At 38.4% G+C, this 72,089-nt stretch overlaps 2 protein-coding genes and 2 long non-coding RNA genes across 6 annotated transcripts; 1 reads left to right on the top strand and 3 right to left on the bottom strand.

The window, feature by feature from the left end:
* The first annotated feature begins 25,471 nt into the window (after nucleotides 1-25,471).
* On the top strand, nucleotides 25,472-59,027 carry LOC125272905. The gene is made up of 3 exons (XR_007185962.1): nucleotides 25,472-25,591; nucleotides 37,087-37,169; nucleotides 58,908-59,027. It is a non-coding gene; the product is annotated as an uncharacterized LOC125272905 (long non-coding RNA).
* LOC125272901 lies at nucleotides 25,957-27,147 on the bottom strand. Its single transcript, XR_007185960.1, has 2 exons — nucleotides 26,381-27,147; nucleotides 25,957-26,128 (listed from the first exon to the last, which is right to left on the bottom strand). It is a non-coding gene; the product is annotated as an uncharacterized LOC125272901 (long non-coding RNA).
* Nucleotides 33,559-36,303, bottom strand: gngt2a (guanine nucleotide binding protein (G protein), gamma transducing activity polypeptide 2a). The gene is made up of 3 exons (XM_048198064.1): nucleotides 36,138-36,303; nucleotides 34,127-34,216; nucleotides 33,559-33,968 (listed from the first exon to the last, which is right to left on the bottom strand). Exons 2-3 carry the CDS (start codon nucleotides 34,208-34,210, stop codon nucleotides 33,843-33,845), a joined length of 210 nt encoding a protein of 69 aa, XP_048054021.1. The 5' UTR covers nucleotides 34,211-34,216; nucleotides 36,138-36,303; the 3' UTR covers nucleotides 33,559-33,842.
* Nucleotides 43,603-61,600, bottom strand: LOC125272852 (beta-1,4 N-acetylgalactosaminyltransferase 1-like). 3 transcript variants are annotated; one of them, XM_048198017.1, is made up of 12 exons: nucleotides 56,457-61,600; nucleotides 55,625-56,019; nucleotides 54,968-55,080; nucleotides 53,825-53,971; nucleotides 48,751-48,851; nucleotides 48,528-48,586; nucleotides 46,573-46,753; nucleotides 46,158-46,244; nucleotides 45,827-46,008; nucleotides 45,576-45,719; nucleotides 45,261-45,489; nucleotides 43,603-45,137 (listed from the first exon to the last, which is right to left on the bottom strand). In XM_048198017.1, exons 2-12 carry the CDS (start codon nucleotides 55,718-55,720, stop codon nucleotides 44,956-44,958), a joined length of 1,521 nt encoding a protein of 506 aa, XP_048053974.1. In that variant the 5' UTR covers nucleotides 55,721-56,019; nucleotides 56,457-61,600; the 3' UTR covers nucleotides 43,603-44,955. The 3 variants fall into 3 exon arrangements, with proteins under 3 accessions (XP_048053974.1, XP_048053981.1, XP_048053988.1); XM_048198024.1 differs by lacking the exons at nucleotides 55,625-56,019; nucleotides 56,457-61,600 and having other exon boundaries at nucleotides 54,968-55,319; XM_048198031.1 differs by lacking the exons at nucleotides 53,825-53,971; nucleotides 54,968-55,080 and having other exon boundaries at nucleotides 55,625-61,600.
* Between the last annotated feature and the right edge of the window lie 10,489 nt (nucleotides 61,601-72,089).

Here is a 72,089-nt window from a genome sequence, read left to right as displayed (position 1 = left end):
GAACCCACTCAAAACATAAACAAACCCAGATTATTTCTCACAGATGCATATAAATAATAATGTTTTAATATATATCTAACTCTAAGAAAATAGCTGAGTTCACATTACAGATATTTTATGAGTGCCGTACACATTTTGGGAGGCAGCTTGTCATTTGTCAAGAACTGTAAAGCTTTTTTTTTTTTTTTTAGCAACTTGTAAAAAGTGACTTCTGTTTTTTTAGACAAAATGTGACATTTAGGGTGTTCAAAAATGTGCATTGTTATTAGCAAACACCTATAGAGACCCTGTCATTTCGCAGACGAGCAGACTGACTCAGATAATTAAAGCTTTAGGAGAGGGAAAGGGATGCTAGTACAGACTGTTCAGTGCAAATTCAGATGTTATGTGACTATATATCACTCTTACAGGTCACAGAAGTGCAGTGAAAGTTTTACTCAATCAGGCCAAAAAAGAGTGTTAATGAAAAGAACGATATGGAAGTGTTTTCTAGATGACATTACATAAAGTCTATAATACCTGGAGAAAGCTATCTGTTAGAATACCTGACTACATTTAAATAGCTGTCAATGTCAAAGATGCTTTTATGAAACAGACTTGACCCCTTGCTTCCAAACAGTATAAATAATAACTTATACACTGGCATGAAACAAACGTTTTCATTGGGTCCAACTGACAGACACTTTGCTGACAAGATTTTTTGCACTGCATCAGAAACTCCCAGTTTGGTGTCGCCAAGTTTTGCCAAACGTAAACTAAATTATACCAGCTGCACCTGATTATGTAAACATAAGGTGTGAAAACCTTTGATCTCTGATTTATCAAAGTCTTTAATTACCATTATAAACCTGTTTAAAATTTAAAATCGTGTAATTTTGTTGTTTTTGTAACTGGTTATTGCTGATGTTATTATTTACAGTGAATGTCTTTGATCCAATATAAAAGTTGAAAAGAAAAAAAACCCATACACATTTTATTTATATATTTATTTCTGATTGTGTGTGTGTGTATATATATATTATTAAAAAGTCATGTAGATTTCAAGCTAGACACAACTGATGTTCATTAGTGACAATTCTTGTGCAACGTGGCTAGAAAGACACGCCATTATTTTCTGACTTCTAGTGTGCTCTCACTGTGCAGGGTGAGGCCTATGTAGGGAATAGGACACAGGTGTGACCTCTTCTGATTGACAGCAGACACGACAAGAAATGAAGATTGAATGATGATTATGGCCCCAATGCATTCCTGAACTGCACAAGTACTTTCATTCTACTAGTGTTTATTTACAGGACAGAGTTTATTTATGCCTGATCTTCCAAAAGAGGTAGATGTGCAATAAATCATCCCGCTAGAGGCATTAAGAAACTATGAGAAACAATGAGATGCAGTACAGAAGTATATATATATATATATATAAAATATACCTGGAAACTTTATACTGAAGCTTTTCATTTCAATACCCTAGAAAGACATCAATATGGACAAATAATTATATAATAAATAGGTAAATTAAATATCAAATGTAGCCTACTATGTAATAACTGAACTGAGAGAAAATATATACACTTAGTATTAGTGTATAAGACTAGTCATCCACTTTAATGGAAAACAATGAATCCAAACAAAAACAAAAAAATTCTAAATAAATAAAAATATATAAAAAAGAATTAAAGAGTTGATTTGAAATTAAAACCAGCTAGGACTAAGAAAATGTAAATTGATCAGATTCTCCTTATTTACATTCAAAAAAACTGCCAAAAACTATAAAGAAAAGCCATCCTAAAAATGCTCTACCTCGAAGGACTGGAAGATTGGAATTCAGTGGAAATTCCAGTACCCTTTCTTTCTTTCCGACAAAAAGAAGTGGAAAGCTGGCAGATCTTCTCAGTAGCACTTGGAAGCTCATCGATTTGGACTCTGATCACAACTGCTCTCTGGATATGCCATTTAAAGCAGAGCCTCTTTCTTTTTTGATGAAAAATATCTGAAAAAACTGACAATGTGAACTAGGGAGAGCTTCATTTCTGTGCTTAAACCCTAAGCAATGCTGATAAAGGAACTTGATTTTTAACTAATTTAAATCTGTACAGCCAAACCAAGCAAATGCGATATGTGATCTCTCATTGCAAAACAAGAGAGGTTTTGCATGACTTTTGTACTAGTGTCTGTTATGTTCTGGTGTTCTATGTTCTACAGTGACATACAGAATAAAGACGAGAAACCTAAAATGTCGAAACTCTGTAAGGTCATCTGGTGTTGAAACTGAAATGCATTCGGAACATTCCTGTCTTAAATGAGGGATGAGATGTGGATCCCTCCAATTCTTTACAGCCGCACACCTGGACCAAAAAGGTGTTGATTATAGCCCTCCACAAACTTATACCTGGGTATCAGGTGTACAGTAGGTCTTATTTCATTGGCTCCATAAGCATCTTTTACTGTCATTCTGTACAAAATACCTATCTATATGCTTGTAAATTACACATTAGCTCTTTTCACCAATGCTGTTGAGTTGCAGTGCTGCTGCATAATTAATCACCTCATACTGTATGAAAAAATAGCCTTTGAAGTCAACTTGACTTAAGTAGCCAATGGTCCTGGTATAGAAAAGAGCACATAGTAATTGTTGAGGGCTTGCCTTTGCCTTGGCAGAGGGAAACTCTGTCCAATAAAGGGATGAAAATAAACTGTAAATGAAAGGCTTCACAGACGTGGCTGGACCTCATAGCCTAAAACAGATTAGAGCCTACAGACATCCTGACCACCAGAGCCCTCTGTGCTCTTTCTTCAGCTCGCTTTGTCCCTCACTTTAGCTGCTTTTCTCAAGGAGGTCTATTATACCTGGAGTAAGCTAACACTTAGTATTACCATAAATCTCAATGGCGGTTGCTCAACAGAGATTTGTTCATCGCATCACAAAGCAATTTTTTTGAGCCATAAATCCCAAATGTAAGAAAATGACAACATGACAGCCAAAACACATGCACAGTTCATATATATCACAAAAGTGAGTACACCCTTACATTTCAGCAACCATTTCATTATATGTTCTCAAGGGACAAAACTATAGAAATGAAAATTGGATATACTTTAGAGTAGTCAATGTGCAGCTTGTATAGCAGTACAGATTTATTGTCCTCTAAAAATAAGTCAACATACAGCCATTATTGTTTAAATAACTGGCTACAAAAGTGAGTACACCCTAAGTGAACATGTCAAAACTGTGTCCAAAGTGTCAATATTTTCTTTGAGCACCATTGTTATTTAGCACTGCCTTAATCCTTCTGGGCATAGAATTCACCAGAGCTCCACAGGTTGTTGATGGGATCCTCTTCCACTCCTCCATGATGACATCATGGAGCTGCTAGACACATGGCGCTTCTCCACCTTCTGTTTGAGGATGCCCCACAGGTGCTCAATAGGGTTCAGGTCTGGAGACATGCTTGGCCACTCCATCACCTTCACCTTCAGCTTCCTCAGCAAGGCAGTTGTCATCTTGGCAGTGTGTTTGGGGTCATTATCATACCGTTCGGCCCAGTTTCTAAAGGGAGGGCATCATGTTCTGCTTCAGAATGTCACAGTACATGTTGGAATCCATGTTTTCCTCAATGAAGCGCAGCTCCCCAGTACCAGCAGCACTCATGCAGCCCAGACCATGATGCTACCACCACCAAGCTTGACTGTAGGCAAGACACAATTTTCTTGGTACTCCTCACCAGGGCATCACCACACATGCTGGACACCATCTGAGCCAAACAAATTTATCTTAGTCTCATCAGACCACAGGACATGGTTCTAGTAATTCATGCTCTTGGACAGGTTGTCTTCAGCAAACTGTTTGCGGGCTTTCTTGTGAGCCAGCTTCAGAAGAGGCTTCCTTCTGGGACGACGGCCATGCAAATCGACTTGTTGCAGTGTGTGGCGTATGGTCTGAGCACTGACAAGCTGACCTTCTGCTTCTGCAACCTCTAAAGCAATGCTGGCAGCACTTATGCATCTGTTTTTTGAAGCCAGCTTCTGCACCTGATGCACAGCACGAGGACTCAACTTCTTTGATCGACCCTTGCGAGGCTTGTTCCAAGTGGAACCAGTCTTGAAAAACCTCTGTATGACTGTGGCCACTGTGCTGTAACTTAGTTTCAGGGTGTTACCGATCTTCTTATAGCCTAGGCCATTTTTGTGGAGAGCAACACATAGGACATGTGACTTTGCATGGTTAAACGACGTACATCAGTTATCACTTAGGGTGTACTTACATTTGTTGCCAGCTATTTTGACAATAATGGCTGTATGTTGAGTTATTTTTAGAGGACAGTAAACTACATTGACTACTCCAAAATATATCCAAGTTTCATTTCTATAGTACTGTCCCTTGAGAAGATTTACTAAAATGGTTGCTGAAATGTGAGGGGTGTACTCACTTTTATGAGATACTGTATGTATATATATATATATTTTTATTGAATTTTTGCACAGCGTCATATCCTTTATCTATGAACGTTTGCAAAGACTCTCTCTGTTTACTTCCCTTCTGTTTTAGTTAGGCCTCCTTATAGCTTAAATCTGAACTGTTGAAAATCACAACAACGTGTGTGACACTCAACTCAGATGACAATATCAGTCTAATGATTGGTAATTCCGCTTAGTGAAAAGCCAGATCTCATCTATGTGGTTTGCCAGGTGGATCTGCAGCTTGTCACCTTAAATTTGTCCTTCGTCACCAGTCCTGGCCTAGCAGTCTGGATGAGCAGCTAATGAAAATAACAGGGTAAAACAGAAATCTCTCACAGTCCAAAGAGCATAAGCATTCAGCTTCACTTTAGGAAGATTCCAGAAAAGTTGGAATCTGGAGACAGAGAAATATGCCTCAATCTTCCAAATATTCTTTTGCACCTGGACGGAAAAGTCTTCAAAGAATAATTGCTGTTGGATCATGAAACTAACTTTTTTTTTTACTGTCTAATGCATCTATATATATTCATAATGTGTTTCTAAATGTACAGAGACCTCATAAACAAGACCAAGAACAGACCACCTTAATGTCAAGCCTGGAACTCTTATATTCCCATAAGGAAAAATACAATTCTGTAGTAGCCTAATACTCCGAAATCTAGATTTTGTATCTCAAATGGTAGTCTAGTTAAATCCATTAACTGAGTAAGATGTAGTCTCTTAGTTCTGGTTGGTGTGCTTCGTTTGGCTTACCCCAGCCCCTCCATAGCATTCCAATGTGACTCCAACAGGGAAGAACCTGAAGGGAGACCAATATGTCAATATAAACGATGCATCCTCCTATTTGACAAGATCTGTTAAAGAGCTTTAAACCTAAGCTGATAGCAAGCACTACTACTGCCAATCCAAATTTGCACTACATTATGTGGAAAAACATTGACAAAGCAGGTCCATCATGAATTGGCCCACTAAAAAGTGATTGTTTTTAACAGGGTGCATGTGCGGTTGATCAAAATAAGCCAATTACATGAAAACATCAACAGCACATTTTACCATTATTGCTTATGGGATAATTGGACATGGTGCATAAGAAAGATCAAAGGCAATAGCAAAAGTGCACAAGTTTCTTGTCTTATGCTGTATTGCACATGATTAGGTATATGCATTACAGCCACAGATAGGGTCTTGATGGATGCTTATTCAGGAAGCTGTAAGATATTTGGTCCAAACCTGCATTTTATGACAAACAGCCCCTTTTTACAAACCTGAGGATCAAGGCCAAGTGGGACGAGGCGTGCTGGGTCCCCTGGTGTGTTAATGGTGGATCAGGGTCTTGGCTCTGGTTTGATGAGGTTCCAGGAAGCAGCAGGGGGCTTCACTGTAAAAATGGGTAAGGGGACTTTGAGAACCCTAGGGGAGAGGTGATATGGGCCAATCATGGGGAATAAAATCCCTTGACAATGCAAAAAAGATAAATTGGTAAAGGGACTCATGTCAGCAGTGCTGTTTATGGCAACATTCACAGCTACTAAAAAAAGGAAGGTTTGTATTCCATGCATAAATAGGTAGAATTAGGGTAACTTTGTAAAGAGTTCAAAATTGAACTCTCTTTTCACCTGAAAATTAAATTTGTCATCATTTATTCACTCAAACAACATTGGACCCTATAGAGTGCTGCAGGGATGGTATAATTTTGTTCAAAATAATCTTTACAAGTGAACACAACATTTATGAATTTTGAAGCCACAGTACAATCTGTGGTAAAGGCTAACTTTGGGATTTAAAATAACTATACCACAATCACACAACTTCAACGTCACCCCCCTCTAAGCTTTCAACAACTCTTTTAAACTTAACTCATTTAAAAATACTCATTGACTTCAGGACAATGGAACCTGTGGACCAAAAATGCTAAGTTGTTTCTGAGTTTTAGAACTCATTCCTTCAGCATTTAGATGTAGAACAACATGAGGGTGAGTAGGCTAAATGATGACAGAATATTCATTTTTAGGTGAACTATCCCATTCCAAAAGTGTTGCCTACTGTGCTAGGTATTCAGGATGCACTACTCTTGCTAACAACACTCAAACTCATTCAACATGCTTCATCATTCATAACATCACCTGTAAATGAGTTCCGGCTACATAATTTCTTCCACTGATCCAGTATGACCACATTAACCAGTAACTACCATCTTCTTCACATGCTAAGTGGCAGTGGGCACATCAGAGGCTTCCAGTGGCCTCTGGGCTGGCAGGAAGCAGTTTGACCTCCAGCAGCGGTGCCCTCTTTCCATTCTCAAACAGAAGCTTTCATTAGCTCGCCTAAGAGAAGGCCCTCATTAGGACCAATGATCATGGTGATATTCTCTGCTCAAGGCCCTTTTGCAAACGACCAGAGACTTCAAAGATGCCTACGGACCCCTCTGTGTCTCCAGAGCCTGGCTCCCTGTAAACCCCTTTCACTGAAGCCTGGTGCGATAATAGGCAGCAGAAGGTAGGTAAAATGAGAAAGATGGTGCAGCAGGCTTTATGTTTTATGACTTTCCAAGCTGGTGGAAACAAGTTGTTTTAAAGGCTCAGGACTTGCACCACCAACAAGCTGGAAACACAAAGGGGGATCCCTGTTAAAAGCGCCTGTAAAGAACCGGCGACTCAACTCCTATCTGATGGACCAGCCGACGTGGCACAACGGAGATGAAGGTAATCACACACAATGGAGGATTAGACTCCCACATAAACTACTGGTGTCAGTAACATATGAACATTTAAGCATTATTAAAGGGTTAGTTCACCCAAAAAATGAAATTTCTGTCATTAATTACTCACCCTCATGTTGTTACACACCTGTAAGACTTTCGTTCATCTTCATCTTTCATAAAATCTGATGGCTCAGTGAGGCGTCCATTGACAGCAAGATAATTTACACTTTCAGATCCCCAGAAAGCTACTAAGACATATTTAAAACAGTTCATGTGACTGCAGTGGTTCAACCTTAATGTTAAGAAGCGACGAGAATACTTTTTGTGCGCCAAAAAAACAAAATAACGACTTTAATTCAACAATATCTAGTAATGGGCGATTTCAAAACACTGCTTCATGAAGCTTTACGAATCTTTTGTTTTGAATCAGTTGTTCAGAGCGCCAAAGTCACGTGATTTCAGTAAACGAGGATTTGTTACGTCATAATTATCTCGAAATTTCAATGGTTCACATGACTTTATGAAGCAGTGTTTTGAAATCGCCCATCACTAGACATTGTTGAATAAAGTCGTTACTTAGTTTTTTGGCGCACAAAAAGTATTCTCGTCACTTCATAACATTAAAGGGATAGTTCACCCAAAAATGAAAATTTGATGTTTATCTGCTTATCCACATCCAAGATGTAGGTGTCTTTGTTTCTTCAGTAGAACACAAATGATGATTTTTAACTCCAACTGTTGCCGTCTGTCAGCCGTATAATGTGTGTCAATGGGAACTTCTTTTATAAGAGTAAATAAAACTTGCTTAGACAAGTCCAAATTAAATCCTGAGGCTCGTGACAACAGATTGATGTCCTAAGACACGAAATGATCAGTTTGTGCGAGAAACCGAACAGTATTTGTATAATTTTTTACCTCTAAAACACCACTATGTCCAACTGCGTTCAGCACTCGGTTAGTGAGGTCTGATCACGCTCTGACAACAGAAGTGATGTTTCGCGCTTATACTTCAATGAGTGTGAGACATCAGGAAGATAAGATGTATCTTACCATTAACTCTTTCCCTGCATTTTCCGTCATTTATGACAGTGCTTCCCCACCATTGGCAGAATTTTCCGGCGATCAATGTTTTCACTGTTATATGGTAAGGGGCACTATTAAGCATCTTATTACGCAAAGAGTACAGAATCTCCAGATCAAAACATAGGTAAAGAAGAAGCAGAAACAAGCAATAGAAGCATTGCTTATAGACATGTGAAATAATGCGATAATCAAACATTAAACAGCATATAAATCAAAACTGCCAAACGTTACTGAATGAAATGTCAACCACTGAAGAGGTATATAGGACTGTGCAGCTTTGGGGGTGTTGATGGACTCGATCTACTTATCAATGTTTTGATCATCTCCTTCTGAATCCAATCCGGATGTAGTCTTTGACAAAAAAACTTTTTTCTCAGTTTTTTGTTCAAAATGTTGCGTTTTTTATGAAACTTACCTTGCAGGGAAGCTACTGAGACCAATACCTATTCTATATGGGTAAAATAAGAAATTGGGTGTAAATCATATATTGCTCATATGTGACCCTACATTTATTTAGCAGTCACTTTTATTCAGTGACTTACAAAAGAAGAATATTACAAGCATTTTCAATATCACAGGCCATTTTTTTTCACAGTAAAATGTATAAAATTAGGCTATTTTTACACTACAGTACACAAAAGTCATTTTTAAAAAAAAAAACAGAAAAGAAATGAATGCTTTTATTAATTAAAGATGCATTTAATCTGACATCTAAATATAACAATGATTTTGAATGTACATGTTAAATACGTTCAAGGACATATTTTATCAGCATAGCATGGTAAGTTACGTTTTCTCAACCAAGCTGCATGCACTTGGGTCTTACAGGAAATAGGTCTTTACATAGAATGTTCCTGGCACGTCGCCCCCTAAGGTCAGTAAGAAATAATACATCTGTATCAGCGAGCGCAAGTGTAACTTTGTGCGTGGACACATGTGCATGCCTGTGTTTCTCTGGAGAGAAGTTACAGAGAGGAAAACCCTGCATTGTTGTGCAGCTCAAGGTGTTGTAAGTTAAACATGTTTTGTTTGGGGAAAGAGACCCCAAGAACAATTTGCTAGTTCAAAACAACATAATCAGACTAAAACTGAAACTTGTGAAAGCTGAATATAAAATAGGCTACATAAATGTTACATCTGTTTGAGGTCTCAATAAACTTATATATTAAACATGTAAAATGCAATGGTTTTTACACTGCAATGATTTTTACACTGTAGAAACTCTTGCCAATTGTTTACTTTGATTTCTTTCATTGCTTTATTCTACAATGCATTTTTCAGAGGTTAAATAGATGCTAAATAGAAGCAATATCACAATATTAAAGGGATAGTTCACCCAAAAATTAAAACTTGAACAACTAGAGGGTGAGTAAATGATGACAGAATTTTCATTTTTGGGTGAACTATCCCTTTTAAAAGTGTAGGATTATTTGTGATAAAACAGAAGGATAACCTTTACAAAAGTAAGTATACTTAAAGTTCATTTTTATTAAGTATACTTAAGTAAAGTTTAAGTATTTAAGTATACTAATATCAATGTACTAGTAGTATACTTGTAAGTGTACAATTTCAATACTAACTGGGACTAAATTGGCCCACTTTTTGGTGTATATAAGTATACATTTAAATATACTTAACTTGTAACAGTACTAAAGTTTGAGTGCACAACTATAGTGCGTCTCTACAGCTAATATACTATAAGTGAACTTAGTTGTACTAAATACTTGTATCACATTTATTACTTTTAAGTATACTCTCACTAGTTTAGTAGTTTTATACTGCAAGTATACTTGTAAGTTCATTAAGTGAGCATAACATCATACTTACGGTTTACTACATATATATTATTTCTGCACTTTAAGTATATTATTATGTTCCTATTTAGGTATTAATTTTTATACTTAAAACATACCTTTAACTGTACTTTAACTCTTTCCCTCCAGAGTTTATTTTTAAGTTGGAAGCCAGTACCAGCATTTTGATCATTTTCACAAAACTTTCATGGAATATTCTGTTGTATGAATATCTAAACATACAAAAGAACAAAGCCTCTGCTTTAAAAAAAAAAAAAAAAAAAAAAAATTCTAGCTTCCTGCATTCTTTTTCAAAATCGGGTTTTTGTCAAAGATTGCTTTCGGACTGGATTCAGAAAGATGTTCAAAACATAGATGGAGTAGATTGCATGCATCAACACCCCCATAGCTGCACAATCCTACCTCGTCCTGGGTCGACATTTCATTCGGTTATGTTTGGCAATTTTGATTTATAGGCTATCCTACTGTTTAATGTCTGATGATAGTGTTAGATTACTTGCATGTGAGAAATGCTTCCTTCTATCATTTTTTTCTGCTTCTTCTTCGGCTGTGTTTTGAACAGGAGATTGTGCACTCTTTCAAAAGATGCATAGTAGTGCCCCTACCATAGAACAACGAAAACATAGATTTCCACTGTTATTTCCGTCAATGGCGGGGAAAGATTTTTTTGAAGGAGATTACCAGTGAACTACACAAAAATTCACATACGCAGAATTAGGAACATAGGAACATTCTTTGTAAATCAATATTTTCAGACAAATCTATTGTACTCGATGTCAAAACTATGTATGACAGGCTATGTAAAACTAGGCTATGTGAAATAAATAGGCTACACTGTCAAAAAAAGTAACACAACTACAAGCCAAGTATACTTGGGTTACTTAATTGTACTTTTAAGTATATCTCGATCAAAAGATTGAGTAAAAGTATAAGCCAAAAATATTTAGACCTGGTTTCACAGAGAGATTAAGCCAGGATTAGGCCTTAGTTCAATTAGGGCATTTAATTAGCTTTTATAAACGTGCTTCAGAAAAAAAAAAAAAAAAACATTACTGCTGTGCATCTTGAAACAAAACAATGGCACTGACAGATATGTCAGTTCAAGTTGCTTTCAGTTAAAACAGCTCAAAGATGGAGCTAGGCTTTAAGCCTTGTCTGTGAAACTTCGTCAGTGTACAAGTCAAGTAAGTGTATAGCTATATTTCTGAGAAGTACATAAAAAGTAGACAGACAGTATACTTTCTTATTTTTAGTTTAAAAGAAGTATACTAATAGCACACTTGAATAAACCTTTTTTGTAAGGGAAAGCTAGCATTTGTCAGCTGCAGGAACATATTAATGAATGAACATTATAACATTAGTATTTTTGCACATACAGCATTGCCCAAACATAAAGATAAAGTGAATCATAAAAACTCTCAGAGTTTGTCTACCCAACTAACACCCGTTAAATAAGGTGTTGTCTGACTCCCCCTCCTATTTATGCTGTTTATTTGCATTTATAAATCTATATCCTGACTGATTTCTGCACAGAAGGGATTTTTCTACTGAAAGTTGGCCTTTTTGTTTTTTGCTCTGCCCCCAATCCTCTCTCTCTGTCTGTTTTTCCATGACTCATGAAAGTTCTCTGACGAATTACAGAGGTCTCAACAGATGGAAAAACTCTGCTGTTACGACTGACCACAAGCACTGACCTGAAATCAGCTGCAAGCTCATCTCACGTGTGATTTAGTCACTCCGAGCTGATCTAACTTCAGAGATAGTGCTCAGTTTCTACCCCCCTTACAGTTTTGTCTGGAGTGAGTAAGACAGTGGATATGGAAAGGAGGAGGGGAGTAAACCAGAGGGATCTGCAACGGGAGGAGGGATGTACCGTGTGTGTATCCCAGATTTGTCCCCCTGCTGGTGTTGACGCAACAAGGTTAAATGATACTGTGCGACTCAAATCAACACGCAAATGACTATAAACAAAAACAAACAAGCGAGGATTGGAAAAATGAAGTAAAAAAAATATGCAAGACTACATTTAAGTGAATGCGTCTGTGGGTTCACATGCAGTAGAGGAAAGAGAGGGATACAGGGTGAGCTTATTTCACGTGTGGGCGGGACGATATATGCAGCATGAAGCCTTCTCACTGGTCATTGTTTGACACCCACTACATGATTAGCGGTCTCTACTGCTTCATCTGTTATTTCTCTTTTGCTTTTCTCTTTTTTTCTACTTTTTCTCACACTCATTCTTTTGTTCCCATCTGTGGGCCAAAACAAAACTAAAACTCCCCCTGTCATTCACAGGAAGAATCAACACGACAAATGTGCAACACTTTACTATAACTTTAAACAGTATACATTAACATTAATGAATGCATTTAATTCATTTACTGTAATAATATTGGTTAATATTAATTTATAAATATTCTATTGTTCATTGTGCATTAATGATAACAGACACCGTATATTTTTAACATTCAAAGTTGTGGTATCTATAGAAATAAACATTAAACAACAAATACACTTCTGTTCAAAAGTTTGGGGTCAGTAATTTTTAAAAAGAGAAATTAATACTGTTATACAGTAAGGACATTAATTTCAATTATAAAGTTACAAAATATTTATATTTTAAATAAATGGTGTTCTTTTGAACTTTCTGTTTAAAGAACCCTGACAAATAAATTTCACAAAATCATCATATTAGAATGATTTCTGACACTGAAGACTGGAGTAATGATGCTGAAAATTATGCTTTTAATAATATTTCACAAGATCACTATTTTACTGTATTTTCTATCAAATAAATGTAGCCTTGGTGAGAATAAGAGACTTCTTTGAAAAACATTTAAAAATCTTACTGACTGAAATTTTTGAATGGTAATGTAAACCATTGATCATTAACCAAGTAACAAGTACATTAACTTTTAAGTGCTTCTAGATTATATATGAAAATAAATGATTAAAATTAAGACTAATTTGATATTTCGCCACCTTGGAATTAGGTTGCAATCTGAGCAGTTTTGAGATATTGAGCTTCAACATTTTTGCATTCCATACTTCTTTGTGGATAGACCCTTTTTGCTTTCTAAAAGTCCCAAAATGTACACAACTTTAAATAATGTAAAAAAAAAAAAAAAAAAACTGTCACAGAATAAGAATATATGAATAACTCAATTTTGACAAAAATATCAGACAGAACCTTATGAAGAACCTAAAAAGTTATGAAACCAAGTGTACGTTTTACAGGAAGTCACAGCTGATGGATGATTACAGCTACTCTACTTCCATATGTTTACAGATGCCATTGCTTTGTTTGAATAAAATGAAGTATATTTCTCTTTCTATCTCCCTCCTCCCTCTACTGTAGCTAAACTGTTCTACTGTAGCTAAACTACTGCCACATCAACACTAGGAGTACACTGGAGTACGACACAAGACAGTAATGAAGGGGAAAAAACTGTAGGGGGGAGCAGATGTCCTGAAGTCGAACTCATAGAGGAGGAGTGAAGAGAAGACAGACACATGCCTTCAAGTAGTTTTCTCTTCGGGAAGAAGGTCAGGAGGAGGAGAGAAAAGATTTAAGGAGAGTGGAATTAAAGGTAAATAAACATTAGTTCATCATCCACAGTTACCACACTTAGCCTAACTACACAGGTAACATCCATGAAAACATCATTTCTGGTGACAGGCGGTGTCAGGAGAGGCTTTTTGTACACAGAGCCTGGAGCTGTTGGTAATTTCTGTAATAGAAAGTGAATTATCTAAGACTGTGAATTTGTTTAATCCTAAATATTCTGAGGGGGAAAAAAAAACTGCCAAGTTCTTGCCAAGTCTCCCTGAGGTGAAAATCAACCTTTTAATGTTGTTTTATATGTCTATGTGGTGTTTTTAATACGCTTTAAGACAAACCATGTGCAAATTCATAAGTCAACACTATTGCTGAGTATTTTCTCTTTAAAACTGCAGTGATATAAAGACAGTTTCAAAAACACGGTTTGAAATCGCTGGTGTTTGTGATGTCACAAACTACCTTGTAGCCAATCAAGTCAACGTGCCGGCGGGCTTTAGCATATCATTAACCATGACCGATCTGAAGCAGGGGAGTCTCAAGAGAATATATTCTGGTATATTTTTCTGTTGATATGAAAAATTGGGTAGATTTAGCAATGTAGCCGGTGCGTTTACCTCAGTAAGTTGACCGAGTAGATCTCTGAGCTTGTGCGAGTGAGTGGAGGTGGAGTTAATTAGCATATTCATAGATCTGTGTATATTAAATGAAGCAAGGGTGTTTATATTCAGGCTATTTTAAGGCATGTCACAGGAAAATTTTTTAAAATATGTTACTTTGGTGATCAAGGATTTTTTGGTGATCAAAGAGTTTTAAGGGATAAAAGAATTGACTTTAAAATGTTTTATCCTGTTCTGAATAAAATGATTACTCTGGTATCTATTATCTTCTATGTACTGTATTTGAATATACAACACTGTCATTCAAAAGTTTGGGGTCAGTAAGACTTTATTTTGAAAGAAATGAATACTTTTATTCAAGAAGGATGCATTACATTCAAATGCATACACATTCAAAATGTTATAAAAGATTTCTATTTCAAATAAATGCTGTTCTTTTGAACTCTCTATTCATCAAAACATCCTAAAAAAAAAGTATATTTCCACAGGAATTTGATATTAATGCCCAGTGTTAGGTCTTACTGGAGAATGTCTTGCACCTGACTGGCATCCTTGCATGTGCTGTCATTTTGTGAGCCTCTGAAAAGGCAAATCTCATGCACAAACGGGAGAGGGGGACAGAGATTAGCTCCACATACAGTCATCATGTAAACAAACCCTCACAAGCCAAAGAGAACAGGGAGGCTGGACGAGAGGAAATGGGGTAGGTGGAGAACGAAAAAGAAGTGGGTGTGGTTGGAGACTCAAAGACATTAAAGAAGAAACTGAGCTAAACATGTATGACAAATCAGAACGTTTGATGCTAACGCTGTGATTGTGTGTTACAGGGTTAGAAAGGGAAAGAGAGTAAGAGGGGGGAAAAATATAATACATCAACGTTAGGGTTAGTTCACCCAAAAATGAAAATTCTGTCATTAATTACTCACCCTCATGTCGTTCCACACCCGTAAGACCACAAATTAAGAACACAGAACACAAATTAAGATATTTTTGATGAAATCCGATGGCTCAGTGAGGCCTGCATAGCCAGCAATGACACTTCCTCTCTCAAGATCCATAAAGGTACTAAAAACATATTTAACTCAGTTCATGTGAGTACAGTGGTTCAATATTAATATTATAAAGTGACGAGAATATTTTTGGTGCGCCAAAAAAACAAAATAATGACTTATTTAGTGATGGCTGATTTCAAAACACTGCTTCAGGAAGATTCGGAGCACAAATGAATCGCACCAAAAAAATTTTGGCGCACCAAAAATATTCTCGTCACTTTATAATATTAATATTGAACCACTGTACTCACATGAACTGATTTAAATATGTTTTTAGTACATTAATGGATCTTGAGAGAGGAAGTGTCATTGCTCCCTATGCAGGCCTCACTGAGCCATTGGATTTCAACTAAAATATCTTAATTTGTGTTCCGCAGATTAACAAAGGTCTTACGGGTGTGGAACGACATGAGGGTGAGTAATTAAGGACAGAATTTTAATTTTGGGGTGAACTAACGCTTTAAATGTGCAGACCTGTCTTACTTCTGTTTGCTAAGCAAGTTTTAAAGGGTTAGTTCACCCAAAAATGAAAAAATTTGTCATCATTTACTCACCCTCAAGTTTTTCCAAACCTGTATGAGTTTCTTTCTTCTGCTGAACACAAAAGAAGATATTTTAAAGAATGTTGGTAAACAGACAGTTGATGGACTCATTGACTTATATAGTAGGAAAAAAAAATTACTATGGAAGTCAATGAGTCAATCAACTGTCTGGTTACTGACCTTCTTTAAAATATCTTCTTTTGAGCAGAAGAAAGAAACTCATAAACGTTTGGAACAACTTGAGGGTGAGTAAATGAGGACAATTTATTTTTTATTTTTGGGTGAACTATTAACTTTTGTCCTTTCAAAAGTCTGGGATATCACTTCTGGGAATTTAAATTCAGCATGAAACAGACGTTTTGATAGTTTTTCTTCTCTATTGTGATGTATATATCTGAGTAAAATGGCTTCTTGAACCAGAAAAAATTATTTTGCCTATATCAGGAATTTTTATGGTTTTCTATTGCTGTGATGTCATATGACTGGCAGGTTTTCCTGCCCTTGCACCAGTAAACAAGTCATCAGAGAAGAGAAAGTTTACACTACAGCATTTACATTTACAGTACAGATTACTAAGCAGTCTGTTTCAACTCCAAAAACGGACACATTCGGATTCAGTTTCCCTTTATTTGTCATATAAAAGTCATCATGGGATCAAAACCCTCAAGATTCCAGCATGTAAATCCTACAAACATCTGAACTTATCTTCAAGTCTTAATGGTTTCTACATGGAGGTCCACAGCTATAGTGATAGATGAAGGTTTAGTGGTTTGCAACTTTAAATCTCCCTTGAACTCTGTGCTTCTCTCTGAAGCTGCTTACTTGCCTCTACCTGCCTGCAGCATAACTTAAGTGCCTTCATTCTTTCTCTCTCTGCCCAACACAGGCATTTCAGTGTCCCAAATGACTAGCAATCAGCTGTAAAAAATTAGTTCAACAACACATTCACACAAAAAGCCACTCTCGTATTTACTACAGTACATCTATCCGATAATATTTCCATTTCCAGAAGACAAAAACTGCTTTGATTATTACTTAATCTAGATTGGAATGACTCAGTATGTGAAATCAACCAATTATTATCTTTCACCAATCAGCCAAATACTTTATAAATAGGCCATTTGTTTTGTTGTGCTTATTGTATTAATTCATCTGCCATTGTGGCCTAAAAATGTAAGGGGGTTATTTTAAACATTTAAAAAATTGGTAGGGAATACTTAGGTAAGGATGGAGAGAATAAAAGAAGCTTTGATAGAGGAAAAACAGCACTTAGAAACTGGAATCGCTCATTCTTCTCCAGACACACTGACATTCCTCAGTATGCTTTGGAGTAGGATGATGATCTTCCCACCTTCCTCTCTCCTCAGCTTTCTTCCTTTGCCTGCCATCTGATCAGGAGTCTTGGAAGGATATTTTGACAGACTGCCAAGCTGTGCTGTCAAATGGAAGCAAGAGTTTTCCTCTCTTCTATTGACCTTCATTTAATATTCTTCCTCAGACTTCATAAATCTAAAGACGCAGAACGGGTCAGTATAATGATGATACAGGAGTACAGTGTTCTTATCCAACACATAACTATTCCAGCATCGACATATTATCTGTTAAAAACAGAGAATGATTCATAAATTACAGCCAGGCTGGTGAGAAAGTTGTATTTTTGGCAGTAGAAGAGAAACTCAGCATCTGTAAAGTACTAAAGAGGCTTCAAATCACCATGTAGAGATTTAAACACCAGTATAATCTAATAAAAATGTTGTCAAAACTATGATTTTAAAATAAAAAATGTCACATCACTAGATCATATTAGCGTAACTTATTAGCAGATGTGAAACTGAAAGAAAAGGGGGGAAAGAACATAAACGGACTATTCACAACATAGCCTACAGCACGACTGACGCCCTCTACTGGCCCTCCAGTGCATGACCGAGAAAAAGATTTGAGATTTCATATAGAGCCTAACTGGAGATGAGATTGTAACACCTGAATAAATGAAAGTGAGTAAAAGGATCCAGGACGGAGTTCCTGTTCAAAATGTTGAGGATTTTCATCTCTTATGTAATAGCCTCAAAATGCAATGCAAGTTTCATACATATAGTGTGATTTTCTGCATCTATGGTCTGCAAAATGCGGTCCCCCCAGTGAATCTCGGCCATTTTCTTAACCAAAATCAACACTTTTGCCCTGAGGTGTTTCACACATGTCTGTACATTAGGATTCTCTTTCAAATCCTCTGACGTCAGCTAACATAGTTCTTTTTAATATTTGTACCATAATCTTGCGAGGTCTGAAACTGATCTACAACCAGTTGAGAAAAACGGATGCATTAAACATGAGGGCAAAGTAATTGAGAGATGGAGACATTGTAGAGGATTGATGTAGTGAGAGGAAGGGGTTAAGAAGAGAAAGTGAAAATGAAAATATGAAAAAGTAAGTGAGGCATTAAGAAAGAAAGAAAGAAAGAAAGAAAGGAAACACAAAGAAATGAAATAAAAGAGAACAAATGAAAGTGAGCAACTGCAAAGTTTGAAGGAATGAAAGGAAAGGGGGAACGTCAAAGAAGAAGAAAAAAACACATCAGTCAAGCTTTAGCGTCATTCCCACGTGTCAAACAAACAAGTACACAATCAGAGGAGAGAGAAGCGGAATTAAACGTGTATATAACTAATATAACAACAGCTGCTATTGTCAATCATCACGCATGGATCCCACACACACCCTCAGCCACACCCATTCATCTCTCTCTCACACACAGTATAAAAAAGATATTTTTGTGCCCTGCAGGCATCACCTGTGTGGGTGGAGTGGATAAGGATGTGGTAATGTGGGTGAGTCTAATTGTAGTGTTTTGTTGCATAACTGTCACAGTTTTTCTGATAACTGATTTAGTATCCGCTTTTGAAATGTTGCTTATAGTATTTGTAACTCAGTTCTAAATCTGGATAATAGATGAAATTACTAGTAAAATATAGATCTATTAGAATGAATCTGTGGGTCGGTATGCTGTGAATATTTCGTCTAGTCCACTCGACCACCCACAGGGAGGCTGCTGGTGTCGTGCTGGCCTGACATGTCCGGTGCAGACGGCAGGACGAAGATCAGTGTTTCTCAGGATTTTCTAAAAAATAACAAACCAGTTCTTCTCCCTCACGGCTTCTCTGTGCAAAACAGAAAATAAAAAGCAAAACCTTATAAGTTAACTTTAGTTAATGCATCAACTAACATTAACTAACAATAAGCAATACATTTGTTACAGTATTTATTCATCTTTGTTGGTATTTATGTTAGGTTATGTTAGACATAACTTTTGATTTTAATATCCAGATATTAGTAAATGCTGAAAATAACTAATAATAAAAAAAATAGTATTAATTAATTGTTAGATCATGTTAACAGACATTTGTAAAGTGTTACCAAATACTTGAAGGAACACTAGAATTAATTACAGATTAAGATTAAAAGATAAAGAAGATTAAGAAGATGTTTGTAGGACAGCAAATGGTTGCTCTTATATTATTGTACCAGTGAGTTTTATATATTACTTAGTAGATGTTTTGGGGAGGAATGTCCAAAAAGTTAATTCTTTTCTTTTATAGATCATCTCAAATTTGGTATATTTCTTAATGTTCTATTTTAGGCCTTTCTGTTTGAGTTTACTACGCTCACACCATAATGATCTGTTGTCTTCAGATAGGCTACCGTTCAAGAGTTTGGGGTCAGAAAATATTTAATTTATTAGATTTTATTTTATTTAAAGAAACACTACTTTTATCCAGCAAGGATGCATTAAATTGTTCAGAAGTGACAGTAAAAGGCATTCTTAATGTTACAAAAGATTTCTATTTCAAATCAATGCTGTTATTTTAAAATTTCTATTCATCAAAGATTCTTGAAATATATATATAACACAACTTTTTTTTAACATTAATAATGAAATGTTTCTTGAACATCAAATCATCATTAGAATGATTTCTGAAGGATCATGTGACACTGAAGACTGGAGTAATGATGCTGAAAATTCAGCTTTGACATTACAGGAATAAATTACATTTTAAAACACATTCAAATAGAAAACAGTTATTGTAAATAGTAATAATATCTCATAATTTATCATTTTACTGTTTTTTTATTTTTTTATTATTAAATAAACTGCAAAATAAACTTCTCACAGATGCAAAATTTTTAAATGTAAGTATTGTATTCACTTGTATTCAATGTCCAAAGGGGCATGTGTTGTTGAATTCTTGCCAATTGAAAGTGGTTTATTTTAATAGATTTAAATTTAAATAATGGCACCAAAATCAATTAAGTCTCCAAATATTGCTGTTAATGAAAATAATAATTTTGTCATGACAACTCTCGGGCGATTGGTGTGGTAATAGAGATTGGCATGGTAATGGATATGGCAATTTTAATGTATTTGGTCTTGGCAGAATAGATCTGCTGCTGCTGCACAGCAAGTACCAAGATTTGCTACTGCCAATACATTAACAGACATTGCTGTGAGCATGTAAGACATGCTGCTGCTGCACAGGTAACATACATGATTTAATCCCATAGCAGATCTATACAGGTGGAGCTGGGGAAGGTGAAGGGTTTCTGACAGTGTGCTGTATACTGCTAACAGCAAACACTACCAGTATTTGTTAGAATGTTGAGCTCATTGCCACTGACGCAACAGCAACCAATCAGCTATGCTATGTAGATAATGACGTGATTGCTACCAATGAGTTAAAGACCTATCAGCCTGTGCCGTCTAGAGTTTCAGAACTATAGGTATTAATTAAATATTAAAAGTTAATTTCTGACACTGCATGGGAACCTCATTCACTATTTACAGCTATTTCTTATGCTAGAAGAAAAGGCAGAAGGACTTTTTAGCTGCCTTGCATTCATTCTCACCACTCATTTCCTATTTGGAGACAATGTGGATATAAACGGGGCAGTTTGAGAAGGTCCTGACACTACACAGGTCTCTGTCTTTTCTCTCCCTTTGTGTCCTGTAAACATGTGTTATAATTTATTAGTCCAGAACAGATCTCTTCTGTGCCGGAGGGAAAAATGCTCTCAGCTGACATTTGTTGATGCTTGTTCTGACACACTCATTCAAAGATGGACACACATCAAAAAAGTCTCTTATGCCAACCAAGGATATTTTTGTTGTTGTTAAAAAATACAGTAAAAACTGTAATATTGTGAAATATTATTACAATTTAAAATAGCTTTTCTATTTTCAAATGTAATTTATTCCTGTGATGTCAAAGCATTTCAGCATCATTACAGTCTTCAGTGTCACATGATCCTTCAGAAATCATTCTGATATGATGATTTGCTGCTCAACATTTCTTATTATTATCAATGTTGAAAACAGTTAATATTTTTGTGGAAACTTTTGTAAAATTATAAAGGGGTTTACTGTCACTTTTGCTGAATAAAAAAATCTGACCTTAAACTTTTTAATGGTATGAAGTGCTTGTGATTAAAAAAAGATGGGATATTATTAAAAGGTGTTTCAAACCTAGTCATGACATATGCATCTTGAGAAATGCAATGAAATGTTTCTGGTTTTCACCAGTAAATGAGTGTCTGAGTTGATCTTATAAATTGTTTAGTGGCAAAAGTAAAGTCCTATTCTTCTTGAGTTTCCTCTCCCCATTGGAAAAGCACACAGATTGGAAACAGCTGTGGCTCATTCTGGATGCCGTACAGCTGGAAGTCTCGTCAGAGTACTGGATCAGCCAACAAGAAGGGCCACGGGAGATCCACATCTGGAGAAGAGAGAGAGAGCGGAAAAGGATCCCAGACGCATGCCAGTTTCACCATCTCTCCTTCGCACACACACAGACGCGCCAGTCCTTGTGCGAAAGGGAGGAACATTCCCTTCTGCTGATGTGAGGGAGGAGATTCAGAAATCTGAGCATTCACACATTCCCTCCTCTATGTCTCACGGTATATTTGATGATACATAATGTTTTCATTAAAGGGATAGTCCACTCAAAAAAGAGCAATCTGTCACCATTTACTCACCTTCATGTCGTTCCAAACCTGAATGACTTTCTTTCTTCTGTGACAACAAAAGTGATTTTTTGGGAAGAATATACTGGCCATTATTTTCAATGTAAGTAAGTTAAAAAAAATCACAAAACTATTATAAAAATGTTTTTTGAAAAAAAAAAAAAGTCACAAAAGCTGATTTGATTAAAAATACAGTAAAACAGTAATATTGTACGTCTCCCATATAATACCTTTGCATTAGAAATATATTAAAATCAAATTAATTAGATTGAAAACCTTAATATCTACCCTAGCTCTCGGCTCTATGAATTTGTTGGTAACCAACTATAGCGTAACAAAATAAAATAAAAAATAAAAATGTAATGGTAATTGGGTGCATCAATTGGGTGCATCAGTAATCGCGTTCCAGGTGCAGGGGAGTTTAGTCTGTTTGCCTTTTAATTTATTTGTACTTAAAGTTAATTCAATTAAAAGACCACATTAGGTCAACTCAATTAAATTGAGTTGTCAATTTCCCCATTACTCAACTGAACTGAGGGAATCACATTCCTTAAATCATTTGAGTTGTCTCAACTTAATCGGTTGCAGTGATACACAATTTTTCACAAAGCTCTGCACAGTAATAAATATGTGATTGTTACCTTGATATTAAATCATATTTCTGATTTGATTAAAATCACTTAATTTAGATGTTTTACCTGATAAAGCATTTACAGCATGTAGTGTAGAAAGAAAGAAAGAAAGAAAGAAAGAAAGAAAGAAAGAAAGAAAGAAAGAAAGAACAGATTGCATTTAAAGCTGTTTGGTTTGACTGTTTTATTTAAAGAGTCCACAAAGAAACAAAATGATATTTGTTGTCCATGAAGCTTTAAAGTCAGGAAGATAGAACTTCTTGAGAACTTGTAACTAAGCAGCATTGTCAACTGAATAGGATGAACTTAAAGGGATAGTTTACCCAAAAATTAAAGTTCTATTCCACACCCATTTAATTTTCTTCTGTGGAACACAAAAGAGGATTTCTGCAGTAAGTTAGGGTCCAATGACTTTGAATTTCATTGTAAATATGAAGAAAAAAACATTTGTCATTTGTGTTCAACATATCAGTCATACAGGTATGAGGGTGAGTAAATGACAACTTGAGGTACCGTCGTATCACAGACTGCCTCGACTGAAAGCCTCAGATTTCTCTCAGAAAGATTTACTCCCTCTGAATCATTGTTTAGACTAGAAAGCATGAATTACAGAAAGCCACCGATGGCTATAGATATCCTGGTAGTGCCCAGCAAAGACAGACTAATTATATATTGCAGTGAGTTTGACATGCGTGCCACACAGACAATCCAGGAAAACCTCCTACGCTCCTAAATTCTCCACCACCAGCCACTCTCTCTTTCTGAGCATGCTCAGTCAGGAAGCCTGGAAGCACAGTGATCCAGAGACGGATTATTAAAAAACAAAACAAAACAAAACCAATTTAAACTGCATATAAACTTTGAAAAGTATAGTATATTTAAAAGAGCGAGAGAGTCAGAGAGAAGGAAAAAGAGGAGGACGGGAGTTTTGTCTCTGACAATGTCTTCATTCATCCAAGGCTAATATTATACATGTTTCAAAAGGAAATGTCCACTTAGTCCTCCAGAGCACAGGCTCACAACCACACCTTTGATTCCAGGCCTTGTCAAAATAGTCGCCGGAAGATTTACAAGGATAACACCATCAGTGTTGAAAGTAAGTGTCGGGCCCCTGGAGGCCCAGGTAAATAAATTCACAAGTCAAAGACAAACTGGTATCCATCAGGATTCAGAGGACTCGACAGATAAGCTGATTTCTCACCACATTCTCAAGGATTGTTAACTGAGATTGTTTCTAACACATGATGAGAATGGAAAGATATTTTTACTTACAGGTTTGAACAGACTTTTCAATGTTAGATGTACTGATGTAAATGAGATGTTGAGTCTGTAGATGGCGCTCTAGAGCTACAACCTGGTCACTAATGTTGGAATCTGTTCAGCAAATAAGCTGGTTTTCCTGATTTGGAATGATAATTTCACACAAAAGAGTCAGGAATTTTTAAGAATGAAAGTTTTTAATCCCTGCAATTCATAAAAAAATAGTTGGTTGTTAACTGATGTTTTTTTTTCAAAGTATTCATATAGGCTAAGCCAAAAGTAAAATATAATGTTGTTAAAGCAACTAAATAGGCTAATAGAGGCAATGCTTCATTCGAAACAAATAAATACTGCTTTTTCCATTAACTCCAAGCCCTGTTTTACAAGGAAAAGACTATCACTGAAATAACACCTTCACAGAAACAAAACAAAATAAAAATAAAATAAGAATACTTTTGCATGGCATCAAAGAACAGATCTCATAGTTCCAAAATGTTTAACTTTCTGATGAATTAGACGGAAGTTAATCAAAATAGTAGGAGAGCTGCTTTTACTGTGTGTGTGTGTGTGTGTGTGTGTGTGTGTGTGTGTGTGTCTGTCTGTCTTCATGCACTGTCCATTTATGCAGCAATGCTGCCCCACAGAGGTGAGATGTAGGCTAGGCCTAATCAGACAGAGCCAGTTAGATCACTTGCATAAACTGCTTAGACTTACAAGTTAGTGTTGGTGTTTCATGTCAGGGTAAAATTACTGCCTGAATATAGCTACTTGCGAATAATAATAATTCAGAAAATAGGGTAGGCCTAGTGGGTCAATTTGTGAACAGATTGCAAATGTTTTGCACTCTAAAAAAATCCGTAAAAATAGGGCACAATGTAGACTACTGTAGGCTATTAATTTAACATAATTTTCCGTATTTATTTTTTACAGGTGTTGTCCCTATTTTGAATTTTGCACTTCATTGAGTTTTTAGGGTTAATGTCCGTAAAATTACTGGATAATGCCCAGATAATGATCTGCCAGTACTTTTTCCGTTATTTTACGGATTTATTTTTTTACAATGTGGTTGTACCTTCACTTGGTTATTTACACCTTAAGGAACTAATATGTACCATTTCGGGGTAAGTAAAGTAGGCTACAAAGTGTTTCAAATTATCAAAAGGTCCAACGCTATCTCACCCAAGTGATGGGTAGGTTTAGGGGCGGGGTTTGGGGTAGGTCATTCGTATAAATTCATACGAATTTATCAACTCGTAAAATACGTACGATTTAGCAAAAACGTATGAATTCGTACGAATTGGCCAATAGCCACCTCGTAAAATATGTACGAATTTCCGTGAGATCGGGTTGAAATGTCCATAGCCTATTTGTAGGCTACCACTTAATCAAGCAAGGTGCAATCACTTCTGTGATTAGGTTCAAGTCAAGACTGCCAAACTATGAAAGTTTATGAAATTCTTGCACCTTTATACAAGAGACAAGAGCTTTTTAAAGAAAAATTGCCTAAAAAAAATCAATTAGAATTAGTAAAAAAGCAAAAAAAAAAAAAGTTGTTTAAAAAAACGTAAAAGTTTTAAAAGCTACATAAAAATGTTTTTATTATTATATATATTGTATTTATAGCATGCAGAATTTGAGGCAAGGCTACATTTAACATTATATATATATATATATATAATGTTAAATGTAGCCTTGCCTCAAATTCAAGTGTAGCCCACGTGACTGCGTGAGCAGCAGCACTGGCGGGACGACGGTTAGAAGATGGTCCGATGGCTCAATTCAGACGCCGACGACAGGATATCTTATCCTAAAGATAAAAGAAGCTGGGATATAATTATAGAGCAATCACAGAGATTAAGAGGTATGTTTAATTCTTGTTAAAAAGTTGTTATTTATATTTTTTCTGAAATACCCCGCGTTTTATTTTGTGTATTTGTCCAGTTTTGTCCGCCAAAATACGTGACTTGGTAATAAAACTAACATCCCAGCTAACAAAAAAAGGTCCCCAGAACGTCCCCTGAATGGCCTCTGCGAACTTCCCCCGAACGTCCATGTGTAGGGTCCTCTGGCTGTCCCGGGGACGTCCGCAAAGACGTCCTCCGGACGTTCACGGGGACGTTCACAGGACGTTCAGCGGCCATTCGGGACGTTTAGGGGACTTTCGATTAAGTCCTCTTATTGTTTTTTATTTTACTTCTAGGTTAACAAAAGAACACAAACACGTTGTAAGGAGAAAAATACATTTATTTATTTATAATAAATTATCAGTTTCATAATTGTTGTGCTCTTTCCGTGTGTGTGTGTGTGTGTGTGTGTGTGTGTGTTATGCAGCTGTGCACGCGCGTCTCTCGTTGACAGCTGTGGTAGTCCGATGGCAGTTTTTTCGATGGCTTCTAACCTAAAACGACAAAATGAACACATTCAATAATGTTTCAGGTATCGTTTGTCTATTAAGAAACATTTGTTACTGACAATTTGGATTCGTGAGACCAAGATTAGCGCACATTTGAAGATAGGCCGTAACGGTCAGCCGCGACGGACAACAACTTCAGCAAACGTTTGTAAATGTAATCTTGTCATATAATTTAAACTTTACAAGATAAACAGTGGTTATGGTAGCTAATGTCTACTAAACTAAAATTTAAAATACCTTTTCGACCGACGAAAGAGAAAACTCAAGGCCTCATCTGAGAAAATCACCAGCAGGACCGTTAACTCTCGACGCAGCTGAGCGTTGCCATGGATACATGCGCGTAACCTAAAGAATGACGTCACTCGATCGTCACTTGCTTGTATCTCAGTGTGGCTATATTACACTTTTTGCCACATGCTATACCTTTCTTAAAGTAAAGTAATTTTTTTTTTAGTAACTCTTCTTTAATAAAACCATGTTTGACAGGTATTTATGGGTATAGGAATTGTCTTACCTGAGTTATTTTCCAGTTTCTTTGCCAGCAAAATGCTTTTCCATTCTTCATCTTTTCTTTGGCTGCATTCATCAGTTGAAGTCAATAACATTATTTTAGAGCTCCATGGGATTACATTTTCTTCATGCATGTGAATACATAATAATTGTATAGGGTGAGTTCAGGGTGTTTGGGACACTTTTTACCATTGAGATGACTTGGATAAAATGTCCCATTCAGTCTGAATTCACCCTATCTTATATTCAGTAGCCTACATGGGGGGGCATCATGATTTTGATGTTTAAAATGATAACTGCTGAAAGCACACATGATCTGATGACATCTTTAATTAGTTAGTAGGTTGAAGTTACTCCATTATTTTTTCCCATAGGCTAACATGAAAGTTGTTCATTTTTAATATTTACTTCATTTTACAATGAATGGGTCATTCTACAGAAAAGTCCACTTTTCTGTCCCTTTACAGAAATATTACACTTGAAAACACTTTTTTTATATTGAAAAATTTTTTTTTATATATTTTAATATGAAACAATATTTGAACAATTAAACCTTCTTGCGCATCAATGTGGCAGTATTTGTTTTTTAATTATAAAAATTCCAAACAGCACAGAAGTGCTCGTCCCCACAGTCATGTGGGAAAGTGCTTTATTTTGAGCTCAGAAACAGGGTTTAAATACAATAATGTATGTATAACTGTCAAATATATTATGTAAAGGACATAAAAAAACAAAAACAAATGCTGAATAAATATTATAAAATATATATAAAAAAACCCTGGTGTTGTGTCACTGGTGTTACCTTTAACAAAAATCTCTTATTTTGAAATAAAAATCACACTGTTGACATCAATTGACTACCTTCTTCCTATTTCCTGAAGATCCATGAAGAAAGACACATGGAAAGTCCACCATCTCTTTTCAGTTATCAGAAATTTTAATTAGAAAATCATAATTTCATATGAGGCTTTTAGTTGAAGTCACTGGTGTGACCTACTTTATTATTAGGGAATTTTAAAAAACTAGAATACAAATGGATTAAACTACTTAATTTAGTGAATATACCATGATTGACAACATGTGGATTGATACCTTGCAGCAGCCATAAAATGCATTTTTCATGAAAAATGTCACTGGTGTTACTGTCACTGGTGTTGTTTATAGAAAAAAACTTTATTCAAAGCTATTTATTTAGTTATTTTGCATAAAATAGCACTAAATAATGTGATTCTAACTTTTTTTTCCCATTGTTAATCCTCCTTTGGTCAGATATGGCTACATTGAGGGTATTTGGCTAAACTGAGAAGCAGCGACTTTACGGACAGTGTATTTTACAGACATTTTTAAAATGTTGTTTATGATCTTTTACTGACTGCTTTCACTAAGTGTCAATGAAAAGTCTTTGATTGTATAAAAAATGTAAAAATTTAGTCTCCTCTCCTTGATTATAGTTGAAGAATAAGTAGGCTATCTTTGGTCCTATGTATCTGTCACTGGTGATTCATTGTGTCACTGGTGTTACTGTTTTTTGTCTGTCTCATTAAATAAAATGTGTCATATGTGACATGATAATAATTTTACATTCATTGAATTCTGCTAAACTCAAGAATTAAGATGTAAAGGATTGCATTACTTGTTTATAACTGTTTTTCAAATATTTTCATTGTTATAGCAAATACATGCATAATTAAATTCATAATTCAATCACTTTTAACTAAACTGATTGAAATAAAAAAAAGACACACATAATCTCCTTATTTTTTTCATTACCTTTTTTTCTGTAACTCTGACTGCATGTGCTGAAAAAAATTGAGAAATATCATTTCATAAAAATGTTTAAAATGCCAGAGAAGTATGGTAACACCAGTGACAAAAAAATGGTACATGCTGTCTTTAAATGCACAAAATAATAATAATAAATCATAAAGCTGTCATTTGTATTCATAAAGTCAATGTGTAATATAATAATGTGGTCTAAGTTTAAACGTTAGAAAAAGAAATACATTTTAAGACATTTTGTCATACCAAAAGTGGACTTTTCTGTAGAATGACCCGAATTCAACTATTTTTACTTGAAGTAAAACCATAATATCAACCTGCACAACAAAACAATCGTGGTTTCTGTAAATCCATTATCTTGTTTAAAGGGATTTTTAAGGAACACAACCTCCTTTAAATCCAGTAGGTTTAGTTTAATTTGCCCTTTGTCTGAGTTTCAAGGTGTCATGTCTGTTGATAAAAGGCAACGCTGTTTTTTTTTTTTTTTTTTACAAGTGTTGTTATGGAAATACCAGATGAGGGACGTCAGTAGGACTTTCGCAAACTGGCAAGGACTTGAATGTCCTCCGAACGTCCGTCAGCGAACGTTACAAAGCGGACCAAACGCGGACGTCCCCCGAACGTCCGGCGAACGTCCGCCAGCGAACGTTAAAAAGCGGACCAAACGCGGACGTCCCCCGAACGTCCGCCAGCGAACGTTAAAAAGCGGACCAAACGCGGATGTCCTCCGAACGTCCGTCAGCGAACGTTACAAAGCGGACCTACTGCGGACCTTAACGGACGTTCACAACGTCCGGGGGACGTCCCTTGTTTGCTGGGATGTTTTCCTGTTTAAGATTATTAATGTTATTAGACCTGAAATGTTGGAGGTTAACTTTTAGGCTCTTTGGCCCTGTTTCACAGACAGGGCCTAAGCCAGGATTAGGCCTGAGTTCAATTAGGGCATTTAAGTAGCTTTTATAAACTTTCACTAAAAAAAAAAAAACATTACTGGCCTGCTCCTTGAGACAAAACAATGACACTGACATATTTAAAAATATGTCAGTACAAGTTGCTTTCAGTTAAAACAGCTCAAACATGCATTTTAGTCTGAGACTAGCTTAAAGTCCCCCTGGAATAAAAACTTAAGTTTTTTAGCTTTTAGTATGAATATGTTAGCCTTAAGTTTATGAATAAGATAGTGTGTTCCAAAACAATGACAAAGTTCACATTTATATAAGCATTCAAAACTTACAGTCTCTCACTTCCACTAAAATGGATAACGTCACATCGCACTTCAGCTTCTCATCAAATCTTCTGTCCAATCAAATGCTCTCTAGAATCTTAAGTCCCGCCCCCTCCTACACTATCAACAGACACTGAAGCTGCGGCTGAAATCAGTCATTTGCTCACACATTTACTAGTTTCTATATGGTGAATGGCTCCACTGGTGCCATCACGTGCTATCGGAAGTTTGATAATTCCACCTTCTGAAGTCGTGATTACGAACTCATCGCATTCAATTCGAATTGGGAGGGCATTCATGTGTACTTTTTACTTAGGAAATTCCGAGAGCACGTTAAGGCAGCATATATCCCACAATTCAACTTGATTGTAATGTCACAGCAGATCGTGCTTAACTGTTGTGTATGATGTAGTGTATAATTATTTTGAAGAGAATTAATGACATAATACAGTATAATAGCCTATATTTATAGCAGATATCTCATAAATTCTAATTATAGACCGTAAAAAAAAATGGACGACGCACATTCACTCTTCTGCTGACATCTTGTGCTGATTCGGGACCCGAGTCTGTGCAGTAGTGAAGTGGAGGTACGGTATCAAGGTTTCCTGCAGAACAACTCATTATGTCGGTGGGAAATAAACAGCTATGGAAATGTAGAAAATAAAATTAAAGCTCCAGCCTTCTCCCGAAAATCCCGAAAAAAGTCAGTTGGTGCTTCAGAGACTACTTCGCTGAGAGAAGCTGTGAATCTCAGCTGTCAATCATGACGTCACGCTCCTGTTTTTATAGCATCAAATAACTAACTAAAACAAAACTTGTTGAAAAAAACGAACACTTGAACTAACATCAGCATGATCAAAACTACCTAAAATGACAGAAACCATCTTTGGGAAAAATTTATTTGAATTGTAATTTGATTGGTTCAGTGTGTCTCACATCCCACAAGATTACATGGGGAGGGTGGGGTTTATGACCTATACTGGGACCAACCACCTGGGGGTGATCAAAATGTTTTGGCTTCACTTTTCAGGACCTGTCTAATTAACACAAGTTGATGAATTCTGTTTATTAGCAATGTAATATAATGTAAATTATACAGCAGTGTAATGCAAAATGTAATTTTAACTCGGTCTCTTGATTAATCACATTGTTTTTGCATGGCCACATGGCTGTCACACAGAATCAGAAAGAGGATTTTTTGTTTTCCATCAGGTATGTTATTAATCTTAATCTAGAGTTTCTTAGTCTCACTATTACCAGTGTAATCGGTTTTAATTGTATGTGGTAGTCACTGTTCCACAGCTGTTTCGCAATTCACAGCTATTCACAAATCATCTCCGTAGTGTGATGTCATATGTAATATATATTTGTATATCTCAGAGATCGCGTTACATTTTTTTTCCATCTTTGATGGAATTTGTTTAGCAGTGACGGAAAAAATCTGCAGCCCATCCGTCATTTTGACAAATTATGTAGTTTGTATGTAAGCTTGTTGTAATTCCCACCCCTGTCCAGGCATGCTTACTTAAAGGTGCTAAAGAGGATGTTTTGTTTTATACATTTTTGCAATATTACTTGAAACTGTCTTTACTAACTGATAAAAGACTATTTATTAGGTGCACTGAAAGTAATAATATTAATATACATCATCTGTGCATGAGGTAGGGCCTTAAAAACATCAGCCAATCGTTTACGCGATCATCGCGTAAACGATTGGCCCTCTGGCTTGTCAGTCACTGCCGTGACGTTCCTTGTGAGAGATGAGTGCGGCTGCGCGCTCCAGTAACTTTCCACACTCCACAGGCGCTGCATGCAATGTTTTTGTCAGGAGACAGGAGTAACAACTGCAGATTATGAGTTACCTGCGGTGAGTCCAACATAATGAATCCAAAATACACGACACAGCGAATGCCAGGGGTAAACACTCGTATTCCATTACTCGTGCACGAGTTTTGGGAGGCGTTCCTTTGAAACGAGCTGTGAAGGAGGGGGGTTGTTCTTACGCATGCGCTCATTTCAAAAACTCAGTAACAGTCTTTGGATTCTCAGTCGACGAAAAAATCCTCTCTATCACCTTTAAGTTTTTTTTATTTTTCTTGCTGACTATAAGTTTATGGTCAACGAATGGCTTTTCTGAGCTATAATGTTACGTGACATTGTTTGCAACACTGACTGAACTGACGTGATACAGATTTCGGTAAGCTACTGTATCTTTCAACATATTTTTTTTATTTTCATTCATGTTTATTTCGTTCTGTACAGTAGTAAAGAGGAAAGGATGATCGCATTCACTCACAATCTGTGACAAGAGTTCAAGATGAAAACTGAAAGTGACGCAGCTTGTCTTTGATCAACTTTCTTTTCATAGTATAAATAAATGCATAGCCTATGCCTATTTGCTTATCCTGTAAGTTCGTGAATAAAATGTCTTATCATTAAAATAAAAAAATTAAAATGACGGGTAATATTGATTATGATGGATTTTTTTACCATCCTGTCCATCAAAATGACTGCGAAACGCAAGTCTAACGGAACCTCTAATATATATATATATATATTTATATATATATATATATATATATATATATATATATATATATAAAACAAACCCCGCCCCCCCTTCGGCCCCCACCACCGCAACACCGGCGGTTGTTGGTGATTTACCACCGCGGTAGTAAAAATTTGCCACCGTCACAGCCCTACTTTTCACATGACAAGAGACTAACTGAACCACGAGTTCATCCATCAAAACTTGAGTAACCAACAGCAGCATGTAAACGCGCATTAGCCGGAGTCTTTAACCGGCGCACTTGTGTCACGTCCTTTGCAACATCTCGCGCATGACGGCATTTGAAAAGAAACACAAAACTGACATGAGCCGCTCCGGTGGAGAACAGTGACTGGATTTATCACCTTAAGATGACGCACAGCTCACATCTCTGTCGCTGCAAGTTACCGAAAGCGAAACCACACACAAAACACCGGCTCTCTCGCACTGTATGATGTGACAGACAACTAGTTGTCCAGTCCGGTTTCATTCACACAGCGAATATTCCGAGAATGCGGTTGTGATTCCTGAAAATTTACAGGTGTGAGTTCGATTATAGAATGTGGTTGTCACACCCATAAATAACTGTACTGCATGTGAACGCAACCGTATTAAGGACTCAAATACAGGATTGACAACCGTATTCTGCTGCTGTGTGAAGGTAGCCTTATTAACACAAGCCATCCAGCATTTAATATGATATTCTAAAATCGATCTAGCTTACTGCAGTGTGTCTCAAACAAGTGTCTCACAGCAGCCGCCGAGCGAACCCACAGAGTAACGTTATAATATAATTTTCAACACTCTCAAATGTATCTAGTATGATAAACAGAGCTGTGTTACCTCATACTCATGACCGGCGAAGCGGAAGCAGCGCCGGCGACTGTGTCATAATAAAAGTTCAGCTGCTCGCGGTGTGTGTTGCACAATCGCTTCAGCGGCCTCGTTCAGCTCCCACAACACTCTGCTACAGTAACGTTAATAATCGCATCCATGAACATGATTTCTTCCCAAGTCCTATCCCAGTTCATTTGCACCATCCGTTGAGTGAAGACAACATGTCCCAAGATTCCGTGCTCAAACTTGGCATCATCAAGCTACGCCTTTGTTTTGAATAGGCCTCTAGCGGACAGAATTCTTACATACCGCACCTTTAAGTGACTCAAAGAGCAAGCATGGAATCTATCTTTGCTAATGGCATCTCAGTTTCAAAACAGAAATCCTTTATTTATGTGGTAGAAGGAAAAAGTTAATTCATTACATGGAATGAACAGAGAATTTTTTGCTTTCTGAATGCAACTTTATTTTTTGATGATGGAATGAGAGATGGAACAAGAATGGGATTACAGATTATTTTCAAATTTGCCAGTTTTATTTACAAAGAGTTTGCTTCAAGAGTACAAGCAGTGAGTAATAAGTACAAGAAGAGATACACACATCCAAAACCAATCCTTTTTGACACTGTAAGGTCAAGTATTTGTTCAAATCTTGCAATCTCTATGGCATCTATGATGCTAAAGCTTAGTACAATGTGCTTACTCCTCATTTAAGTTCAGATAACCGACTGCTAAACAGCACTCATTAGCACAAATTAACACATCCTCATATACTTTTGCCACAAGAAATCACATGGGCTACGTTATTATGCATCCACCCTTCTCCTTGAAGGGGTTTTTGTCCTCAGGAACTCCTTTTACTAGTGGATCTTCTGCGGATTGGGCCTCAACCCATTCACAAATCTCCTTTGCGGTTTTAGAAACCTGAGGAAAGAGGGAAAGTATGTCAGACGTGTGCCTCTTACTGGTACCTGAAAGCATTATCAAAATCTTTCATAAACAAAAATGCAAGGTGGCTATGTAAAGAGTGAATGACATATTTCTATGTGTTGCCAAATAAACCAGAAGGCATAAGAACTTACTGGCTCTCTAGTGTTCTTAACCTCTTTCTGAAGTTGTTCCAGCTCCATTTTCATGATCTCCTTATCGGACATATCCCGCGCCATCTTGCCCTGAGCAAAAAAAGTTACAGGGTCAAATGTTAAATCTATGACATTCACACACACTCTTTTTGTGTGTGTGCTTTATATGTATTTCCGAATACCTCAAAAAAGGATGGAAAATAATGTTCATTATGTAACCGGGGAATGGGATTTAAATCCGAGCATGCAATAGCATACATGTGGTGATTAATATATTTCAGTATTTGTCCTTTAAGATCAAGTTACTGTATCATGACACATGGGACACATTCCAGTTAAACAGAAATGCTTATTAAAGGGTTAGTTCACCCAAAATGAAAATTCTGTCATTTATTACTCACCCTCGTGTCGTTCCACACCCAGACCTTCGTTCATTTTCAGAACACAAATTTAAGATCTTTTTGATGAAGTCTGATGAACCTCTCAGACTTCATCAAAAAGATCTTAAATTTGTGTTCTGAAAATGAACGAAGATCTTACGAATGAACGAAATTTTCATTTAAGTGTCACTGGATTAACAGGTTTTATTGTTCAGAAGTCAAGGTAACAGAACAGGTTTGCATGATTTGTGTAGTACTAAACTATTAATTTTGAATAAGATCAACTGAGCTGCCCCAGTCTTTAAAAAGACTGACTTTTAAGATATTTTAAACTAGATAAATGAACAACAGCACCAAACAGCTTAAACCTGTCACCCAACAAGTTACAAAATGTTCATTGCACTTAGCGGTGTCCCTGCCAGCAGCCATGTCACCCTGTAGCCCAAGACTGGTTGCCCACTGAAGCTAAGCAGGGCTGAGCCTGGTTAGTACCTGGATGGGAGACCTCCTGGGAAAACTAGGTTGCTGCTGGAAGAGGTGTTAGTAAGGCCAGCAGGGGGCACTCTCCCTGTGGACTGTATGGGTCCTAATGCCCCAGTATAGTGATGGGGACACTATACTGTCAAAAAAACACCATCCTTCGGATGAGATGTTAAACCGAGGTCCTGACTCTCTGTGGTCGTTAAAAATACCAGGATGTCCTTCGAAAAGAGTAGGGGTGTAACCCCGACATCCTGGCCAAATTTGCCCATTGGCCTCTGACCATCATGGCCTTCTAATCATCCCCAATACACTGATTGGCTTCATCACTCTGTCTCCTCTCCACCAATAAGCTGGTGTGTGGTGGGCGTTCTGGCACAATATGGCTGCCGTCACATCATCCAGGTGGATTCTGCACATTGGTGGTGGTTGAGGAGATTCCCCCTTCAATATGTAAAGCTCTTTGAGTGCCCAGAAAAGCGCTATATAAATGTGAAGAATTATTATTATTATTAATTATTATTGTTTGTTTCCAGAGATGATTTAGATGTAAATTAAATTTAAAAACTACTTGTCTTCTCTCATTAAATCATGATTAAGGTGTGAACAAAATTGCTAATATTAAACTAAAATCAAATTGTATTAAATTAAATATCTGTATCACAAAAACTTGGGAGTTTAATTTCTACCATAACTACAGTAACAAGGCCTAAATATTTATGTAATGGATTCTACAAAATGTAGTTAATGTCACCTAAAATGACGATATAATATTGTCAAGACCTTTTGACACAAGTAGCGTTTCCCAGATGTGTATGATAAAGTATTTTTAGTGTACATGGGCACATTTACTACAGAGAAATATGCTAACCAATTAACCGTTGTGATAACTTATTTATATGGTTGTGCCTTTAGTGTAAGAAGATTTTCCACTGCTCCAATTCACATTGATGTCATTCAGAAGATAGCATAGCATTACATAATTCACAATTCCTCAAAACTTTACTGTAATCACATAGTTACCTTTATCTAGCTGTATTGTTCTAATATACTCATATTGGCATTCATATTATTCACCATTAGAATAGAATATAATTTTTATGTATACATACAGATTTATCACCTGTAGAGCATTGTTATGTTTCACTTACCTATCGGTCAGTGGGGCAGCTGATGGAGGGAACAGGTCACTCTCTGCACTTTAAGGGACCATGTACAGGGTTTGTAGTCTGGAGATGAACTGAGCGCTTTGGTCTGGAGCCGTTGCCTCTTCAGGATCACCTCCAGATGGTAAGAGGTGAGGGAGGTGGAGACTGATCCCCAGCAAGCACACTTCCTTCATCCAGATTTCTGATCAGCTTAAGCCATCTTGGTAATTAAGGAGGTCAAATCACCCGAAATCAGGGCGGAGCGGTTTATTTGTTAGTGCATGTGGGCTGTTCTTCTTACAGGATTTTATTTTATGTAATGTCTTGTACCATGGAAAAATGTGGATATTGTACAGAGGATCTATCTGTGCATTTGATGTATTTAAGAGCTTTAGCATGGTTAAAGAAATTTTAGAGGTCAACATGTCATTGAACTTCTCTAGACATTTGAGTTAATTTTGGATAAGAAGCAGGTGGCGTAGACATGACCGACTGAATGTTTAAGCCAAATTATCATCCCAAAACACTTGTAGAACAACAAATAAGTAGTTAATTGATATGGGGATTGCAGATGGATGATAAAATGCTTATGTACAGCTCTTATACATTATGCTTACATACACCTAATTCAATTTACACTATATTTACTCAATATTCCTCCAAGAAATTAGAAACAAATTTATTATTACATTTCTGAAATTAAATATTTATTTGTAAACATTATTTACTTAAAATAAATGTATTGATTAAATCATTTATTTTTTATCCATTGACAAAACTGTTCTCAAAATAGGCAGTTAATCAGCCTGGCTGATATATCATCTCATCATATAAAATAGCGATAACTGGCATGATGACATAATTGATCAATAAATTGTTACCACTCATTATTAAATGCATTTTTTTCAAGGCAAGAAACACGAATACTGTTACATCTGATCTCTTTTTACAGAGGCACAGACCAGTAATATGTGACTGCTGACATGGAGGTCTCCTTGATCCAGTTCCTTGTCCCGTAACACAGTCCACCTGTAGGTGAGTGTAAGCTGACAAGTCACACCATTTTAAAGCATTTCAAATAAAATCAGAATGTTGTGATATACATAATGATGGAGGAATGCAAATGTTGAGGGTCTGCAACAGTCTGAAGGATCTTATATTTGGTCTTTTTTATCTGTGTGATGTCTACACCAATTAAAAGCCTCATCTGAGTGATCTGTTATCCTGGAGACAAGCCTCTTGCCTTAAATGCGTCACCTTAGCTAATCCCATCACAAGGTCTTGACTGTCTTAAACCATGAGATTAGACTCAAAGATGTCACTCTCACTCTTGATTTTCACTATGAAATGTAGAGCAAGGTTATTTATTTCCTCTTCCTGCTTGCTTTTTGTTATTCTTTGATTGTTTATAATTAACTGTAGAATGCATTTCCTTGCATGATTTTCCTGTTAGTTCAACCAAAAGTGAAAAAAATTGTCATGAATGTAATACTTTCGTTCATATTTGAAACACAAATGAAGATAGTCTACATGAAATCTGAGAGATTTCTGTCCCCCCATTGAGTCCATGCAACTACCACTTTGTCGCTTCAAAAAGTTCATAAAGAGATTGTAAAACTAATCCATATGAATTGAGTCCAAATTTTCTGAAGAGACTCGATCGCTTTATATAATATTGCTGAAATATATATAATATGATATAAATATAAGACAAAACCCCATAAGGGGCTTTTTTTGCCCCAATATCTTTACTTTTAGGGGCATATTAGGCTTCCTCATGCAGTCAGTCGTTGCCCTGCATCATGTTCATCACTAAGCAAAATGCTGTCTTGGAGGATGCATTGCAAGGTAGGAAGGCACCAATTCACGTCCGAATCCAATGTTAGCTTCACTTTCTGTCTATTACATTTTTTCCTGAATATCTTTATTGCAAATTTGATGTTGATTTTATACAACAGTTCAACAGAGTACCTCAGAGATGACGTGTTTTTGTAGGCCAACCCGGAAGTTAGCGGCGCACGGGCGCGGCCCTCGATCGAAAGCCTATGCATTTTTCCCATAGACTTTTGGAAAATCGCAAAAAATAAACTCTGTGTTTAACAAAGGGTTATGACACTCACACGTTTTGTCTATAAACATAATCTTTACAAGTTAACACAACATTTATACATTTTGAAGCCTAAATAAAGTTGTCAGATATAAAAAGCTATCAGTAAATGGACTACAGCACACCATGGTCGTGGATCAACATCACCACCACCAAGCTTCCTCAAACTTTATTTAAAAAACGACGTTATTTAAAAACATGCTCGCTGATTATGATCTGTGCTGTGTACGAATACTTATCCACTTTTTCATGAGAAATGCTGTCCAAATGTCCTGTTTGTCATGATGACGTCTAACGTCCCCGCCAAAGGAAGTAGTCCCTTTTAGCAACTTGTTAGCAACCGCCGTTTTTAAGACACAATAAAGGTTTTAAAAAAATCACAAGTGGGTTATAACTGGTGTGTTTTATGTCATAGATCAAAACGTGAAAATATTTAGATGCTTTGTTAACCACAGACCTTATTTCAGGCGATTTAGCAAAAACCCATTCAAAAAACCCATAGACTTTAGGGCGATGGAACCGGAAGTCCTAAAATGTTTACTCGCTTCCAGGTTTTGCCTACAAAAACATGTAATCTCTGAGGTACTCTATTATTGTTATATTTTAGACACAGTATGGTCTATTGTCTATTTTTGCTCTATTTCACCAACAAAAGTAGTTCCAAAAAAGCCACAGCAGAATTGTTGTGGGTCTCTGATCAGCACACAGCAGTGTTTCACTACTGAATGAATCCGTGTTTTTAACGAATCGGATTTAGTGACCCATTCATAAGGACAGTCTCACTTGCTTCATTCCTGAATGAATCAACCATTTGAATGAATCAGCTGAATGAATTGTTGGGGATTAACAGTTTTAGGACCCTTGACCAGATATGTCGAATGAAAGACCAGGAGTCAGAGATGCAATCAATTTTTTATTGAAGAACAGTTTGCAGTTTCATCAGCAGAAGCCAGCTTCAGGTCTCACAAGGAGTTCATAGGGCGCTCTGCGTGCATTCACATTTCCACACCAATTATACTCTAACAGAGTCTACTAACTACGTCATTATTAAGGTAAAAATGATTCTGATTGGCTAAGAGAAGATAGACAAGATTAGAAATCTTCCACATATGGACAGATAGTAAGAAGCGTATCTCCATGCATCAGGATGCTGACGAGGGGACCCTGGATTTAGGGACTGGATGTCCCTTTGGGGTCATGAGGTGGCGTCTCATACACAGATATGTGTGCTAATATGTGTGCAGTCTAGCTGTCCAGGGTGTTAGAGAAACATGGATCTATGGCTGGACACATGGTGAGAGTGTCTCCAAAAATGAACTGACAAAGACACAGATAGCAGCAGATCTTCTGAAAAGGACATTTCAGCAGCCACATAATCATTCTATGGTTGTATATGAAATAAATCACTCAAATCATTTAAAGGTGCCATCGAATTGAAAATTGAATTTTCCTCGGCATAGTTGAATAACAAGAGTTCAGTACATGGAAATGACATACAGTGAGTCTTCAAACTCCATTGTTTCCTCCTTCTTATGTTAATCTCATTTGTTTAAAAGACCTCTGAAGAACAGGCGAATCTCAACATAACACCAACTGTTACGTAACAGTCGGGATCAATATGTACGCCCCCAATATTTGCATATGCCAGCCCATGATCGAGGCATTACACAAGGGCAGCCTGGATGTGCACAGCTGAATCATCAGACTAGGTAAGCAAGCAAGGATAATAGTGAAAAATGGCAGATGGAGCAATAATAACTGACATGATCCATGATAACTTGATATTTTTAGTGATGTTTGTAAATTGTCTTTCTAAATGTTTCGATAGCATGTTGCTAATGTACTGTTAAATGTGGTTAAAGTTACCATCGTTTCTTACTGTATTCACAGAGACAAGACTGTCGTTATTTTCATTTTTAAACACTTGCAGTCTGTATAATGCATAAACACAACTTCATTCTTTATAAATCTCTCCAACAGTGTAGCATTAGCCGTTAGTCACGGAGCACTATCAAACTCATTCAGAATCGATGTAAACATCAAAATAAACACTGTACTTAAGCGATTAGACATGCTGCATGACGAACATTTTGTAGAGATCCATTTTGAGGGTTATATTAGCTGTGTGAACTTTGTTTATGCAGTGATAGAGTCGAGAGCTCTGGAGGGGGCGGAGAGCGCGAGCAATTAAAGGGGCCGCAGCATAAATTGGGGCATTTCTAATTATGCCCCAAAATAGGCAGTTAAAAAAATTTATTAAAAAAAAATCTATGGGGTATTTTGAGCTGCAACTTCACAGACACATTCAGGGGACACCTTAGACTTATATTACATCTTGTAAAAAAAAAATGTTCGATGGCACCTTTAATAATAAAAGAGGTTACATATTGATTATTGATTATCACTCTTATTATAATCACTCATGTCAATCATTCAAAAAGTATATATATATATATATATATACATATATACACACACACACACACATGTATATATATATATATATATATATATATATATATATATATATATATATATATATATATATTTGATTATCTCCCCTCAGAATATGCAATCAATATCAATAGGCAGACACTAAAAAAATAATTTTATAGAACTTGACATTTACATTACATTTACATTTAATCATTAGCAGACACTATTCTCCAGAGCGACTTACAAATGAGAACAATAGAAGCAATCAAATCAACATGCGTGCAACAGTATATAAGTGCCATATCAAGTCCCAGTTATTCCAGTGCTTGTAGCAAGTTTTTTTTTATTTTTTATAAATAAATAATAAATAATACAAAGGTGTGCCTTCTTAACTCTGTGATTTTTATATCCCCATAAGAATGGAAGAATAATCAAATCTAATTGCTTAAAAAATGATTTAGGTAGAAAGATAGGAATATTCTGGAATAGATACAGTATCTATGGTAAGAATATCATTTTAATTGCATTTATTCTGCCGAATAAAGAGATCTGGAGTGCTCTCCAAAATTGTATATTACCTTGCAGTTTGGAAATTAAAGCGGTAAAGTTAGCCTTTAAAAGCAAAGAATATTTATGGGTAACTACAATTCCAAGATATGTACATTTTTCCATAGAAACTTTAAACGGAGAAGACGTATCGAAGACAAATCTTTTAGTCCAATGGGCATTAGTTCAATTTTATTTAAATTAACTTTAAACCCTGAAAACGTCCCAAAATCATTAATAGTGTTCATAATAACCGGCAGACTCACATGTGGTTTGGTAATATATAGCAGGATGTCGTCTGTTTATAAAGATATTTTATTTTCTGTATTTAAAGTGTTAAAGCCATAAATAGAAGGGTCAGAACGAATAGACTGAGCAAGGGGCTCTATGGTCCAATTAAGAGAGGAGAAATGGGGCAACCTTGCCTAGTCCCTCTCTTGAGATTAATGAAACCAGACAAAAGGTTTTATTGGTTATTACCTGAGCTGTAGGAATTTTATACAAAATCTTAATCCAATCTATAAATTTATCACCTGTATTTTTACCTTTTTTGAGAATAACAGTTATGATTGCTTCATTGAATGTCGATGGTAGCCCAGTGACTAATGCCTCCTCAAAAATTCTAAGCAGGTAGGGGGAAAGAGTTTCATTAAATTTTTTATATAATTCAGAAGGCAAGCCGTCTGGACCCAGAGTTTTACCAGTCTTTAAGGAATTTACTGTACATTTTTAACTCTTCTAAAGATATTTCCTTATTAAGGGAATCACGCTCATCTTGAGTAAGAGAGGGAATATTACATTTATTTAGAAATTTAACCATAACTTGGAAGTCAATGCAAGGGTCAGAGGAGTATAAAGCTGAATAGAATTCCTTGAAGCAGTTGTTTATATCCTTAGATGAAGTAAACTGTGCTCCAAATTTTGTCTTGATTTTATGAGTTGCCTTATCATTTTCTAATTTATGTAACTGTCTGGCAAGTAGTTTATGTGGCTTTTCCCCGAATTCAAAATATTTCTGTTTAATGAAAAGGAATGATTTACTTACAGTAGTTTGTCTGAAACAATTTTATTATACTCATATCTTAACTGTAGAATTTTTTTTGTATGTTTCTAATGAGGGGTTTTGCGCATTTTCGTTGTCTAATGGATGAATTTGCTTTCCTAAATCTAAAAGTTTTGCTTTATACAGTTTATTAGAGGATGGGTTATCTCTTATCAGGGGTCCAAAAATAAAGGCTTTAAATAAAGTCCGGAAGAAACTTCAGGGGATATCATTATTTTCACAAACTATTTCCAATTGTGTAAGCATGTAATCTTAAAATTTAGGATCACTGACAAGCCGAGAATCCATTCTCCACACAGGACGAGAGGGTGTTAAATTACTAAAGGCAAGTTCAAATGTGACAGGAGCATGATCTGAAATTAGTATATCATGGATCTTACTGTTCATGACATTAGAGATTAATTTGTTTTCTACCAGAAAATAATCAATGCGTGTATATACATTATGAACTTGTGATTGAAAGGTATAATCTCTCTCGGTGGGATGAAATATATCTACTAAATTAGGGTTATTAATAAATCCCCCCCCCCCCATAATTTGGGGCATAGACATTCGCTATAGTAATATGAAAAGAGAATATCTCGTCCGACAATATAACGTATCGACCCTCTTTGTCCGTTTTCAAGGTTTTAAGTTTAAATGGCACACCTTTTCGTATTAGGATAGCAACCCCTCGAGCTTTAACTGAAAAATTGTATTGATATACATTTCCTATCCACCTGCATTTCAACTTATCCTTAGAATCAGGTTTCAGGTGCATTTCCTGCAAAAAAAATTACATCGGCAGAGAGCGATTTCAAGTGTGACAGTACCTTATTTCTTTTAACAGGGTGATTTACATGAAGCAAAAACAAAACCTTGTCTGTTACTTGATGATACAGTATTACTATGCATCATTAAGAACTGTATTATCACCAGATTCACCACACATTTTACCACTTTGAAGTATCTTAAACAGGCCCCCTCCCCACCCGCCCACCAACTTAAAAAGCAACCCCGTCATCTAACCGACAACTAGTAGAACCTGCGGCACGAGACGAAGTGAATTGAAAATTAGCAATTTGGTATCAGTAGAACAAAAGTATAATATAGCAAGCAAATTATTATTCTAGAGAAAAACGAAACAAAAAACAATATCTTATTCGTTGACCTTCAAACATTAAATTAACATAGCTCCTCAGTAGAGAATTTCAGAGGACAAGCTACGCAATATCACGCTCATTATCTAAGATGAATCGCCTTCGATAATGAACACGATATTGCGTAGCTTGTCAGTGAACTACGGCTCTGTCTATTAAATGCCGCTCCATTTGAAAGCAGGTGATGGCGATTTAGCGGTAATCAGGAAACCGACTTTACTGACGAAATGCGCGTGACAATCGCATGCGATATATCGCCCAGCCCTACTTTCCACGTATCAAAACAAAATAATTACACTCAATGAGTGATATATTGTTCGTACTTATCTTAATTACATGACATCTTTAGAACAGTCACTCTGATCCGAAGCAGTTTTCTGCAAACTTAACGGCCTTGTCTGGATCCGTGAAATAATGTTCTTTGCCATTGTAAGAAACCCTTAACTTTGCTGGGTACTGTAGACCGTACTTGACACCAGGTTTGTCTTTTAACAACTCCCTTGCTCGTTTGCAAAGTGCGCTGCATTTCACAACTGCTGGAGGGTAATCTGGGAAGATGTTAATTCTTTGCCCCCCGAAAGTGACTTGCTGCATCTTGGCCGCCTTCTGCAGTATTTCTTCCATTTCATGGGTGTAGTGTAGCCGAATATTGAAAGCTTGCAGTGGTTCATCATCTCCGGGACGATTTCGCAGTGCACGATGTGCGCGATCAACAAGCGGTAGATTATCTAGCGATAATGTATTCATCATGCTTGGCTACCGTATCCAAAGAGGCTAAAGTGTTAGCTTCCAAGCCAGCCAGTTTTGAAGCATGCTCATCCACAGTGATTTTAACAGCTGAAACCACAGAGCTGGCCTCTTGTTGGAACACGGTGAGCTCTCCTCTTATAGAGACAGCAAGTTGTTCAATCTTGGAGTCTATTATATCCCCAATAACAGATTTGATTGAGCGTATTTCAGAGCACAGAGAGGAGATCGCGCTAAGAATCGCTATGTTGCCCATGTCCTGAGTATTTTCAGGCGGTGGGTCTTCTGTAGCAGAGTCCGAAGCGGTGGCAGGTGCGGGTGCGGCCTGATCCGCTGGTTTACGAGGCTTGGCTGGCATGTTTAACTATGAATATACCAAATTGTCAATCCGGATAAATCAATTATCAATTAACTCAAAACTTGGTTCCTTTCCTAACAATAAGTGATTATTAAAGATGTTGAACGAATTCTACCTGATTTAGTGCGGAGCTACCTTAGAACGCGTGCAACCCGCTCATGATGAAACTGGAAGTCCTTATGTATTTATTTTGAAGCTCTTCATATAAAGCATTCTTGTGTTTAGGGCAATTAGGCTGTGCACTTCTCCCGCAACAGGTCACTCTGTCCTCTGTTATTCTTCAGTTGCATTTTGTCCATTGAAATGCTTTTTTCACTACGTAAAGTGACTGGCAGATGTTATCTGTTCACAGTGCACAGATGTGATTAAGCGATAATCAGATTTGTTGTCCATTATTTCCCAAAATGATCAGTACTAAATACTAATCAGTACTTGATACATTTGAGATAATTCTTAAAGAAATGGTGGGCCAGTTTTCTCTCCTCTTCAAGTTTCTCTTGAGTCCGGTATGAGTCATATTGTTTCTGTTCCCGGTGTGTCTGGTGACCGATAGAAAGACCCTTGCATGAAACAACCAGCAGTTTTCCAAGGGCATCAATGAAGAACTCTGGAATAAAAAAATACATGGAAATAAAACGGATGGATGGAGATGAGAAGAAAAGGAAGAATTAAATGTGCTAGGAATCAATCAGTGAAGATGTTTTACTAAGGTAAAATTTGGAATGCTTACCGGTGTGTCCAACTCTTTTAAGGAATGGGTCAAAGCCAATTCTTCGCACCGCTTCAGTTCTCCCCAAGAAAAAATTAGTGACACCATCCACATAAAAGCATCCGTTATATCCTGAAAGTGGCTGATGAAATCCTCCATTAATACGCCTTAGACAGCCACCTTCTTTTTCGGTTCCCTCGTCGTACTCAAGAATGAACTGGAACTGGTCACCTGAGACCTCACCACCAACCTAACCAGAGAAAAAGAGCTTGTTTAACAAAGCCGTTTTGCTCCAAGACTTTTCACCCCTCCTAAAGAATATCCTTTCATACTTACAACATCTAGATCTGGAATCGCTTCCATAATCTCCACAAAACTCTCGATCCGTGTCTCCTTCAAGAACTCAAAGTCATCGTCGACCCACAGAAAGTATTTAGTTGTGAGTTGGGATAGTGCCAGATTTCTGCCTGCAAACCAGCCCTGATGAGGAACCAAATAATCATAAGCAGTGATTAGTTTCTAGGTAATCTACTCTTGTGTGACATACAGCATTAGATCAATTGAAGTGGTAGGGCAAAAGTGTGTACCTGTGCAGGAGGCATGATGTAGTGCTCTATGTTGTTTCCAGACACATCCTCAGGTTTCAGGCTGTCATCTGCAACAATGATCTTGATATTTGGGTAAAACTCTCGGATACTCTGGATGAGGACTTTCAGCTCCTTATACCTCAGAAATGTCTTGGTAATTACGGTCACTTGTGAGTTGATATCTGAATGGCAAGTGAGAGAAATAGGTGCATTTCATTAGCAGGTTTTACAAACTTTTTAGATGTTTTAGTATATTTGTCATAACAAGGATATCTGATGCCATGGTAGCATGTTGTTTTGTAGTGTTTTAATTAGTGTTTTGTGTTCTTACCCTTTCCGGGGTCATAAAGAACAGGAACTGTTGGTCTCCTAATCATGATGGGAAACATAGCCTCATGATCCTCAAAAGAGAAATGAACTAAGGAAAGATGACATTTATTGTAATTTGGCCAAGTTCACACAGCAACAGAATATAATTATTGATTACTTAATAAGACACTTTCTCAGTCTTAAATTTGTCATTTCTGGTGGATTAGTTAATCTGCTTTCCATATTAGTTAATGGTAGTAGCTGAAGTATTAATGTAGTACTACTCATTTGTCCTGCATCCTTTCCTCATCTATTAATGATGGACCATTACTCTAAAGTGTTACCATTAATCTTCTTATCATCACTGTGTGCCTGAGCAACACACTTTACATATTGTAAGAGTCTCTCCTGTGCATTTATATATAGATAGTCCTTACCCATGTCAATTGTATTAATGTGATAGATGGTACTGGTGTATGTCACTCTAGACAGCAGATAATTGAGTTGTGTGAGGTTGCTGGATGATATGCTCAGTTCACTCTGACCCTGTCCATCCACCTGCTGTCCATCCAGAACATTCTCCACTGAAAGCACTCCACTCTTCACACTCAAAGACACCTGCAGACAACAGTGTGTTTAAAGGATTAATTCACTTCAGAATTAAAATTTCCTGATAAAATGTCACCCATGATGTTCATGTCTTTCTTTCTTCAGTCGAAAAAGAAATTAAGGTTTTTGAGGAAAACATTCCAGAATTTTTCTAATAATAGTGGACTTCAATGTCTACCAACGGGTTGAAGGTCCAAACTGCAGTTTCAGTGCAGCTTCAAAGGGCTCTACATGATTTCAGGCGAGGAATAAGGGTCATATCTAGTGAAACAGTGTCATTTAAAAAAAAACAAAAAAAAACACACACACACACACACACACACACACACACACACACACACAAATGTATATAATTTTTAACCACAAATGCTCATCTTGCACTGCCCTGCAATGTGCCATGCATTACGTATCATGTTGGAAAGGTCATGCGTGATTTAGGCAGAAGTACTGCGGTAGGGCAGTAATGTATGTCATTTTTCTCCTCCAACTTCAAAATCGTCCGACATAGTTGTTTTACCTTTTTTTTGTAAAGGCCGCTTGACTTAGTCTTTGCACGTTCGCTTTGTAAACACTTGCTCAGTAAATCTGTCTATACAGTACGTCACGCGTGACCTTTCCAACGTGATTATGTAATGCATGGTGCATCACAGAGCCAGTGCAAGACAGGGGGGTTTAGAAAATGACAGATCATGTAGAGACCTTTGAAGCTACATTTTAACTGCAATTTGGACCCAATTTCAACCCGTTGGTAGCAGGTTAAGAATGTTTTCCTCAAAAAATAGCATTTAATGGTGAAAACAGGATTCTAAAGTGCATGCATACTGAATGAATACCTCATACTAGGGGCCCTATTTTAACGATCTAAACGCAAAGTGTAAAGCGCACGGCGCAGGTGCACTCAGGGCGTGTCCAAATCCACTTTTGCTATTTTAACAACGGAAAAACGGTCCGTGCACCAGGGCGCATTTTTGAAATGGGTTGTCCCTATTCTCTTAATGAGTAATGGGCGTAACGTTCAATAAACCAATCAAAGTGTCATCTCCCATTCCCTTTAAGAGCGAGATGCGCTCGAGCCATGGCGGATTGCTATTTACATGGCGTACACGCAATGAGTCAGTTAATATATATGTGTGTGTATTGGCACGATTGTTCAATTAATTAGCCAATTTCGTTCATCATTATAAGTAGTAATAGGCTGAATTAAAAATAGGTAGCCTAATTCTAATACACACAATGACTATTCATCATTACATTTTTATATTTATGTAGCCTACACAATAATATTCTTTTACACTGTAATCCTTTTGTTTTTAATATTTGGCATGTTTGTGTGATGCGCATCCTTGTGTGTAATAAGCAAAGTCAACGCGCACTGTGGACGCGCCCAGAGGCGCGGTTTCTACCAACGCGCTCTAACAAAAAAATATTGCGCCATTGACTTTAGACTTTAGACCAGGTTTGAGTTGGTCTATGGCGCAGTCTATTTTCAGCTCCTTAAAATAGCAATGCGCCGGCAATGCGCCTGTACACACCTCTTTTTTAGACCAGCACGCACATGGGCACACTAACTGGCGCAAATGCATTTACTAATTTAAGGACGTGGCGCTGAACGGGAAAACGCGAACGGCGCCGGACGCAAACTAGCAAACACACTTGCGCTGCGCCTTGCGTCGCATTGCGCCGGGTGTATTATAGGGCACTTAGTGTTTGAAAATTTTACTTATTCAAAAAAAAAAAAAAAAAAAAATCACAAAGGGCATTGTTTGATCAAGGTTAAACTAACCTTGTACACCTCCCTCTTGTTTGTTGTTGCCCTTCTATTTTGTGTTTGAAGAGCGAGACCTGAAATTATGATAGAAAAACAATTCATTTAATAAATCTAAGAAAAAAATACTTCTGTAGCATTTTGAAAGGTATATTAAGTTACTGCTAAGCAACATGTTTGGTGAGGTTCTGCCCAGTTAAAAACTTTCCTAGACAGGATTCAGTTAACAGGAAAAATATACCTGGTATCAAACTTTTCTGCAGAGGAGCTACCCTGAAACCAGTAGGATACTGGAGTGGGCAGTTGGCTTTGGCAATAAGAATTTTTGTGTTTGTCTTCATCCTAATAAAAACACAAGAATACCACTATAATGATTTTATATACCAAAATACTATGGAAGTCAATGACTACCGTTGACTGTCTGGTTACTGACATTCTACAAAACATCTTTTGTGTTCAAAAGAAGAAAGAAACTCATACAGGTTTGAAACAACTTGAGGGTGAGTAAATGATGACAGAATTTTAAAGGGATGCACCGATATACAAATTTTGGCTAATACCAATAACCAATAATTCCTTATATTTGAAAGCTGAAAAATCTAAATTAAAATGTTCATATAATTTTTGAAAGCCTAATTACAAAAACAAAAGTCTAACCATTACAAGCCATGTCCCAAGCACTTCAACAAAAATCAAACATGTACAGTACAGTATCCTAGTTTGAACCAGTTTATGTTTTAAAAATTTATTTCCACACTCCTATGGCCGACTTTCTTTATCAAAACATACAGAAAAAATCTATTGCCTTACAAATAAATAAAATAATGATTAAATAATGCAAACAAGTCACTGGACAATATTTACATAGCCTATAAAGAATCACAATGCATGTGCCAAGGATAAATATAATGGAATAGCCTCTGCACAGACAATAATGAAATTATTAATGAGATTTTAATTAAACCATATTGTTGATGAAAATGATACAAGAAAAATAAAACTGCTGCTTATTAATAATGTATCAATGTTTTTGAAAAAGAAACATCTAAAATTAATATTAATGTTATAAATAACAGCATTGCTGTTTGAGCTGCATGAGCTGCATGAGCTGAAGCTGAAGAGCTGAATGAACACCAGGAAACTAAGAGCTTTGCTAATTTAACTCAACGAAATGCATCCAATTTGAGATTAATCACAAAATTTATATACAAAATAAACATAATATTCAGTCCTTCCAGGATTTTGCGGGACTTTTTTCTTTGATACACTCTCCGAACCACTGATTTGAAACAAAAGATTTGGAAAGCTTCAAAGCTTCATTAAGCAGTGTTTTGAAATTGCCCATCACTACTGTAGATATTAGGGGTGCAAGATTAAAAGCAGTCACGTGATAGTGTGAGGGTGAAATTAGGAAAGAATATGCCACCACTACGTTTACATTACACCTCCACTGTCGTTTTGCTTTTTATAGAAATAAAAAAAGCATTTAATTCAGTTGGATAACGGTCGCTGCCACTCCCTATTCACAGAGTACACGCGATCACGAGAGTGAAAGTAAATGCGAGCACGTATTCAAACGCGATTTCAATACCCGCATTTGAAAGCGGCTCCCTGATGAATGCAAATATCTCCCAATATGAAAGGGTGGGCTGGGCTGTGTTATAAGCATCTCTCAGCTTTGTATCATGCTTAAAGAAAAATTTGGTCTCTATTTGCACTTTGAATATTGAGAGAGTACTTTGATTATGGTTTGCACTTATTGTTTGAACTTAAGACTAAAAGAAAACTGTAATTTATTTATATGGTAACACATTACAATAAGGTTTCATTAATTAATGTTAGTTAACTTTACATGAACTAAGGAAGAATAATACTTCTACACCATTTTAGTTAATGTTAATTTCAACATTTACTAATACATTGTTAAAATCAAAAGTTGTATTCGTTAACATTACTTAATGCACTATCATGAACTAACAATAAATGACTATTTTTATGTTTAACTAACACTAACAAAGATTAATAAATACTGTAGCAAAGATATTGCTCATTGTTGATGTTGGTTAATACATTAATGTTAATAAATGAGACCTTATTGTAAAATTTTACCATTTTTATTTATACTGTTTTTATTTCTATGGTCAATTTGTGGAAAGGAGTTCAGTTAGGAGGTCAAAAGTTGTAGAAGCTCATAAATGATGTACAGTAAGGTCTGAAGAGACTTGTATGAAATCATACAGGAGAGAAGCCAGTTTGCGGCAAAACGTTTTTCAGTGCTTGAATATTGTTGTCTTTTACTGCAGATGATAATTCATACTCAGAAAGTAGAACTGAAATGACATTAATTACAAGATGATTAGTTAAAACATTTCAAATACACCTGCAGATTATTTTTCTAATCATGTACTAATCATGTATCATCTTTGAGGATTTCTTAAAAATAGCGTGTAAAAATCTCATCTCGTCTCATGAGCTACCTGTCTCGTCACACCCCTACTAGATATTGTTGAATAAAGTCATTATTTTGTTTTTTGGCACAAAAGTATTGTTGTCGCTTCATAACATTAAGGTTGAACCACTGTAGTCACATGAACTGTTTTAAATATGTCTTTAGTAGCTTTCTGGGCATCTGAAAGTGTGAATTAACTTGCTGTCAATGGACGCCTCACTGAGCCATCAGATTTTATAAAAAATATCTTAATTTGTGTTCCGAAGATGAACAAAGGTCTTACGGGTGTGGAACGACATGAGGGCGAGTAATAAATGACAGAATTTTTGGGTGAACTAACGCTTTAAGTTCTAAGGTGGCACCAGCCCCTGATTTGGCAGTGCTGTGAGGACTGACAGAAAAGCACTGAGCTTGAGTTGAGATGCAGATAATATTAACTTTTTTTATTATTATTAATAAATATTAAAAATATATACTAGGGTGTGCTCCTCTGCAGCATCTAGTACAGTGGTAATTTATTCTTTTTTTATTTCTAAATAAGTGTTTGCTTTCCTACATCGTGAAACTAATAGGGAAAAACTATGAAGTATGAACAATTAATGTTCAAAAAATAACATTCAAACTGGGCAATATTTAAAGCTTTGAAGTGTTGGGAAAAGTTGTGTGAAGCACTTAAAAGCACTCGAAAACATTAGACCATTTCTGCCACAAGTTATTTCTGTTAGTGTCACGATGTTTCTCATAGTTTCCAGATTACACATGCGGTGGGAAGAAACCGCTTGAATTCACCACAGAATTAATAACATCGCTGTGAAATCTTGTGAGAAGCGTTCACATTCGTCGCAGAATTCTCTGTTAAACCACAGATATCAGATCAAATATCATGTATCGTATCAGATCAAACAGTGTCCACAGCGGCACCGTTTGATCTGATATCTGTGGTTTAACAGAGAATTCTATGAATGTGAACACTTCTCACAAGATTTCACAGTGATGAAATTAACTCTGCGGTGAATTCAAGCGGTTTCTTCTCAGTGCACATGTAGATATGTTGTTGTGTGATCGAGATCAGCTCGCTGCTCTGAACCAAAGCAACTGGAAGGCAAGCCTGCAGCCTTTAGCCAAAAAAGCGTAACGGCTAATGCTAACGATCCGCCTTTGGCGGTACGCAAGGAAGGAGACCAGAGGCTGTTTTTTGAATGGATGTCAATGGATGAGAGGCTTCACTTTGCTGATTAAACAGCTTTTGTGGGGAAATGGATAATCATTTAATTTATCGACAGCCTGTTTGCTAATCTTCAGCATGTTTTACACTAAACAATACTTTCGTTGGGAACTATATGTAGATTTTAGCTTGATAAAAATGTATTTTTTAAGAGAAGGCAGACAAGGGAATGTTGCGACTGATGTCACTGCCATTACACGATAGGCTGAGAGGTGCCGCACGTGATTAAGTTAGCCGTTACGCTTTCTCCAATGGTAAGAGATACAGACCCTCTTATCTCCCTATAATATACAATCTCTGTCTGAACTCCAGTTGCGACGCGTTGTCTATTATTGGTCCGAGCTGCGCATCTCAAACATACATGTTGTGATAACGTCACGGGACGTATCTAATGACGCGTTCCAGGCAACCCGTAACCCGTGTTTTTCAACCTTCTACCCATGAAAATGCACTGGAACGGCAGTCAAACCCGTGACTTCCCACCCGTGAACTCATACTAGATCGATGTACTCCCAGTTCCGCGCTCTGATGTCACATAGCCCGTGAAACAACAATGGCAGCACATACGGATGCAATGTTTATGCAAGTACACGGTAAAATAACGTAAAATAAAAGGTATAACAACTTCTCTTGCTTTATGCCCCATTTTTACTCCACCGTTTCCCTCAAATAAGCAAGGAGAAAGCACCTTTATTAATGAGCATAAGCCCTGTACAGTCCGCTGGTTTGTTTACACTCAGGCAGTTTGGCGTGACTTGCCTGAAACGCTACAAAATCGTGAGTCGTGGTTTGAAGTCGTGACTTACGGGCTCAAAAACCTGCCTGGAACGCAGCATAAACCCAGAATCTGCGGATAATCTGTGGAAATTAAGAAAAAATGAAAGATCCTCCGATTACTGCGGAATTTACTTGATTTTGCAATAAATTCAGCGATTGCAGAATCGCGAAATCCTGGAGGGACTGAATATTACAACTTATATCTGCACAAAATGACGCGAATGCACAAGTGAACTTGAACCAAGTTAGTCATAATATGTAACTCTTGAAACAGCAACTAAACCCAAAGAATTCACAGCGTTTTATTTCACTAGTATTCTCATTATAATGTTATGCAATATGACAGTCCCAGTCGTAGTTATTGTTATGCATTGCTGTTTGAGCTGCATGCGCTGAAGCTAAAAACCATCATGGTGAACAGTGGCTCATCTGAAGCATCTCAGCTGAAAGAAATAATCAATTATTTATCTGCTTTAATATATCGGACAATAAATTGGGTCAATAATGATAACATTAAAAAATGATCATATTTCAACCGATAACAGTATGGTTGCCAATATATTGTGCATCCCTAGAATTTAAATTTTTGGGTGAACTATCCCTTAACATGGTGGTGCTGTTTTACAGGACTATGGGTGAGATATAGAGCAGTGGTTCCCAAACCTGTCCTGGAGGATCCCCAGCCCTGCACATTTTGTATGTCTCCCTATTTCTGACATACCCATTTCAGGTCTTGCTGTCTGTACTAATGAGCACATGAGTTGAATCAGGTGTGATAGATGAGGGAGACATACAAAATGCGCAGGGCTGGGGGTCCTCCAGGACAGGTTTGGGAAGCACTGATATAGAGAACTGCAGTTCAACCTGTGTTGGTGTTGATTGAACTCCTTTGCTCTCCGTTCAAGGATGTCATCTAGTTCATCTTTTGGAACAAATTGCTTGGTGAGTTCACAAGAAACATTTGGTGTGGGCGAAGGTCCAAAGCTATGGTGTTCGGCATACGGTGTTATACTATAAAAATGACAAAAAGACCCCAAGTTAGGTAGACCATCTAAACTGGAGCTACTCAGTATTAACTAGGAAAATTTAATTGAAAATTTGCTTTGAGAATGTGTCTTGCTCATGGCTGGCACTGTTGAACAGAATAAAGTCAACAGATGTAGTCACTTTGCTATAGATTTGTTGACTTTGACCACATTTATGTCACAGGGTTTTGTTTTTTGTGCATCATTTCCAATCAAACTGCCATTTCATATTTAATTATATTTAGTATACATAAAATGCTGTGAATTTAATGAGATTAAATGATGCTTAATAATGCAATGAAATTAATGAGGTTTGGCCATTTTATTTCAAAAACAAATAATAATTTGAGATCTTAAAGAAAAAGAATGACAAAATAGACAATAGTAGTAGTGCGTGTGCAGTACAGGCTAATCAAATAAAAGTGAGATTGTGAAAACTAGTTATGTTTTAAGGGAGTTTGTTCTCATGGCCAAAAGTGCCAGCAGTTGAAGAAACACCCTGTTACTAAAAACCACTATATCTATAAACCACTGTTACTCTGAAATCATTGTAAATCATACTGAGAATTTTCTAAATAAAAAGAAATCAATCATCTCATTAAGTCTGACTTCATGTGCCAAGGTTTCTGGGTCCAAGCATTCTATCAGATGCCAAAAGCAAACAACGAACAGTGTTAATAAACACTCAAACTGTGCTGTAATACTACTGAAAAATCGTGACCCTGAAATCTGAGATGTCTAAACAGTGATTCATCTTTTATAAATCATCAAAATATTGGTGTCTGTGACGCCATCAGCCCGGAGACTATAATGTATACTGTGAGTTTTTAAAACCTTAGCTTGAATGTATATGAATAAATAGTGCTCATAAACGGCTGTATTCTCAACTGAAATTAGTTGAGGCTTGGACCCGAGAACAGTGTTCATTATGTCACGACTTAAAGTGGAAGTGGATGCAGACTGAGAGAAGAAAAGGACATACACGTTCTGGGACGCTAGAATGTTTTTCATGACTTTCAACACTCCACTTAATAAGCAAATGGTCAGTGTAGTGCCAAGCAGGATGTAGCATTTGTACTTCATGATAGCGATGATCTGAAAGAACAGTTACACTGGAAATCTCACACTTCTGTTTAGGAAATTCACAACACTTTAATGAACACTAAAAACACAAACAGAATGTGAGGCTTGGAATGACATGCAAGTAAATGATTTACATTTTTTGGTGACCTAACCTAAGTTAGTGTTATAGCTGACTGGCTATCAGAAACTACTGCATTATGTAAACATGGTGGACACACACTTTTCTAAGCTATATATATATATATATATATATATATATATATATATATATATAATGCTCATAAACACATACTTCTTGTTTTTGAAGGTGGATCTAACCTGATCTGTTCTAAAACCTAAGAGGAGTTCAGGCAAAATCGTAGCATGAAAGCCATATTAGAGGAATCATTCTACGTAACATCTTTGACATCAGTAAACACAGTCACAACAAAACCCATCTTTGCTTCTATGTCATCATCTAACATATAGGTCCAGTCTTTCTTTTACAAACTCATCCACATGAATTAGCAAAATGAGAACCATACGTGGAAATCCAACAAATGTGAAATGTACTTACCAAGAAATGTCCTTTTTTTTTTTTTTTAGAAAAGCAATAAGGTGTAGTCTTCTCACGCATGCGTTGTTGTTGAGGTGATGTAAAAAAAAAATACATATAATTATATAATCCAAAGATAGCTGCTTCTTCTTAGGAGCATGTCCGAGACATCCTTCTCTTTTGTCCAGTTACTGAAATAAAGCTAATCACTTTAGACTGCACCTCCCATATGTATCAAATTACTCTGCATTAGTGTCCAATGTGAACATAAATGTAGGAGTGGAAAATCTGAAAAAAATATTTAACTCTCTTCAACTGACCACATCATATTCTGATTCTAAATGCTTTTCAGTGCTTTTACGAAGCTTTCAAGTCTCATGTTCTTGATTCAGTGGGATGAAAATGAAATGTGTGACCTTAAATCAAGAATATTTTCAAAAAAGCTTTTGCATGGAATTATTTTGATGCATTTCAATGCTATGAAATGAAGTACAAAATTCTTAACTTTACAGCGCAACAATGCATAAAGAGAGTGAAAAATCTCAAATTTCAGTTTATAGAATAACCTCTGCTTAAAAATCTGATGCAGTTGCTAGTGTAACATTTAAAGTAACCATATACACAATCATTAAACAGTGAATGTGGAATATTTTCCTTCAAGACACATTTTCAATGCATGTAACCTAATCAGACAGCATGACCTTATATTTTTAGAAAACAAGAGACATGGCCATACACAGAGACATTAAAACGTGCTGGTAAAAAGATGATACAACTGTTATATAATGGAAAAGGTAACATTAATTATTCATGTGCATGCTAGAAACACAATCAATGGAAATGGTCAACTCACCTTTCACATACTGTAGAAGTTTTTTCCTCAATATAATTACATACATTTAACACAGAATGCACATAGATTGTGGCATTAAAATCCTCTTGATTCCACAAGTAAAGAATGAGGCTGTAAAATAAAATGTTTGATTATTTCATTAGACGCAAATAACAAGACAAAGTACAACTGCAAGCTTCTGCTCACCCCTCTTATCAAAGTGAAAAAGTGAAATAACAAAACATGAGCAATGCCACAATCCTCTTGGTACAACATTTCTGCATGCTCCCACATGTATCTACAAGTTTGACATGCTTAGCTCATCACAATCCTTAATTTGCTATGGTTTAAATACAATACAGTTCAGCCATTTTCAGTTTGTTTTCCCTTCAAGGTCTTAATATAGCTGCCAGAAAAATGGAGCACAGCTGGAAGAAAACAAAACTAGAAGTTTTTCGCATTTCGTGGAGAGAGAGAATGATTAGTACAGAAAGGCCTTAAAAATGCTAGATCTGCTTATTTTACAAATCTCTTCGAAGAAAACAAACACAACCCTAGGTATTTATTTGATACAGTGGCTAAATTAATGAGAAATAGTTTCAACTTCTGATGTTTCCAAACTACGGAAGCCCTAAACGGCCATGGATTATTATTTTCTTTTCTGTAGCCTATATTCGGCATAAGAATAGAACATGTTCTAGAGGCAGCAAAAGCACAACGTAGCATCATGGATGATCACATTCGCTTTTACTTTGATCAGAGACTCACTCAAACTGAAATAGCTTTATGTCTGTCAGTAATTGACAACTTCAACATTAGTGTACGACTTTTGAGAAGGAGGCTTTCAGGCCCTAACTATCTATGGCATATGGATTCTTATGACAAAATGAAGCCGTATGGCATAGCAATGAACGGCTGCATTGATGGGTTCTCGAGGCACATCATCTGGATGCAAGCCTACTTCACCAGTAACAATCCCAGAGTAATTGCTGGGTATTTTTTCCACACTGTTGCTGAAAGAGGCGATTGTCCGCAAATAATCAGATCCGATTTTGGTACCGAAAATGTACGTCAACAGGCTACAAGAGTTTCTTCGTGAAGACTCGACAGGAACTCTGCATGGACCGTGTGTCTTTCAAGGAACAAGCCCAGCAAACAAAAGAATAGAAAGTTGGTGGGGTATCTACAGACAACAAAATACAGATTACTGGATGGATATGTTCAAAGAACTCCAGTCAACTGGTGATTTCACAGGTGATGCAACTGACAAGTGCCTCATACGGTTCTGTTTTCTCTTAATAAATCAGGTAACTGAATGTTGTTTAGTCTGCTATTAATTTATCTTAATAATTTCCATTTATCCATTTTTTAAATTTGATTGATCTGTCACTGTTCATTTGCTGTGGTGTTGAATTGTGACACCACATTTGCAGCATCTACTCATGAATTAGCAAGACTGCGGTGGGATTCAGCACTAAATAATATCGCTCATTGGTCACATTTAGACTCAAATGTCATATATAAAACTACTGTACTTATCTTTGTATTTATATTTACATTTCTCCCATAAAATACAACTTACAATAAGGGGGAAAAACAGCACAAATTGCCGAGTACTACCCTATCATAATAGACACTTATTTATTCTCAGATATTGCTTTGCTATTGTAGCAGTGTGAAGTATACCCTCGGTTGTTTATTGGGTGATGTCAGGTAAAAACAGTGAACCTATCAGGACCGGAGTGTTATGGTATAAAATGGGAGGGCGTTACCTGGGAGGTTACCTGGGATGCGTTGTCATCCGTACCGCCCCTTTACGGGAGTCCGCCATTTATGAATGGAAGGATGTTTGGTGTGCCGTCCCCGCTTCATGCTGCTGCGCGTAGGCTGCCCCTAGTTCCAGGTTCGTACACGTCTTGTTTTAGGGACGCTTCTTCTTCAGGGAATATTTATTTACAAAGTTTTTATGTGTAGTTTGTCGATGGACAACTAACTGCACGCTATGATCAGCAACCACGCATAGTACCGCGCTGTGAACATCTGTACGACAGTAGGTTGCTTCTTTTCGTTATGATTTTATTAGTAACTCTGCTATTTCTGTTAGGCAGGATGATTTAAATGCCCAAGGGTTTCATCGCTGTATTATGTGATGGAATGCACGTCTAGTGATGTAACGCACTGCTGCCTTTCCTGGGTTTCAATCCGGTCAACTTTGTGTGTGTGTGTGTGACTGACAGACTGACCACGGGCCGGATTATCGCTCGCCGTGGAGTGAGTGCACATGCGTCAAGCGAGGCCATTCTTTGGCCGTTTTGTGTGTGTGGGTGATTGTGGTTTGGTTTATATTCTTTTTGTTCATCCTTTGTTTTTGTTTTGAATTGTAAACGCACTGAATGTAATGTTTTCTTTGTCAGTTTAAATTTAAGTTATTCTTTGTTACAAAGTGTGGTGTTTCCTTTTTGTATTTTACAGAAGGAAAGAAGTTTGGCTGCTCGTTTAATGGTGTCCACATTGAGTGCTGTGCTTCATAGTTTGGAGTGATTTGGTTTATGGTTTAAGTGTGGTGTGACAATTAAGGGTTACGGTAGACCATCTCCCTCCTTTTAAATGTCTTTATTTTATGTATATTGTATTTTTTGTAAAGTCTTTTGTTTGTTTTGTGACCTGTGAATATGGAGCCCTTGTGAGATGATGTGACAGTTAACTTTTGTACACTTTAATAAAGCTGCCTCATCTTTGTAATCCTTTGCCTGTGTCTCTACTCTCCCACCTATTGGTAACGAATTTGTGTTGCTATATTAAATTATTTCCATGGGTATAAACCCCAGTGGCGTAGTCAGAATCAAGTGCAATCTTTGGGTATCACCTTGTCACACTGTGATCAGAATGTGTAAATACAGTGTTCAATTCGGCTCATGAATCAACATCCAGCAGAGTTTAGCTCCAACTTGCCTCAATTCATTTGCCAGGACGTTTCTAGTTTCTTGGTTAACTGGTAAAGCTGTTTAATTAGGGTCAAAGCTAAACTCTGCCAGACAATGGCCCTCCAGGTTAAATATTATTTTTTATTTATTGTAACTTTCTTACCTGCTACTAGACAACAAGTCATTATACTCCTTTATTTATCCCTAATATGCTTTGTTTTTAGAATGAACTGGACACTGTTGTAAACATGTGGAATAACCACAATCCGGCGTAGCAACGGTTGTGACTTACAACATGTGAAACCCTTCCTCATGTACAACTTCCAGGCTCTGGGTCTGGCGATGTTCTGCACACTCATTTCTTTAAATGTTACCTCAATTGTCTCGGAGAGAAATTAATCAGACCCTGTGCAGTATCTGAGAAAAAGACCAAGCTCCTTTTGGTCTCTCTTCCTAATGAATGGCAAGAGATAATTTGATACAATTGTTTCAGACGGGGACATTGATTGTGGGAAGATAACAGATTTTGCCACACCTTGCCTTTGGTTGGAGATTTTCAGTTATATGGCAGTGTTTCCCAACCCTGTTCCTGGAGGCACACCAACACTACGCATTTTCCAACTCTTCCTAATCAAACACACCTGATTCAACTCATCAGCTCGTTAGTAGAAACTCCAAGACTAGAAATATATGGATCAGATAAGGGAGACATCCAAAACATGTACTGTTGGTGTGCCTCCAGGAACAGGGTTGGGAAATGGGTTTCCAGCACTTTATTATGTAGGCTGGTTGTTGCACCATCTCTTTATGTGCAATTTCTTCCAGTATTTTCTGGAGATTGTTTTCATTAGGAAGCACTGTGCAGCTGTGACTGCTGAGGACACTGATGACTTCATCCATGTCAGCACTTTGGAAGTCTTGGAGCGCTTCACTTTAAACATCCTTCTCTGATGGACTAATGTAATTGAAAAACGCCTCCATTAGACTGGTTTCTGGTGAAGGAAGGGACAGTGCTTCTTTTGGAAAAAGGAGGTGCCAGCTGAATTTGCAAATAACCAAAGCACAGCCACCCAAAGGCAAAAATATGTGCAACAGCTTCCCACTCGCTTTCTCAGTAAGTGTGATGCAGAGTAGGTATCTTGTAAGTTGTTCCACAAGTTCTTGTTGCAAAAAATGTGTCCCAGAATTCAGTAATACAGTACGGGACACTCCCATCAACGATGCCAGCTTCCTCCTCACCATTTTCGAGTACACGTTTAAATGTCACATTGGGATGCAGAATTTTCAAAGAACGAGTCCTTGTTTGTTGGCTCCTGGGTGTCAGTTGCCTGAGGTGGATCTTCTGGCACAGTTTCTTTAGCATCTGTAACTTCACAGAATGTGCTACCTGGAATGAAGACTGAATCTGACTCGGATGGAACGGTTTCCAGTATTGTTTCTACAAATGTTTCTGTCCCCACACAATCAACATGTACAGTTGAGTATACAAGGGTGTCAGAGACCATGTCAAATGATGTGTTTAAATCATTACTCAGGAACACCACTTCATCATCAGAAGACTGGAGTACATCATCATTCAAACTTACAGGCGTAGAAGGTGGGGAGGGCAAAGTTTCACTTCTGTTCTGATTGTGACATCCTGAAGTACATTGAGTTATGTCTGGAGTGGAAGTAAGCCGGGGTCTCTTTAAAGTCAGATTCCTGTCAGTTTCATCACTCTGGTCAGAATTATGATCTTTCAGTCTTGTGCACACATACAGTCTAAGGGCTCTGTAATGTGTTGCCTCATACAAGTAGCCAATTGTCTGAACTTCTCTGAGTGGTTCTTCAGAGCCAGTGACACAGAGCATAAAGTTGAAATTATCAGCATTCCCTTTAGCTGATTCACCACCAGGGAAAAAAAGTTTTCTCCCAATATCCAGAACATTTGACACAGTGTCTTCTTTTTTTAACAAAGATTTCTTGTGTTCCACCTCCTTTTGGTCTTCTAACTTGTTTGTAGCTGTCATCTTGGTAGTTCATTCAGCCAAGTTCAATTTTCCTTGTCTTGCTTTCAGCATTTTTATTGCCAAGTCCATTTTTTTTTTTTTTTTTTTTTTTTTTTTTTTTCTGATTTTGAATTGCTGGCAGTTTCACTTTTCTTCTCTCAATCAGTTAATCAATTTCTGTTTTCTGTCATCATCATTCCCATGTTTCTTCAGGAAGCATCAGATCATAAATGAATCAGTGTATCGAATCTGCTGTTCGGAGCACCAAAGTCACGTGATTTCAGCCGCTGGCAGTTTGACACGCGATCTGAATCATGATTCGATACACTGATTCATTTTTGCTCCGATGCTTCATGAAGCAGTGTTTTGAAATCAGCCATCACTAAATAAGTCGTTATTTTGTTTTTTGTTTTTTTGCGCACCAAAAATATTCTCGTCGCTTTATAATATTAATATTGATCCACTGTACACACATGAACTGATTTAAATATGTTTTTAATACATTAATGGATCTTGAGAGAGGAAGTGTCATTGCTGCCTATGGAGGCCTCACGGAGCCATTGGATTTCAACTAAAATATCTTAATTTGTGTTCCGATGATTAACAAAGGTCTTACGGGTGTGGAACGACATGGGGGTAAGTAATAAATGACAGAATTTTCATTTTTGGGTGAACTAACCCTTTAAATTAGATAACCCAGAGTGATCAATAAATAAATTAAAATTAATGAAAGTATAGCCAGAATTGTCAACTTTGTGTTTTTAACTGCAGAGCCAATAAAAGCTAAACTGGAGTGGCAGTCTTTTTAGCTAAACATTCACAGCATCAAAAATCAAATTAGAACCAGCTGAAATGTTTTGACATCACTTTTCCCCTACCTGATTGAGAGCAAAAAAAAAAAAAAGTCTTTCACGCGATCTGCCTGTGTCCGTTTGAGTCTTTTCAAATAGTGTGCTAGTCAGCTAACATTAGTCAGCTCGTTAACGTTGGCCGGCAGAAGCGCGCCACAATGTTTGTCGTTGTTGAGTTGTATAGGACATGAGCTGTTGGCACAACTTGCATCATACGTTTTTTGGATCATCTTTTACAGTTTCAAAGTGCATCCAATTCTACACTTTAATAATGTTTGGGATAGGAAAATCTAAAGATTTAATCCCTGTTGCCAAGATGATCATCTGTCGGTCACGGATAGTGAAACTTAAATCACGGGATGGTTGGATTTATTCACGCACATTAAAAACATTTATTAAAGGCTTCTTTCTTTTCACATTTTTATTTACAGCATTAACATAATAGGTTGTCTATGTAAAATCAGATACTGAGCGCCCCATATCTCCTTTCATAACACCTCTGTGAAGATTCGACTGTGAGATTGGTAGTCGAATCAGGCTCCTCCTATCGAAGATTCGAATCGTTGACTACTCAGGGTCAGCCCTGATAGATGGATAGATAGATAGAGAGAGAGAGAGAGAGAGAGAGAGAGAGAGATGGATAGAACTGTAAACATTGGAAAACATTCCTGAGGTAAATTTGACATGATGTGACATTGTTCACAAGCTGTTTTATTGACGTCTTTCCGCGGTTGAAGCACAAATAAAGTGACTACATGAGACGTGATACATTCTGGTAAGTTGTACTAGGCTATATCTTTAATAATACCTTTGATTTTCATGCATGTTTTTCGAGATATAACTTGTATTGAAGAGGAAATAAAGACATTACAGCGATCTGACACGTCATATTTAAAAGCGTCAAAACACCATTTTTTGTTTGAATTTCATGATAAAATTGACAGAATTTGAAAACTGAAACTTTTATTCTTATCAGAAGTAACAAAGCCAAAGCCTTTTGCGATTTTTGGACGGGAGGCACTACAAATAATATTTGATGTAGCAAAAAAATAAATATAAGGCGGCTGCAGTGAGGGGAGGAGTGAAAAAAGTGCAGGGCTGCGTTTAGTCCCTACAAAATGTTGCAAAACGTTTTTTAAACAGAAACGGTGGTGCATTGAACACCCTGTTCTGATGACGCAAGAGATGCAACTGTGGCAGCTGAGAAGGCCATTCTTTGTGTTCTTTTTGAAGAATTTTCAGAGCTTGATGAAGTCGGTATAAATACGTGTTTAATACTGCAAAATACGCTCGAAGTCACTGCCCTTGCCGTCCAGAATAAAAGAGAACATCCCAATCGAGTGAAGGCATTTGTGGAAACTTCTAATTATTGTGATCCAACATTTGCCTCGCATTTCAGGATTAAAAGACAAACATTTAAGGTGAAGGACAATCCACTTCTTATGCCTGAGACTAAATGATCTATATGACATTGTTTTTATTGTATTAGGCTTATCATTATTTCTGATCACTGTTGTTGTGCTATGATATTGTAATATTTACCATTGTACAATCAGAGGATAATAGAAAAGTTTATGAAAGTGTAACTCCAAAATACAATAGCAAAATATATAAATATGTAGAGTACTTTTATGTTACATTCATACCCATTGTGCAAGATGTCGTACTCTGTTACTAACGTAACCTCAGTTCCCTGAGATACGGAACGAGTACTGCGTATGGGGAAAAGTCTCCCTTTTTCCCCGTCACTGAAGCCTTTTTCAATAACGCAGTGTAACTGCACCGTCATTGGTTCACTCATAGACAAGTTGTTGAACCAATGACGGCGCAGCATAGCTGCGCGGCCTATGGCGAGAAAGCGCGCAAACTTTCCTGCCGAAATGGGTGGGGTTAAGGGCTATATAAGCAGGCGTTTCGCCATAGGATTTCAGGTCAATCGACTGAAGCGATGACTCTGAGCCACAGCCTCGTGGCACGGCAAGTAACGCAGTACTCGTTCCGTATCTCAGGGAACCGAGGTTACGTTAGTAACCGAGTATGTTCCCTTTCGATACTTCACTCGTACTGCATATGGGGAACGAATTCAACCGCGCCGTGCCAAGGCAGGGAACGACATAACTTGTTTTGGACACCGGAAGGGGACCAAGAAAACAAGTAAGAAGGCAAAGCCGCCGTATCCCTTGTTACACTACAAACAAGGGTAACAGCTTGAGGCGGAACTCGTAAGAGGCCGCCCAATCACACTGAAAGAACCCGAGCTTGCAAGGTCGGGACATCAAGATGATAAAACCTGACAAAAGTGGACGGCGAAGACCAGCCGGCCGCCTCACAGATGTCTTTAATGGAAACTCCGTTGGACCAAGCCCATGAGGAAGCCATTCCTCTAGTGGAATGGGCTCTGACTCCTATGGGGCATTCAGTGCCCAGAGAGGAGTAACATAGGTTAATGGCGTCGACTATCCAACGTGAGAGACGCTGTTTTGAGAACGGAGACCCTTTGGTGCGGCCACCAAAACAAACAAAGAGTTAATCCGACTGCCTGAAAGGCTGCGATCGCTCCACATAGGTCCTCAATTCCCTGACAGGGCAGAGTAACTCCAGCTCTCGTTCATCCGTAGAGGGAGGAAGAGCAGAAAGCGAGATGACCTGTGCTCTAAACGGGGTTGAGAGCACCTTGGGAACGTAGCCATGCCTGGGTTTCAGAATGACCTTACAGGGAGTGCAGAATTATTAGGCAAGTTGATTTTCTGATCATATTTTTTTTCCAAGCACATTTTACCAATTCCAATCCACATCAATCTTAATAACTACTATTAATATTGTTTTTAATCATTTATAAGTGATATATAATTGTTCATGAAGGCTGGAAATGAAAAATGCCTTATATTCAGGTGTGCAGAATTATTAGGCAGGTTTTCTTTTACAGGCAAAATGAGCCAAAAAAGAGATTTAACTCAGACTGAAAAGTCAAAAGTTATTAAATACTTATGAGAAGGACGCAATACTAATGCAATACTAGAAATTGCAAAGTTAAAGCATGACCAAGGGACAGCAAAATGCTCATTGGGTCAGCGGGGTCAAACAAAAACAGGTGGAAAAGAAAAGACACATGTTAACTGCAAAATAATTAAGAATTAAGGTGAAGAATTAAGTGTAAAACAATCAGGAACCCTTTAGTCTCCAGCGCCACCATTTTCCAGAACTGTAATCTACCTGGAGTCTCCAGAAGTGCAAGGTGTCAGGATCTCAGAGACTTTACGAAGGTAAAGAATCCTAAAAAATGATCCACTCTTAATAAGAATCTCAAGCTGAAGTGTTATAAAATACATGAAGACTGGGTTTTTATAGGCCTTATAGACAGACAGCTTGAGAGTGACTCCTGAAGGACCAGCACCACAATCTCTTGTACCACTGTTTGAAGAATTCATCTTCCAGAATCTGGCAGTAAGTTTTGGAAGATCAGTTTTAGTCCATCTCTGCAAGACGGACATTTCAGGATAAGAGATGGACTAAAAGTGAACTCCCACACCTTACTGCCAGATTCTGGAAGATAAATTCTTCAAACAGTGGTACAAGAGGATGTGGTGCTGGTCCTTCAAGAGTCACTCTCAAGCTGTCTGTCTATAAGGCCTATAAAAACCCAGTCTTCATGTATTTTATAACACTTCAGCTTGTGATTCTTATTAAGAGTGGGTTATTTTTTAGGATTCTTTAGCTAACGTAAGTCTCTGAGATCCTGACACCTTGCACTTCTGGAGACTCCAGGTAGATTGCAGTTCTGGAAAATGGTGTTGCTGGAGACTAAAGGGTTCCTGATTGTTTCACACTTTATTCTTCACCTTAATCCTGAATTATTTTGCAGTTAACATGTGTCTTTTCATTTCCACCTGTTTTTGTTTGACCCCGCTGACCCAATGAGCATTTTTCTGTCCATTAGTCATGCTTTAACTTTGCAATTTCTAGTATTGAATTAGTATTGCGTCCTTCTCATGAGTATTTAATAATTTCTGACTTTTCAGTCTGAGTTAAATCTCTTTTTTGGCTCATTTTGCCTGTAAAAGAAAACCTGCCTAATAATTCTGCACACCTGAATATAAGGCATTTTTCATTTCCAGCCTTCATGAACAATTATATATCACTTATAAATGATTAAAAACAATATTAATATTAGATATTAAGATTGATGTGGATTGGAATTGGTAAAATGTGCTTGGAAAAAAAATATGATCAGAAAATCAACTTGCCTAATAATTCTGCACTCCCTGTAGAATCATTAGGCCCGAATTCGAGGCATGCAGGGCTCACAGAGAGGGCCTGCAAATCGCCAACACGCTTGACCGATGCTAAAGCAAGTAGCAGAGCGGTTTTCAGCGTCAGGGGCCTGAGGTCAGCTGAACGCAGCGGCTCAAAGGGGTTACCTTTTAGGGCCCTGAGGACCAGGGAAAGGTCCCAAGTGGGAACAGTGAGGGGACGAGGTGGATTTAATCACCTAGAACCCCTTAAAAAACGGACCACAATGCCGTTTCGACCCACTGACTGGCCAGCAATAGGAGCATGAAACGCTGCGATGGCTGCTACATATACCTTAAGCGTAGAAGGGGTACGCCCCATATCTAAACGTTCTTGGAGGAAAGACAGTATGAAAGATACGTCGCTCTCCACGGGGTCTATGTTGCGTGAAGAGCACCAATCAACAAAGACAGACCATTTCTGGGCGTAGAGGCGTCTCGTGGACGGGGCTCTCGCCTGAGATATGGTATTTAGAACGTCCCCAGGGAGGTTAACCAGCTCCCATCGTGTAGAGCCCAGAGTTCTGGCTGTGGGTGCCAGATCGTTCTGTTTGCCTGAGAAAGGAGATTCCGTCTCAGGGGAATCGGCCAAGGGGCTCTCGTAGAGAGCTTGAACAGCTCCGAGGACCAAACTTGGCTCCTCCAGAGCGGGGCCACCAGAAGGACTCTGTGTTGGTCTTCCCTGATGCGCCTGATGACCTGGGGGATCAGTGCGATCAGGGGAAAAGCATAAAGGAGTGTGCTGGGCCATGTGTGGGCCAGAGCATCGACTTCCTTCGAGAAAAATGTTGGGCAGTGAGAGTTGTCTTCTGAGGCAAAGAGGTCTACCTCTGCTTTCCCGAAGAGCTCCCAAATCATGAGAACCGTCTGGGGGTGGAGCATCCACTCGTCTGAGGGGATGTTGCTCCGCGACAACATGTCCGCGCCCAGATTGGTCTTGCCAGGAATATGAGTCGCTCTGAGCGACCGAAGTCTCGGCAGAGCCCATTCCAGAAGGCGTTTTGCCAGAGTGCATAAGCGGCTGGACGAAAGACCGCCCTGGTGGTTTATGTACGACAGCACTGTCATGCTGTCCGATTGGACTAAGACATGGCGTCCTGTTAAGTGAGCCTGAAAGGATTGAAGGGCTTTCATCACTGCTAGCATCTCGAGGCAGTTGATGTGTAGACGGCTTTCCTCGTGAGTCCACGAGCCGAAGGCCGGTCTGCCCTCGCACACAGCGCCCCAACCCGAGTTGGAGGCGTCCGTTGAGAGCACCGTCCGTCGTGAGACCGCCTACAGGGGTACTCCAAGACTGAACCAAGCAGGGTTCAACCAAGGTTTCAGGGCCAGAAGACAGGCCTGATTGACCTTGAGACATAAGCGGCCGTGCCGCCAGGCGCTTGGAGGAACCCGTAACTTCAACCAGTACTGAAGAGGCCGCATCCGAAGAAGGCCGAGCTACAGCACCGGGGAGGCGGATACCATCAACCCTAACAACCTCTGGAAAAGCTTCAGAGGGAGATAGGCTTTGTTCTTGACTGAGGCCGCGAGCTGCTGAATCGCCAGAGCGCGTTCTGGCGAGACTACTGCCGTCATACGGACTGAGTCGAACACTGCCCCCAGAAACGAAATTTTTTGGCTGGGGCACAGCGAGCTCTTGGCTAAGTTGACCCTGAGACCCAGACATTGTAGATGGCTGAGGAGCATGGATCTGTGGTGTTCCAGCTTGGCTCGCGAATGGGCTAGAATGAGCCAGTCATCAAGATAATTTAGAACCCGGATTCCCATTTGTCTCAGAGGGGAAAGCGCCGCGTTCATGCACTTGGTGAAAGTGCGAGGAGCCAGAGACAGCCCGAAGGGCAGGACCGTATATTGGTATGCCACCCCCTCGAATGCAAATCTCAAGAATCGTCTGTGATGGGGGACTATCTGGATGTGAAAATACACATCCTTCAGGTCCAGCGAGCAGAACCAGTCCTCGGGGCAAATGTGCGCGAGGATCTGCTTCAGCGTCAGCATTTTGAACATCCGTCTCATGAGGGAGCAATTCAAAAGTCTGAGATCTAGGATGGGTCTGAGACCGCCATCCTTCTTGGGGACCAGAAAGTAGCGGCTGTAAAAGCCTGACTCGCTCTCCGCAGGGGAAACTATTTCCACAGCTCCCTTTCTTAGCAACGTCATAACTTCGGCTCGGAGGACGTGAGCGTCGTCCAGGTTCACCGAGGTTTGCAGCACCCCGGCGAAGCGAGAGGGCGGTCGTGCAAATTGGAGCGAGTAGCCCTGAGTTACGATCCCCAGGATCCAGCCCGACACATCGGGGATGGTTTGCCAAGCCTCGGCCCGAGTGACAAGGGGTTGTATAACGTCGGATGACAGGCCACCGGTGAGGGGGCTGTACACCGAGAGAGGTGGAAGAAGAAATTTGCTCTCTTTTTGATGAAGTAAAATAGTGTTCGCCGTGAAAACGGCGGTTTGTGTGGGCGCAACAGGTGTGTCTCCCACGCCCGGAATTAGACGAGGCGGAGGGGAAACTGCACGCAGGAGCTTTCGGGTTGGTCCGGTCGCAATGGGACAATCCCCCGTCCTCTTCCTTTCCGATGAATCAGGACGTCTTCGGAGTCACCTGGTCCAGCACAATCTTGGGCCGCGGTCCCTGGCGTCTCGGGAAGGAGGGGCGCTTTGTAGGGCGCAAGCGGTGCTCCATTGGAGGTGCTGCCTGGGAGGCGGGTGGAGCTGGCTTGTTCTGCTGAGCCGGCGCAGTCCTGGGGCGGCTGGAAGCAGAAGCCGAGCTGGAGCGCTTGGGCAGGAAGTGTGTCATAGCCTGAGATGACTTCTGCACCATGGTGAAGCGCTCGGTAAAGCCATCCACTGCTGGCCCAAAGTGACCGGAGGGTGAGACCGGAGCGTCCAGAAAGGCCGTCCTGTCCAGGTCCTTGATCTCTGTTAAGTTGAGCCATAGGTGGCGCTCCAAAACAACCAGGCTTGGGCCATAGCCTTCGTGGCTCACAGGGCTAGGTCGGTGGCGCTGCGCAGGTCCTTGAAGGCCGGTGCGTCTATCCCAGACTCATCCAGCAAGCGGAGGAGTTTGGCCTGGAAGACCTGGAATATGGCCATTGTATGGAGCGCGGTGGCAGCCTGGCCCGCCAAAGTGTAAGCCCGTCCAGTCAGGGTGGATGTGGTCCGGCAGGGCTTCGAGGGAAGGGCCCTCTTCGTCTTCCATCCCACAGCCGCGGGAGGACAGAGGTGAGCTGCCACCGCTTCATCCAGGGGCGGCAAGTGCTCGTATCCCTTCTCTTCGGGGCCGTCAACGGCGGTGAGGACAGAGCGATGCGTCGTGTGGAGGCGGGCGGAGTACGGAGCGCGCCACGACTTCGTCAGCTCCTCGTGGACCTCGGGGAAGAATGGAGCTGAGCGCTGGCGAGGCGCTTGGCGGCAGCCTGGCAGGAACCATTCGTCCAGGCGGCTGCGTGATGGCTCCTTTGGAGGGGCCCACTCGAGGTCCAGTTCTTCCACGGCTCTAGACAGGATGCGGAAAAGTTCGGCATCCATGCCTTGGCCGTGTTCTATGGGCTCCAAAGGAGTGGGGGAGCGGGATCCTCCGGCTCGCCAGCCCACACTTCTGCTTCGGAGGCCGCAAGGGACATGGAGTCATCCGCTTCGTCATCCGATCCTCCAAACGAGACGAGGTCACTTGCATCGGCAGAGGGACGCTGCTCGGGTCGGGAGAACAGGACAGGAGAGTGTTCCCTGGGAGGAGAGGGCGAGGCACGCGGGGGCTGGGCCGGTGTGAGCTTACTCAACTCCAGGCACTGGATCGCTCTACCCCGCTGTCTCTTCTTAGCCGGCTCGCGAGAGGAAGGAGACGGGAGGGCGCGAGCGGCGAGATCGCCCTCAGTGAAGAAGGCGACCCGCGAGCGCAGGGAACCGAGACTCATGCTCTCGCAGTGCGGGCCGTCAGCGTGGGACTTGCCCAGGCAAGCGACGCACTCGTTGTGTCCATCATCGTTGTGCAGAGGGGCTCTGCACATGCCACATGAGTGATAACGGCGATTGGGGGGCTCTTTTTAGAGCGGCGAGGGCCGCGGAAGCTCTTACGGAGCAGTGAAAACCGCTGTTGTGCTCTTTTAGAGCGGCAATAAGCCGCGGAGAAGCCCTCAGAAGGCGCGCCGGATGGCGGCAGGAGACACGATGGGAAACGGCCGGAGCGGGAAGCGGGAGGCGGCGACTCGAAGACGGCGCTGTGGGCTGCAGTCAGCGAGGGCGCCGGCGCTGTCTCAGACCGGCGAGTCCAGCTGAGTCCACTGCGGGAGCCTCTTCTGACGGCGGCGAGAGCTTCTTCGAAGGCGGCGAGCTTCTTCGGCTTCAGGTGGAGATCAGCGAGGAGAAGTAGAAGTCGTCGCTGAAGGAGAAAGAACTGAAATCCTATGGCGAAACACCTGCTTATATAGCCCTTAACCCCGCCCATTTCGGCGGGAAAGTTCGCGCGCTTTCTCGCCATAGGACGCGCAGCTATGCCGCGCCGTCATTGGTTCAACAACTTGTCTATGAGTGAACCAATGACGGTGCAGTTACACTGCGTTATTGAAAAAGGCTTCAGTGACGGGGAAAAAGGGAGACTTTTCCCCATACACAGTACGAGTGAAGTATCGAAAGGGAACTTTTTAACACTCTGAGGTCTGAAAACGCGCTGGCGCGTTTTGCATGGTTTTTTTCACATTGCAGCAAAACAGACTTAAAATACTCTGTCATTTTTTGTCATAGAGACATAAGTAATACATCAATTGATACTATAGAATATCTCCTTTTATTTGTATACACTCAGAGTAAAAACAAAATGTTGTGCTTTTTGTAAAATAAAGAAAAATAACATGATGCGTGATCTCTCATCTCCCTCTGAACGAAGTCCAATCTGATAGTTCTCAGAAAATGAAGTGTAACTTAGTGAATACTAATCACAAAAAATTCATACTTATGTCTAACAAAACGTTGAAATGTCAGGTTTTAAATCGTGCAAGTCAAATCGAAAACAAACATTCTGTGTTTATGTAATCTGTATGAAAAGAGAGCCATGTCAGAAGTCCGTGATTCAGCTCATTACCCACTAATGCGGCCACACCCACGGAGCCAGCGCTATTCACAGGCAAATTCAGAGACAACACATGCATTCATCATCTCAATCGTGTATTTATTGCCTTGAAAAGTGTTTATCTGGATGAAAAAGCCATGGTTAGCGATCTCTGGAAGACATGCAGTAAATTCCTGTTTGTTTTCTTCTATTGATAAGTTTTAGGTGAGTTTTTGTTTCTTTAGCGCCCTCCGGCTGTAGTATGAATTGGTAAACACCATTCATGGAATATCGTCTTCTTCTTAGGTGAATTTGTGGACTAAAAATGCACAGAGCGCCCTCCGGCTGCAGTATGAATTGCAAACACCAGCGCTCATAGAGATAACAATGAATATTAAATAAAAAATAACTCCTCTGTATAGAAAATTGACATAAACATATGAGAATCCTATATTTCTCCAAATGTGCATGCTTTTAAACTAAAAGCCTATATTCAGACTCTTTGCATCACAGAAATACATTATATTTTAAAGTATAATATAAAACCATTATTTT

This window comes from Megalobrama amblycephala, linkage group LG1, assembly GCF_018812025.1.
Source record: "Megalobrama amblycephala isolate DHTTF-2021 linkage group LG1, ASM1881202v1, whole genome shotgun sequence".
Taxonomy (NCBI): domain Eukaryota; kingdom Metazoa; phylum Chordata; class Actinopteri; order Cypriniformes; family Xenocyprididae; genus Megalobrama; species Megalobrama amblycephala.
Note: the sequence above shows the minus strand (reverse complement) of the source record. Positions and strands in the feature narration are given on the sequence as shown.

What these genes read in the sequence shown, in the direction of transcription:
- gngt2a (XM_048198064.1), bottom strand. Translation starts at nt 34,210, where the DNA reads ATGGCGCGGGATATGTCCGATAAGGAGATCATGAAAATGGAGCTGGAA. An exon ending in TTAAGAACACTAGAGAGCCA is followed by an intron (nt 33,969 to 34,126) that starts GTAAGTTCTTAT and finishes CTCTTTCCTCAG; the next exon opens with GTTTCTAAAACCGCAAAGGA.
- LOC125272852 (XM_048198017.1), bottom strand. Translation starts at nt 55,720, where the DNA reads ATGTATTTTTTTTTTACATCACCTCAACAACAACGCATGCGTGAGAAG. An exon ending in ATTCTAGCGTCCCAGAACGT is followed by an intron (nt 53,972 to 54,967) that starts GTATGTCCTTTT and finishes TCATTTTTATAG; the next exon opens with TATAACACCGTATGCCGAAC. An exon ending in TCTTTATGACCCCGGAAAGG is followed by an intron (nt 46,009 to 46,157) that starts GTAAGAACACAA and finishes CTTGCCATTCAG; the next exon opens with ATATCAACTCACAAGTGACC.